The 72,089-nt window shown below is 34.4% G+C and overlaps 3 protein-coding genes across 4 annotated transcripts in view; 1 reads left to right on the top strand and 2 right to left on the bottom strand.

The window, feature by feature from the left end:
• The window catches only part of LOC133183512 (annexin A7-like), an 8,956-nt gene extending 128 nt beyond the window's left edge, over window positions 1-8,828 (bottom strand). The window contains exons 1-5 of the mRNA XM_061318766.1: window positions 8,782-8,828; window positions 3,758-4,027; window positions 3,304-3,368; window positions 2,506-2,617; window positions 1-1,792 (exon numbers count right to left, since the gene is read on the bottom strand). The exon at window positions 1-1,792 is cut by the window's left edge and continues 128 nt beyond it. Of these exons, the coding sequence (XP_061174750.1) occupies window positions 2,522-2,617; window positions 3,304-3,368; window positions 3,758-4,027; window positions 8,782-8,797 (447 nt within the window). The 5' untranslated portion in view covers window positions 8,798-8,828 and the 3' untranslated portion in view covers window positions 1-1,792; window positions 2,506-2,521. The remainder of the gene's footprint in view (window positions 1,793-2,505; window positions 2,618-3,303; window positions 3,369-3,757; window positions 4,028-8,781) is intronic.
• Window positions 8,829-20,666: 11,838 nt separating this feature from the next.
• LOC133182487 (COMM domain-containing protein 9-like) lies at window positions 20,667-35,043 on the bottom strand. Its single transcript, XM_061317335.1, has 6 exons — window positions 34,941-35,043; window positions 31,125-31,250; window positions 29,806-29,890; window positions 23,860-23,949; window positions 23,566-23,669; window positions 20,667-21,411 (listed from the first exon to the last, which is right to left on the bottom strand). The coding sequence occupies exons 1-6, from the start codon at window positions 34,983-34,985 to the stop codon at window positions 21,271-21,273; spliced, it is 591 nt and encodes a 196-aa protein (XP_061173319.1). The 5' UTR covers window positions 34,986-35,043; the 3' UTR covers window positions 20,667-21,270.
• Window positions 35,044-35,087: 44 nt separating this feature from the next.
• On the top strand, window positions 35,088-37,622 carry LOC133182508 (cation channel sperm-associated protein 2-like). Of its 2 annotated transcripts, none has more exons than XM_061317363.1 (4): window positions 35,088-35,244; window positions 35,878-35,971; window positions 36,145-36,262; window positions 37,320-37,622. In XM_061317363.1, the coding sequence occupies exons 1-4, from the start codon at window positions 35,231-35,233 to the stop codon at window positions 37,442-37,444; spliced, it is 351 nt and encodes a 116-aa protein (XP_061173347.1). In that variant the 5' UTR covers window positions 35,088-35,230; the 3' UTR covers window positions 37,445-37,622. The 2 variants fall into 2 exon arrangements, with proteins under 2 accessions (XP_061173347.1, XP_061173339.1); XM_061317355.1 differs by having other exon boundaries at window positions 37,314-37,622.
• Window positions 37,623-72,089: the final 34,467 nt, after the last annotated feature.

Raw genomic sequence — 72,089 nt, 5'->3', positions numbered from 1 at the left:
AGATTTTGGAATACTCACATCCAGATTAGAAAAGTTTTATTGTATAATTATTCAAAATGGCTGATATTATATATACATGTAATACAGAAGAACATTGGTGTCTAAAACATCAATATTTCAAATAGCATTCTTGGAAATTTTGAAGTTTTTCCCTACCCACACTTGGTTCGAGATAAAAATGTTTGACTATATGTTCTTTAAAGTTATATATACATATAGTAATTCATCTTATTTTTGTTTAAATCTTCCAGTTTTAAAATAATCAAACCCAGAGTTCATCTATTTCTCTCTTTTATAAGCATTGACTTGTGCTGTGATTTATAATATAGTACTTAACTGATCCATGTTATTTTGAAAAAAAAAGAAAATGTTATAAAATTCAATTACAGTTGCCAAAGAAAAATTGACTAAAAAAGTGAAGCAATAAATAGAGGCCAAAGGTCAGGGTCAAGTTTTATCTGATGAATGCACAGATAATTATAAAATTAGATTCTAATCATAACTGGTCATCCACAGCAGAAAAAGTGTAAAGTGTTTGACAGAAGGACATTACAGTTTATAAACATAGTCTGTTTGTTTCACAATCCAATCAAATATATATACATATTTATAAAGCAAAAACTTAAATATAGTGTAAATACAATTGCCCATTTGTGTACATTATAGATATAAAAATATTCAAAATTAAAATAAAATCACTTTTGTGAAAATAATTTACAATCTAAAACAAGAAAAACATAAAGGGGAAAGGGGGGATAATGGACATGTTTGAAGTTGAATCACATGAAATAGGCCATTTGTTGCATATTTTTAAGAAACACTTTACTTTGTAATATGAAATAACATATAATGACAATAACATACACCAATTATACCCAAATCTCTGTGAGAAAATCATGAAGGATAGATAGGAAGAGGCACATTATTACCGTACATGCATGTGTTTCCACCAACAATACTTGATTTTTTGTTGTTGCTATCAATGTCTTACAATGTAGACTATATTCAGTGTTTGAAATATTTTTGAATTCATTGGTAAATTAAGCCCATGTATTGTAATGCTTGCTCTGCATAATATAATAAAGCTATGAAAGACTGATGTAATGCAGACCTAACAAATGACTTTCAAAAATGACTTTCAAATACATGCAACACTATAGGACTGAGTTAACTGTTCAGTTTGGTCAAGCTACAGAATTCAACAATCTAACAAGACTCATCCTCACAAGCCAGAGGTCCTGAGTCAACACGTTGCTGTTGGACCCCTGGCATATTTCATTCAATATTTGTGGGCTGACCGTAGCGACATCTTTCGGAAAAATTACAAATCTTGATTGTTTTTCTTATCTCTCAACCAATCACATTAAGCCATTCTATGATAAACAACTTGTCACATGTGCATTTGAGGTGTCAATTGAATCCTTATCTAACTATTTATGAAAACTTTAATTTGATTGGTGCTTCTCAATGAGAGAAGCAAGCCCACGAATATTGAATGAAATATGCCAGGGGTCCAACGTGTTGACTCAGGACCCCTGGCTTGCGAGGATGAACAAGACTGAGTCTATTTTTAACTTGTATCATATTTATCCAAGAAACATAATAAAATATTTTCATTTCTATCCAATATAAATTAAATTCAGATCAATAAAATTCAGAAAAGTCCATTTTAAGTTAGTTAAATTAGAATTACAAAATATTAGATTTTAGAACATGTCTTCACAGAACATTCTACTCAGATCTTTTACATATTACACTTCCTTTGACTATATTTCCATCTTGTCTTGAGCTCCTACAAAAAATGTGCAATTTATACCAAGGTAGCTTTAAATATGCAAGATGATATATGTTTGAATGCTGAGGGCTTTTTTCAACTAGAAGTCTTTGATGAAACTATACATAGCTCTACTGGTTTGAACTTATAGGTAGTATAACAGGAAACATGCTGTTGGATCTGGGATTATTTTTTTATTTTACATGTTTACAGAGTTATGTAACTTGATACATGTATACATGTATTCTAATTCTTAACTTGTACCAAATTTTCCTTAAAAGCACATATGGGCAGATTTGATATGGATTCAGCAGGAAACTGTGTGCATTTGAAAAAAGGAAAATTTCATTGATCATACAAATGATATCTGTCACAACACATTTTAACAAAATCAAATACCGGTACTGGTTTACAGAATTATGTGCATTTATTTTGATGTGGCAGGTACAGTACTACACTTGTGAAAGAAGTTTTTTTCATTCTACCAAATCTGTAGGGGATGCATTTGAAAAACTGTTTACAGAAAGGAAAACAATTGACTCTAGTGTATTTATATTTTAGCGTCAAACAGACTATTTACAGTGCACCAATTTATTATCACCACTATAAATATACATTCACATGTAGAGTATGAATGAAAATGCAGACAAATCTAAGTCATATTAAAGTACATGACCTAATGATGTGACAAATTTAAATATGCTATTAAATCCATATATACAAGTATTTACCTGCCATAAATTGGTCTTAGGTTAGAAACCATCTAGTCACTGCAAATATCACCAGTAGCATTATAAATATGAAGATGGTCATAAAGATAATCTTCCTTCTTCTTATCCGTCTCTGGAAAAAACAAATAAGCTCCACTCAAAAGGAGAAATAATTCTCCTACTTAACTAGTGTTGCTGATAAAATAAAAGCTTAACAATGATCACAATGTAAACCATTTGCTAAATTTTATTTTCTAAAAATTATGGAATTTCTGAGGGTTTAGAATTTTCTGTAAATCTTACATCTTATATTTGCTTTGTTTTGGGTTTGAAATCTGGAAAGAATTTTACTGGTAATAATTCTTCTTTTCATTAGAGGGGTTGAAATAACCATGCAACCAACCGCCCAAGATGAATAAATTTTGCTGCAGGTAAACAATTTTGCCACTATCAATGCCTGGCTGGACTAGTTATAATTTCCACCAATTAAAATTGAGATTGAAAAATCTGTCTCATGTCAACTAATAGTATAGGTAGCAAAATTAAATCAAGGGGCAGAACTCACTGGTCTATATAATTGGGATCCAAATTATAAAAATAATTTTTAAAAAGGAAATTATTTTCTCAATAGTCTAGATTTTTGGCAGGGCAATTAAATTCTACTAGCAAACAGTCCTGCATGTCTACTTCAGGAAATTCTATTGTAGATTAAATACCAAATGGAAATGTTGGTTTAATAAAAATACAATGTAGTAAGTAATTAGTAAAACAGTAGCATAAAATGGTTCGATGAAATCCTGTCCATTGTAGTTAACTTACATCCATATCTACAGCACACTGTGGTGTTTGTCTGTATTGTCCATACTGCCCCCCACACGTCTGACCTAGCAATGAATGACATCTTACCATGAAAATACGGTATAATTTTAAACAGTGAGCATCAATGTTAAAATTTGGCAAAAGTAGACATCAAGATTAGAGAATATTTAGGTGAACAAAAAATTGAGGAGTTGAATATTTTGCTAGAATGGTAAAGGTATTATCCACTTTAAATTCTTTCTAAAAAAGGATAATGTTATTTTCTGATATCTACATCCTCTATCTTGGGAGTGCAAAGTTGCTACAAATAATATAATTCAAAAGATTCCCATTAAATCATTTTGTGCATATTGTTGAATGAATTTTTCTTTCATAATTTTTTTTCTTTCATTACAGCCTTGTCTATTTAGAAAATATTTTACTGAATCTGACATCATTTCTCAGAAAATTGAACCTGGGTAAGCTCCTGAAGGGTTGGTGACTGGATATCCTGTAGGGGGAGGATACTGGTTAGCAGGATAGTTGGCTGGATATGAAGGATACTGTGGATAGGTGAATCCTCCTACTCCATCAGAATTCCCTGGGTAAGGTGGCACTCCAGGAGGGGGTCCACTAAACCCACCCTGAACTGGAGTGTAACCCTGTAGAGGTTGAGGTCCTCCAGTAGATGGGTTGTTAGATGTTGCCTCTTCATATGATGGAGGTGCTCCTTGTTTCGATGCATCTGGAATATATGATAAAAATTATTTGTACTGCATGTGCAAGATGTACAAATAAAACAATTTGATTTATCAGCTAGGATTGAAACTTAACTTAAAAAAATTAATAGGTTAATTCTAAAAGATTTCCTGTTTATAATATCAGGGATGGGGTCGATTACTTTTAAAAGTAATTGATTAAGGATCCTCAATAGAGTGAAGAAAAATGTTTTTTGGACTTTAAGAAAATTATATAGCATTAAAGGTCTTAGACACAGATTTGAACTTAATATTTTCTCAAATTTTCTGTATAATATCACGACTTATATATTGCAATAGCATTTCACAAAAAAACATAATTAAAAACTTATTTTATCTAAAAATTATTGGAACTACGAATTTTTTAACAAGGGGTGTATGCCTATTTTATCCAGGAAAAATCTTCAAAGACAATAAAGTACTGATAAAGAAAAATCATGCTTGCTTACTCAAATGGGGAAAATATATGCAAATAAAGTTTTCAATTACTCTATCTTGGTTTAATATAATGTTTAGAATACTTGAATTAATTAAAAATAATGTAATACTGTGGAGATTACAAATCATTCTATTTTATATCAAATAGTGGAGCATTCAAGTACATAAAAGTACCCTGATATTAGTGTGCAGTGTAGAGAGGGTCCTTAAATTACACACTACTTTTGATTTTGAAAGTAATTGTTTACAAGCTTATTACATCCATATTTGAAAGTAATTGATGACATCTTACTACTTTTTTCCTCATCTAATCATGATTACTTGTGAATGTAATGATTACTTTTGATTACTCTAGATTACATTAATGTTCAAAAACGCTTTTTTCTTATTATTCGTTTAATGGGGGGAAAAAAAACAAACATTTTTTTTTACAGGCGTTATATTTCAAAATCAATACTCATAATATACAAGAACTTGACCATGATAATATAACTGATGAACCTTTCATTTAAACTGCCAATGCAAAATAATTACGTTAGATGTTTTTACTGGAATTAACATTTTGACTAGACAAGCATTGTTAGATTATTGTTGTTATTATCCAAGCTGATCCAACTAAAGTTCACCTGTATTTTACTGCTAATTCATGTATTTTTCATATATCAAACAAGTTGTGATTTTTAGAAATACATATCATTAAAGTACATTTGATAAAAAAATTCAAATGTGGGAAAACAAAATGGCATATCATAAATGTTGAAAGAAAAAGTTAAACTTTAAAATGACATCGCAGTAATTTTCTTCAGTATAGTACAGTAAAACACACTTATAATGAACATACTTATAATGAATTAACACTTACAGCAAAGTGGTTTTCATTCCCCTTAATGGCTTTAAAATGTATTGTGAACTTAACAGATATAACAAATTACATAAAGCAAAATTGTCCATCCCTGGCATTTTGTTATAAGCGTGTTTCACTGTGCACATCTAGCCATACTAGACGAATTGCTAAGCTGCTAAAGCATTTTGAAAATGGCTGTCCATTGAGTATAGTTAGTATGAGAGGATTTACTCACTGCAGGGTCAATGGACCTGATTATAAAAAATCCTGAAGGCAATAGAAGAAGATATAGCTATATATAGCCTACAATTTTTATAATTTTTACTTAATATAAACAAAATTGCAGATTGAGAAATACAGGGTTCGACACTAACTTTTTAAGGCTTTAGTCCAGCCGGACTAGTGCTTCATTACTTTTACTAGTCCGCATGCGATTTTATTAGTCCGTCAAAAAAAAAAAGAAACATCAATGTTTTTTAATATTAATTAAACTTGACAATTAATATACGTATTATTTTTTGAAATAAGCAAAGTATTTGTACGTGAAATATATTATTCCACAGATTCATTGAAATCTCGCAATCAGCAAGTATGATTGTATTCCCGATCTCGTTTTTTTTTTTCTTTTTTTGTCTTTACATTACATCCTAAACGTCCAAAATCTTTCTTAAAAGTGTCATACTAAATCATAATCGCTAAAACCTTATACTTCATATCGATCAGTCAAAAAATTAAGCGCTGAATGATTGACCCGGCATTGCGTAACTACCCGCCAAAAGCTAGAAATCTAAAAATACACGCGGGGTTTTCCAGTAAAAGTTGTCGAGAATCTGACATCGGTAATTTATTCATATTGTTTTTCAGAAATTTTTATTGGTCCGTTCAGACTAATTAGCCACATATTTTATTAGTCCGAATGAAAATGTATTAGTCTGAGAGTAACGGACTAACGTTAGTGTCGAACCCTGAAATATTTACTGAATATCATCAAAGACCATGATTTATGCACTTCTTTTTCACCATTGTAATAAAAGAGTAATGATTACAAGACTTTTTTTTCCAGAGTAATCGATTCAATTACTTGTAATACGAAAAATGCATGATCACCGACTTCTCATGATTACACAGCACACTGTAATTGATTACAGCTGATTACAATTACTGATTATAATTACTCTATCCTTGCTATTTATCAACTGAAGTATATTATGTAATAAGTTTGGTGTGACTGTGACTAAGGGGTCTATTTTAAGTGTTATCAAATTATAAATTTAACAAGAGGCCCAAGGGCCACATCGCTCACCTGAGCACTGTGGCTAGGAAAAAAGGAAAAATCAGTTTAGTATTGAAAAGGTTAAATGCATAAGTGGTCCCAACCTACCCTAAAAATGGAGTGGGGGGGGGGGGGATGGGGGGTGGTCGTCATGATTTGAACAAACTTGAATCTACACTATCTGAGGATGCTTCCGTATAAATATGACAAACCGTGGCTTTGCTGTTCTTGAGATTTTTAAAGATTTTTCCTATATATTCCTATGTAAAACTTTGATCGTCCATTGTGGCCCCACCCTACCCCCAGGGGTCATAATTTGAACAAACTTGAATCTACACCACCTGAGGATGCTTCCACATAAATATGACCAATCATAGCTTTGCTGTTCTTGAGAAGAAGATTTTTAAAGATTTTTCCTATATATTCCTATGTAAAACTTTGATCGTCCATTGTGGCCCCACCCTATCCCCGGGGGTCATGATTTGAACAAACTTGAATCTACACCACCTGAGGATGCTTCCACATAAATATGACTAATCATAGCTTTTCTGTTCTTGAGAAGAAGATTTTTGAAGATTTTTCCTATATATTCCTATGTAAAACTTTGATCGTCCAATGTGGCCCCACCCTACCCCCGGGGGTCATGATTTGTACAATCTTGAATCTACACCACCTGAGGATGCTTCCACATAAATATGACTAATCATAGCTTTTCTGTTCTTGAGAAGAAGATTTTTGAAGATTTTTCCTATATATTCCTATGTAAAACTTTGATCGTCCAATGTGGCCCCACCCTACCCCCGGGGGTCATGATTTGTACAATCTTGAATCTACACCACCTGAGGATGCTTCCAAATAAATATGACCAATCATAGCTTTGCTGTTCTTGAGAAGATGATTTTTGAAGATTTTTCCTATACATTCCTATGTAAAACTTTGATCGTCCAATGTGGCCCCACCCTACCCCCGGGGGTCATGATTTGTACAAACTTGAATCTACACCACCTGAGGATGCTTTCAAATAAATATGACCAATCATAGCTTTGCTGTTCTTGAGAAGAAGATTTTTAAAGATTTTTCCTATATATTCCTATGTAAAACTTTGATCGTCCATTGTGGCCCCACCCTATCCCCGGGGGTCATGATTTGAACAAACTTGAATCTACACTACCTGACAATAATTCCACATGAGTTTCATCTTTCCTGGCCCACTGGTTCTTGAGAAGAAGATTTTTCAATAATGCCATTAATTTTTTGCTATTTCGTAATTATCTCCCCTTGGAGGAGGGCGTGGCCCTTCATTTGAACAAACTTGAAACCCCTTCACCCAAGGATACTTTGTGCCAAGTTTGATTGAAATTGGCCCAGTAGTTCTGGAGAAGAAGATGAAAATGTGAAAAGTTTACGACAACAACGACGCCGACGACGCCAACGCCGACGACAGACAACGGACAAATTTTGATCAGAAAAGCTCACTTGAGCCTTCAGCTCAGGTGAGCAAAAAAAGGATCCACTCTGATCACTGTAAGTATAAAATTTATCACAAACTGGGTCAGATATATAAACTGTTAATTTGATAACAAAACATTGAAGTTTATACTAGTTTTCTTTTCTTTCTTTCTCTTCTCTTTCCTTAAATGACAGATCATTTGAAAGTGACATAGAAATGTAAGGAAGCATTATGTTCTCAATTCCAACCCCCAACCCTGCTACAGATTTCCGACTCTTTTTGTTTAATATAGAAAAATTAATTTCTAAAAAATCTCCCTTTTGATATAGAACTAAAACATGGAAATATATACAGTAGGTCATTATTAATAAAATTGATAGTTTCAAGTGAACTCATCAGCTTTTCATACCAAAATGTCAAGTCATATCAAACAGGTGGATGTATACTTGTAACCTGATTCCTATTTACGAGTTGATTCCCTATTACATATGATTATAAAATCAAAGTCGTTTGATGTCTCACCTCTGTTAAAATTCCGTTAAAAAATAAATGTAACATTCACAAATCTAGTTGTCAAGCGAATCTACATGTATGACCTGATAAATGTAAGAATATTTAACATGTTTAACATGCCTGTAAATATCTGACGTTTCAAAGTTCATTTACTATTTTTAAAATCAATTTTCTCTACGGCCTGAATACTGAAATATTATTGGTTCAATTTAAACGAAAATACCTTCGTTTGATAACATTTCCTGATTTCGCAGATCCGAGAAAACACCGGAAATACAATTAATTGAAAAATAAAGTCGAAAACCTCTAGGAGTACAAGGTAACATGTATCTTTTCCGGATTTCTTTTGATCAAGGGAGTTTTTGATCTTTCCTTCAAAACTGCTGATATCACAGGCCCGAAGAACGCGGAGGGGGGGGGGTAACAAATTCCAGGATTTGTACGGAAAAATAGGGTTTATTCATATTTTTTTTCAATAATTATAATATTTTTTTTGCTTGTTAGATTTTTTTGTGAAGTTGCCTCCCCCACTTTTGATACCGTTGCTACGGGCGTGTATTATTTGCCTCGCACTATTAGCGTTAATGAGTTCAGCCTAAAAGCATACACTGGAAAAAAATCCACAGAAATTTTTCCAATGGCTTTAATTTTCTATTAAGGTCTCCTTGATCTTCGAGTCAGATCAGTAAAAAGTTACGAACCGGTGGGGAGGGGGTGGGGTGCCCACCCAATAAATTTGCCAGTACATCCTTTACTATGGAAAACAAAACTTATTAACAGGTGTTGCCCCTTGCAACTGAATCATTTTGCCAGTGCATATACTCTACATTAGAAAATAAAGGTTATTTACGAAACGATGTGCTCCCTGAAAAATAGCGTGACGACCTTTTTTTGGACTCGCCAAAATTGTCTGTTAGACCCCCCCCCCCTTCATGGTTTATTCAACCGGGTCTGTGAGTCATCACAATAACAACAGGCCCAAGGGCCTTGAATCGTTCTTCTGATATAAACTGCACAACATATCACTTCTATTTGAAGCCTCTAAGTATTCTGTATATTTAGATACACCCTTGAAATTCCAAAGGTAGGTCATTACTTTTCAGTTGACGTTTTTTTGAGGACACAAGATGCATCAAATTACAAAGTTTATGATCTTAGGCCTTAAAATGCCCAAACTTTGCCTCTAAAATGCTTTGAAATCGAATGCCTGCAAAGTTCAAAAAGTAGGTCACTGTGACCTACTTTTTAATAAATATGTTTTATGGCCCCAAGATGCATCATCTTACAAGATTTAATTTAATGATTCTAAACCTCTCAGTATTCAAGTTCATGACCTTAATTGTTTTGAAAAAGATTAGCCATAAAATTCAAAAAAGTAGGTCATGGTGACCTACTTTTTAGTCGATGTACTCCGAGGACCCAAGATACATCACCTGACAAAGTTCGATGATCATTGGCCTTAAATTGTTCAAAATATGCTTCTAAATCATTTTGAAAGAAGGTCACCGTGACATACTTTTGAGTCAACATAATATGAGGTCGTTAGATGCATCAGCTGACAAGATTTGATGATCCTAGTCCTTATAGTAAGCAAAATATCAACATTTTAATAAAATGTAATTTTTGGTCAACTTTGAAGTGACCTTGAGACCACTCCCTTTGCCCTAGAGTAAATCTCCGTGCAAATTTTAATCTACAACATATTCTCATCCTTTTGTGTAAGTTTGGTGATAATCTGCCCAGTGGTTCTTGAGAAGAAGATTTTTTAGCAACTAGTACTTTTGTTTCCATTTTCCTAATTATCTCCCCTTGTTTAAGGGTCACAACCCTAGTTTTAGTATAAACGGGAGCTCTTGGGCCAAGGATACCCTGTGACAATTTGACAATAATTGGTCAAGGGGTTCTTGAGTTATGGCCCATATTCGAAAAAGTTTACGCATACCGCACAAATGGTAGCATTAGCTCTTTGAGTCTTTGGCTCAGAAGAGCTAAAAAGTCAAATCCAATGCTCTTTTATTTCATACATGTCACACAAATCTCTACCAATAGTTCTCGTTCCTTGTACTCACTTGCTTGTGATGGAAGACTGGATAGAAACTGCCAGTATTCATATAAATAGACCTAATTTCTTCATGAGTATTAAGAAAAAGATACCCGACACAGGCGACTCTTGGGGAAATGTCTGTGCGTTCGTCAAGATGGGTACCGTGAACACTGAGCTCACAAAATGATACCCACCCACCCATCGCTCCCACATGATTATAATGGCAAATACCAACCTCAAGTGTCTGTCCAATCAGAACGTAAAATAGGAGGTGCACAATGGCACCATGTAATGAAGATTCTGTGAAAGTCTCATTAATTTTATTCAGTGATATAGGAGGAGTTGCGGGTAAGAGATGCATGGGTATACCCCCAATATTTTAGAAAGAATGGCAGTATCCATATTTTGCTATGGAGAACCCCAAATACCTGTCCGATCGAAACGTAAAAACTGAGGTGTACATTACACTGTTATAAAGATATGGTGAAGGTTTCATTAAATTGCATTCAGTGGTCTTAATTAGAGGAGTTGCAGATAAGGATTGGCTACCCCCAAGTCACGGCCAGGAACACGTTAAGTTCCTAGACAGTACCGTTGTCAGAAACCTTTAAAGTTAAGCATTGAAAGTGGTTCGTTGTCATGAACATACAGGTGAGGTTATGATAAAATCCGTCCGGTGTCATGCAAAAGATACAAAAATTTATACATAATGCCTAAAATTTAACGTTTTTGACAAATTCTACGAATAAATTTGAATTTTGGGAAACAGATACAACATTCAGTATTCCATACAAAGATTTATGTATTTGATATCCTTAATACATTTTGAGGAGTTTTGGTTGGCGATCACATGCCCATGTGTGATCGAGAGCATGATCGTGAGCTGGAAAATTATATATTTCTTATATTTACTTCATCGAAATGGTACTTTTATTTTAAAATATGAAGAGAAACTTCATTTAAAATGTATTAGGCAACTGAAAGCCTTTTGTAGCTAACATGTTTTAAGAAATCGCAATTCATAAGCAAAAAGTCCGTTGTCAGTACATGTTAAGTTTATCTGGTCCTGTGTCATTTTTCTTAACATGCAAGTAAATCAATAACATGCAACAGAAATGATCAAATATATGCTTAATTTTAAAAGAATACAAATCAGATTACAGATAATATTGAATCTAGGGGTCGTCTTAAAGCAGATCACACGAACGTGGTAACTATTCTACGATGTTTTTATTTTCAATTCATTTTCTCTGAGGAACCTGCATCGTAGCTAGTATGCGCCAGTGCTAGATCCGCCTTTGGTTATTGAGCAGATTTTTAAAGAATTTCTGTATACCGTATATTCCAACGTAAAACTTTTATCACCAAATATGGTTCCACCCTACCCATGAGGGTCATGATTTGAACAAAATTGAATTTGTTTTTGTTTGTTTGTTTGTTGTTTTAATATCCCTCTAGAAAATTTTTCACTCATGAGGAGACATCACCACTTGCCGGTGGAGGGCCAAAAAAATTAGACCTATTCTCGGAACTCAGGGCCATTAAGAAGTGTGGGATCTTTTTCGTGCCAGAATCTACAAAATTAAAAGTACACTATGTACTTTCACATAAGTATCATTTCTTCTGATCCAGAAGTTCTTGAGAAGAAAATTTTGAGAGTTATTCTTAAATATTCTATTTAAACTTTGATCACCTATTGTAGCCCCACCCTTCCCCAGATATGATTTGAATAAAAATGAATCTACACTTTATAATAAAGCTTTCATATAAGTTTCAACTTTTCTGACACAATGATACTTGAGAAGATTATTTAAAGATGTCACTAAATTTACACTAACTCTTAACTATACTTCCTTGAAAGAGGGCATGACCATTAATTTGAACAAACTTGACTCCCTTTATCCTCGTTTGCTTTCTGGCAAGTTTGGTTGAAATTGAAATTGGCCAGTAGTTCCTGAGAAGAAGTTGAAAATGTGAAAAGTTTACCGACAGACAGACGGACGACACAAAAATGTGATCAGAAAAGCTCACTAGAGCTATCAGCTCAGGTGAGCTAAAAATGTCAACCCCTACACCAATTATATCGGCACTCGTATGAGAATTAAGCAAAAAAAATGAATTCCAGATAAAATTGCTACTGAACAAATAACTTTCAGTCTTATATCCATGTATATATAATGAGAAAAAAGAATAGACTGATTTTTCAGATATCTCAAGAACTACGTACGGTATTTTAACATATCATAGTCAAGTAAACCAATGCTGGACACAATTTTCTGAGCAACACCATTTCTCCCTACAGTATTGCAAGTAATGCTAAATACATACAACTTGTTTACTTATTTATCAGCCAAACACTTTGTCTATCCTTCTGTCTGTCTGCCTGTCTCTCTCTCTCTCTCTCTCTCTCTCTCTGTGTATGTGTGTCAATCTCTCTCTCTCTCTCTTTCTGTGTCTCTCTTCACGACCTTGGGCTGTCCAAAGTTAATTCTATGTTTAACGTCACCTGCGCGTGTAGGTTTCAGAGAAAATGGCACTTTGAAAAAACAAACTAATCCACATTTTTTAATGTTTCTGTTCCGGTTTGCTCTTACTTTTAGCACCTAAAAACTACATTCCATAGAGATAGACAATACTTGGGCCCTCTATGAGGTATATTTGAGCTGAGTCTAATCAGTCTATCATTTAAAGATACAGGTTTACTGAAAATGATTATTTAACCAAGAGTCTGTACATGATTACAAATACTTTCAGTATTTTAATTCATGTAGATGAGTAACGACTCATTTGTTTGAAAATTCTGTTTGTTTAGTTTTTTCCTCCCGCCCTCGTAGGTTTTGAAGTTTATAGGTGACGTTGAACGTAGAATTAATTTCAGCCAGCCTTAGTAAATATCGACGACAAAATGTGCAAATGTTCACAGTACATATTGTCGCCGACGACAAAACGTGCCCATGCTTGACTGTACATTTTGTCTTTCATTACGTAGGAGGAAGAAAAGGCTCGTCTCGGTACAAATTGTCGCCGGCGACAATATGTACCGATGGACGACGATATGTGCAGTCAGGGTAGGTACATTTTGTCGCCGACGACAATATGTATACCGTCACATTCCTCTTTCTGATGGCATGCTTAACAATACCTAAAACAACATAAGATCGTCCTTCGTAATGTATAAATACAGTAGCGACAACGGACCGATGACAACGGACTGAATTTTCGTATCTTGTCATGACAACGGACAAAAAATAAAATAAATCAAAATTTTCAGGTTTAATTTGTTCTCTTTTTTCTGTAAAGGCTTACAACATGTCTTGATACTCTCTGCACCAATTGGTGTGTATATTATATATTCTATTTACGAAAAATATAACATCTCAGTAGGAAAATGAATCAAATCCACAAATGATTTCAACAGGGTTAATGTCGCCAACGCAAACTCTTCTTTTATTACTTCTTTTTAACGGCTGAAATTCATACAACACCAAATAGGCTGTCAGCCCTGTTTCCCATTACAATTTCATACATTGTTATAGCTAGATAATTTAACTTGAAAAATGAAAAACTTCTCACAGTCTGACTTCTCAAGTCATGACACCAGACAGATTTTATCATAACCTCACCTGTACGTTCATGACAACGAACCAGTTTCAGTGCTTAACTTTAAAGGTTTCTGACAACGGTACTGTCTAGGAACTTAACGTGTTCTTGGCCGTGCAAGTGTTACGGACGTACAGACGAAAGGAAGTACGGTCGGACAGACACACCCATCACTAAATATCCCCCACTTTTCAAGCAGAGGGTATGAAAAAGTCAGAAAAGACAAAATACGGTCGTATTTATTTTTGCATTCAAAGTTTGTATATTTTCAATGATATTTCGCATTAACATATGTAAGAAAAAGAGGGGGTATACACCCCTTGTCCAACAAGTGGATTCATATGCATCCATATAGGGTGTTGCTAATAAGCAGAACGGAAAACGGAATGGAAACGGAAAATCTTGAATCAAGTTTGTTTACTTTGCATAGATACAAATAAAATGAGATAGGAACCAGAATGAGTATTCTTTATCTACCAGCTAGGTCATTATCAATACATTGTGATTTATCCATCCCCCCCCCCCCTTAAAACTAGCATATGCATGCTTTATAGCCAACAAAATATGGTGTAAACATTGCATTTTTATTCTTTTTATAAAAAAAAGTTAAATCGATATCCCAGCGTTACGTAATTTAACGTTATTTTGACGTTACCGAAATTGACACCATGCAATTTAGCGAGCACAACGCTATACTATTCCAGAACGCAGGAATATTCACCTACCGAAACGAAACTATTCTGAACAAAAGGATGCGTGAACAAGTTTAAAACTGTACATCTATTTCTTGAGTAGCGATATTAATTGCTCACTGTGCAGAAAATGCAGGAGAGAGAGTCACTGTGTTAGATCAAAATAAGCATGGAGAGAGGGAGATCGTACAATGTGTGTATACACTTCTGTTCGAGACAACTATCACCGGCATATTATTAATAAGGAAAGAATAAAATACGTTTATTATTAACCTTATTATTACAGCATAGTTGATACAATCTAAGAGACGTTAATTTAAATACAGCAGTACATAAGTGCTTCATGAAGAAAGCCGAAAATAATGTGTTCGAAAACAGCTATTGTAGCAATATCCTAAAAAGGCGGTCTTTGTTGATTTACGTGTGTACCCTTACAATATTTTTTAGTTTTTTAGTTGTCTGAAACTTTTTACGTCTGTTTGGTGTCCAAACAAGAAAGCGCTTTTTTTGATTGAAAGGTTGCGCTAGTGGAACATGAAATTGCCAGTTTTTTTTTTTTTTTGGGGGGGGGGGGCAGATAGTGCATGGCGGCATTTGTTCATGTGGACCTGCTTTCTAGAGGAAAAAAAACTCTAAATACAGTCTTAGCACGAGTTTTAATAAATCTATGGGTCAAATTACCGAGATGGAATCCAGTATCTTTTCTGCTTCAAAAGTCGCGTTGATCTAAGCTACAGAGAAAATATAGACTCGATTAAGAAGTGAAGATTAAAACTCAGTTGACACTGTAGTTGTTGGCTTCGATAATCTTTTTGATGAAAATCTTATTAGTATTGCCATAGGCTTCTTGTATAAATTCCTTAATACAAAACATGCATATCTAATTTGAAACAAAAAAATCAATTCATTAACTCACATAGTAGCTGCAGAACTGTAGCGTTATGGTTTTATATTTTAGTCCAATGACTAAAATATAAAACAATAAAATATAAAGTCATAACGCTACAGTTCTGCAGCTACTCACATAGCAGCAAGATTCGTTGAGAGATTACGATCAAACGAAAAATACATGAAGTTTTATTAATTAAATATATCAATGTTAACTTGGCGATTCTGCAATCATTTCGCTTTTTGCAGCCACTTTTAAAGACAGATTGATAAAGAAGAGCTTTGATCAATATTCCAAACTGGCATGACTATTTATTTGGGATCAGGTCTAAAGCCAAAATGATAAATCCCACAATTCCCAAAATAATTCCACCAATATAACCAATAAACGCGGACGACGGTCTCTGGTCCTCTGCGCATGTCAGCTTACGGATTGTACCAGACAGCGAGGAGACGTCCACTGTTAGATTGGCCTTAATACTATTAATTTTATCCTCCAGAGTGACATTTAGAATTTGGCAGGAGGGATTACTACAAACACATGCAACAGATGGCGCCATTGTAGCCAAATGAGATGACGCAGACACAAGTGTTGTTTGTCTTACATTTGAAATAGTTGAGATTTCTGTAGTTTCCGTTTTTATTGAAGTAGTAGATTGATAAGCTGTACTAAGTCTTTCCTGTGCAGCAGACGTTAAATAACTTCCGGTAGTTTGAATATTTGCAGATGAAGTGGCTGATTTCTGTACAGTGGTTTTTGGAGCTAGGATAGTCATGCTGCCTGTACTACAGTAAGTGATCGTCGGATCCAGTATCTCCTCAACAAATGGGAGTTGACACTGGCAGATGACTTTATCGTTCGGTATACAGGGTGTTGTTCTCCAAGTATAACCGAAAGATTCACTCTTTGTTACGCAGCTCGGTGTGAGAGGATGAATATTTGTTCCACTCATCCAGTTTTCATAATCAGTCGGTAAAAGTCTTTTGTCATCATTCCAGTTCCAGAACAAGTCAACGTTCCTTAGTTTCAGTCCTAAAGTCAAATTTTTAATATTATTGCTTTTCATTAATTCAGTCAAATGTAAATCCATGGGTAGAGTTTTAGGCATGACAATGTTTGCCATATATTGCACATTGCAGACCTCTTGTTCGGAAAGTCCTGTCAACGGTAACACAAGATAACAAATATTACCATAAAGTGGCCTGCTCCACCCCGCGGGACATTCATACGCTGTATTCAGACGCTGACAAAGAAATGGCTCGTCTTTGTCGGAATCAACCCCTCTCCATGTATATCCTTCATTTTTCTCCATAATAAAGGTAAAATATTCAGAGCCGTATTTATTTGCACCCCAGTTGGAATAACCCAAAGGAACTCCATTTAGCCAAAAGTAATGGTTCTGTATTTTTCTTAGACCGATCCACGTCTTTTTTACATCATCCTTGGAATACTTAATCACGGATTTTAGTTCTTCCAGCTTTTCAGCTGTTTGGGGCATTGGTAAAAAGGCATTATGTTCCTTGTTGCAGTGATCATGTGCATCTTCAAACGTCATACCACGAGAGTGGTAGCCGTAACAGAAATTCCCGTCTATTTCCCAACCGCTACTGGTACAACTGTTAGCGTTACAGCCAATTATGTATCCAACGATATAAAAAAATGTTATTTTGTCCATTTTCTCGTCACTTATAAATTGTAAATCAGAGATGACTTTTCCATGCTTTCATAACACGTTTAGATATTATGCTTTCTTCCAATCTCTAAATATTGCTGGACTAATAAAAAATTTCTATTTAAACTTAGGAACCAAAGTTGTATAAGATCAACATTTATAACTGGTAAACAGAAAGTCGGATTTTAATGGATAATATCGAATGAATTTCTTGATTACTGATATAATGTTTACCCATTTTTTTTTTAAATAGCACATATTTACAAATCGGGTTTTGTTAGTGCTGAGTATGTTACTAAATATTGGACACAAAATTTTGATGGCCAATTGACGTCGATTCAAAATTGGCATTAACACTGAAATAACTATTTAAACATCGGTTAATCAACTGTTAAATGAACTCAACTTCAATGGTCAAATAGATTGTAAATCATGCATGCAGCACAATGTATTCCAGTATAAATAGGGAAAAAAAATGATTCTGTTCACTTTGTGTTTTCGTAAATTTTCTCACTCTGTTTTGACCTTCTAAAACAAAATCTTCCTAAGTGTTTTTCTTCTTTCTCTTCTTTCAACTATAGACATTATACTGGTACATGAAAATGACGATTGAAAGCAATCATTTTGAAATTGCCGAAATTCAGGAAACTCTTTCAAATGTCAACAGAACTATACACTGTAAATTTCTACAATGAATTCCGTCGAGGAGAATGCCAGACCATGGGCTAAATATGGAGGGAAAGATCTATAAAATTAAAGAAGCGTGTTAGACAAAAAGCAAAATGCGTACAAATTTACTATCTCTCCTATCGTTTTCAGTAGACTGGAAATGATAAAAGAATGAACAAAATGTCGTAATGCCAGGCAATAAGGCTTGTAATTAACAAATAAATTCTTTATTTGTAAGACTCATTACAACTGTATTTTAGTCAAACTTGGCTTTAACCCCACACCTGGAAATTCAACTTATACTCATTGATCCCTGTCTAAGGATGAAATTTTTCAAGATCACGTTTTAGTTTAAAACACTTTGAACATTTCACTGGAATGAAAAACTTCATAAAAATCCTTTCCAAGATACATTCCAGGGCCAAGTAAATGTTTTCACCAAATCCTCACCAAAATATTAACTGCCGTGAAGGAGAAAATTCAGACATAGTGTGCTACAACATCCAAGAAGAACTGTTAATCAAACAAGGATTTTCAAAAACTAAAAAAAAAAAGAAACATATAAATATTAAATTCCAATTTCCCCCCATAATCAGTAACATCAAAGCGTATGGCTTTTCAACAATTCTAGGCTTTTTTGTCATTGTATACAACTGGTTTTTTTTTTTCTATAAAAAAGGAACCTCTGAAATGTTTATATTTTGTGATTGGTCATCTTCAAGATTACTTTGTTAAAAATCATTCTAATTCTACACACAAGTACTCTGAAGTTGATATTAAAAAGATGCTGAAGTTCCTCATTGACAATATCTATATATGTAGTCTTTGGAGGTATATTCCATAACAATCCGTTGGAAATTTGATGCGATCCGAACTACTTCTTTAATACCTGTTTTTATTTGAACAATAAAATGCTTTCTTTGGTTGTAAGTTGCAGTTGTTGCTGTTTTCTACAATAGTTGCTATATTGATCCCCATACTAGCAAAGAAAAAGACATTTTAGTGTTTATACATGCATTTATGTTTGTATAAATAATCATATAAAGTAGGATTAAGTATGTTAAGTATTATATGATTGATATGTACGTCATTGTATTTTCATTGATGGAAGAGCCACTTCTCAAAAAATCCATACAGATGGCTTACTTAGTGGCGTTGAAGTACAATGTACTGATAGACGACCGTGATTTTCATAAGAAATAAAGATAATATTCATTGGATGTAAATATATTCTTATGAAGCAGAATTTACTTGTAAAAATCCACATTAAAAGAAAACTCTTGTCGTGACCTTCGATCTTTCCGGCAGTTGTAATTATCAATTAATAGTTACTTTCATGTAAATACATGTATATATAGACTCGAAATATCCCCGTGACCTTGAAATACGTCACACCGCAGAGTCTGTATCCCACATCTTTTCATACATTCGTATATGTATAGATGTGAGTGGTCAAGTACTAACTAAACAATAAGAAAAAAAACAGGACGATTTCATTTTTTTGTTGTTGTCATCAATTTCCCCTATTCCACTATCACCTGCATAGGGTGTTTATGTCTCCCAACTAATTTGATGTGTTCTCAGAATTTTAAATCTATGCAAGCTACTGACAAATGAGTTATCGTTACAGGACTTTCTACAATCTCGTACATGTAATAAGCTTGTATATGCCTATTGTATACTTATCCTTGGGTCGTATTTAGACTATTTTTCTGCTAATTGTGAACATCGTTTTAAGCCTATCCATACCTTGTTTGAAACCTTGATTTTTCTTTTCATGTACATGTATATGATTTGAGGATTTTTTTTCTTTTGATTGTGTTTCGTTGGCTTGTTGATAACTTTTTAATTTTTTAATTGTAACTAATTTATTTATTATTATTTTTAATTTTATTTATTCATTTTGATGAAGGATATTCAATATATGTAATAATAGGACTGGTGAAACATAAAATTTAGATCAATGCTAAAACTTTTAAATGTTGAGAAAAAGAGACCTAAGACCTGTGATTTTGCCTCTTTTGTCTCAAAATACTGTAATAGGAATTTAAATTCGAGTTTTAAAAATAAAAATTTGAAATCAGTTGCACATATCGTTTTCTAACGTAAATATTGCTATTTTTTAACAATTCCTTTGTTATCTATATGTAATATCTGAACATGACTTGGAGAGCGACACCCAAAAGCACTACAACAATAGACTCCCGACCCTGCAGACCTTGTCGAATACTTAGTTTATATGTAGTATAGTTTTAATGATTTTGGAAAACCAAAAAAAAGTTATTTTTGTTTTTCCTACAGGCCACAATACTAAAAAATAGATAATAATACATCTAAAGAAATTTAACTTTATTTAGAAATGCTAATTATAATACACTTGGTTTGATTTGATAAGACATCAGCATACATACATGTAAGTCTATTTATCGATTTTCAGTATTTTGATGAATGTGCTGTCATGATGCTGTAATTACACAAGTTTAAAAGAAAAAAAAATTAAATGGGTATTCGAACCCAATGTTTGTTTACAGAAAAAGGTACAGACATATTAGTATGTTTATTCACCAATCAAGGGCCCTCAGGGGGGCTACAATTATATCAGTATGATAAAATATAAATCATTTCTACAAAAGAGTTAAAAATAGAAGATGTATAATACCATACTTATGATATTCATGAAAGTGTAAAATATTTAATATTTCCACAATTGTCTGAAACTGGGTCAAAAATATTGAAGAGGTACAAACCACATGAAGATATAGATAATATCATGTATTGAATAATTGAAGACATTAGAATAGGTTTCATGTCTCTACATCTTGCAGTTTATTACGATTAAGTTTATCACTGTTTTTATTAATGCACTGTAACTGCACATGAAGGGTTAAGTATGCAGGGTACTACTTGTGTTTCACAGTTGTTATATAAATCTTATATACTATTTTAAAAGATTAAAATTAACACTTAGAGAAACACTGAAGGCAAGTAGAATATATCAAAACTGTGTACCACTAATCAACTGATAAATAACTCTCAAAATATTAAAACTGTAAATCATCTCTTCTAAACATTAATATATTGCACTGTTTTGGAATCATTAAACTATGGTCTTATGTTGATTTTGTCTGGAGAAGCTCCTGGTATGGCTACCTTTTGGCAACAGAGGATAACTGGTCTCGGATTTTACTAAGTCCATCTAACATTGTGTCTAGTGTCTCTTTAGAAAGTTCAACATTCACATTATTGATTTCTGGGACTCTACCAACTTCAGTTTGGTTTTCCTGAACCTAAAAAAAAAAATAGAAGGAAACAAATGAAGTAAATCTGAAGGAGAAAACTGTAAAACTCTTTGCAGTGTGAATCCAACAGTTGATACTTCAGTATCTCAAATAAGATATCTTGAATACCATGGATATGTCAAAGTCATATGGAAGTCCTCACCACTTTTGCTTGATGTATCATACCCTCAATATGTCGAACCCTCATTTATCTGCAAGTTTTTTTCTTGGTTCCATCGAGATAAATAACAAGGTTTTCTTGGTCCCATTCAGAAAAATTACAAAGTTTGACTGCATCTTTATGCCCAAAAAATATTGGTCTTTATTCACATAAAAAATATTCTTAATGGAACAACACTGTAAGCAGAACAACATATTGATATTTGGAATATTATATAAAACAATTTACTAGATCCAGTGACTGGCACATGGTAAAATGGACATTAACACAAAACAACACAAGAATACTCTGTGGCAAGTTTGGTTGAAATTGGCCCAGTGGTTCTAGAGAAGAAGATGAAAATGTGAAAAGTTTACAACGACAGACAACGGACAAATTTCAATCAGAAAAGCTCAGTTAAGCCCTCGACTCAGGTGGGCTTAAAAAATGCGGCATTCTTAGGGTTTGAAACCAAGCAATAAAAATCCTAACTAAATGGACTTCAAATATTTCTCAGAAAGATACAAATGCTGTGATAAAAGTGTACCGGTATTTTTAAGGTAGAGTGGGTCTTTGCTCCATCTATTTTTGTTAACCAAAATATGAAAAGTTTTACGCATACTTTGAGTATAATCTTTCAAAATAATGGAGCAAAGACCCACTCATATTTGGAAAAATTGTGATATTGTTTGAAAAATTGATCATTTTGCTCTCTTTGGTGTGTATATGCAATTAAATAGACAAACAATTTGAAATTTTGTGAGATTGTTGCAAATTGTGAAGATTTTACATAAAGTATCCATTATTTCATTAAATTAATGTTAAATGAAATAACAAAGAAAATTTAGTCATAATTGAGTTTAATTTTTCCTTTCTAATTTGTTGCACAATAGGCATTTTGCTCACCTTCTTCACTCATCTTTGTTTTATTTCTTTTAAAAGCTTTGATCAATTTTTAAAGTGGTAGGTAGGGTAATTAGACAGAGTATATTACTGAACTCAGTACATCATTCATTCAAAAGTAAAATTAATTTTTAGATGACTTTGTAGTGATTTTTAACCTATTTTGAAATATGTAAAAAAAGAACTTGTTAAGTTTTCATAGTAACATTAAATTTTGAAATATATCCAGACACATGAAAGTCTGGTGGGCTTTGTCAAAATTGGCACAGACTCAGTGTTTTCCAAAAACAAAAAGCATGCACAAGTACAAACTTGCTCTCACAAAATCTTGATGCAAACTCTACTTTAAAACATTTACAAGGAAACAAACAAGAATGAAAAGTCCCTTCATACAAAAGGGAAGCGTCATGAGGAATGACAATTACTTCCATTTATTATACAGGTGGGAAGGAACATGCAGAGAAATAATAAATACAAACGTACCTTCATTATTATGATACAGGTGGGAAGGTACACGAGGAATTAAAATACCTTCATTTGTATGGTAAAGATAGGAAGGGGCATGAGAAACTTTTTTCCCTACTTGTCCATTCGGACAAGTGACCAAGACATTTACTTGTCCGAACTTCAACTTCACTTGTCCGAAAAATTTTCAATAAAGATCTAATACTGTTAACTGAAAAACTAAAAATAAAGTCCATTACATGTGCATGATGTTATTTACAAATACAACAAACACATAAAACACAATTTTATCTAGACTTTCTGTCCTGACAACATAAATGCTGTCAACATAAAACAGAATCCAAACTTCTTCAGTTCCATGCCTTTGCAGTAGTTTGCAATTAGTGAACTTTGATCCCGATCGAGTGTACTCAATTACATAGCGATCTATATCGGGATCAAAGTTCGGTTTTTATGTACTGTTTCCGTCTTAAAGTACTGGCAAACTTTCAACAGTCGTTCTTTTAAATATTTAGAGACTTCTTTACATAAATGCACTTGTCCAATCGGACAAGTGCCAGCAATATTCACTTGTCCGGTTTTTTTTTCACTGGCACCGGACAAGCGTTAATGTCAAGCCCTGAAATGACAAATACCTTCATTTGTATGATACAGGTGGGAACGGACATTCTGCTGACAGAGTCAGAGGCCATTTTTGTGTCGACTCTCCAATCAAAGTCTACTAGTCGCGGCAAAGATACTGCAAATATAAAGTAAAAAGTTCAATCAGGTATAAATAGTTTACGATTTAACTTGAATAACAGTACAGTTCACTATGTTATGAATTGCATTACAATTTGATATTAATGAAACATTAATTTCATTTTCATGCATTATCTATGATTTATTTGTTTAACATACCCACTGTACATTTAAATACACAACTATACCTTGGTTACTAATGGAATGGTTTTTCCAGTTGTTCATGTTTTCCAGAGCAATTTTTGCTATTAAATCCCGAAGATTCTTGTGGAAGTCCTCTGAAATCAAAATATTCAACTGTTTAAATTTTGTAAAAATTTGAAGAAGGTAGGAATAAACAAAAGTTAAAAAAGATTGCAAATTTCAAAGACTAATCAATATACATGTAGCTACATGTATATAATATATTTATTGTACTAACTTTATAGTTTCAAACACATTTAACAGAAACATGCACATACAAGGTTTTAAGTGGTTTATCAGAAATGGCTCTGGGCTAGTCTGCAGTATTTTACTTATACAACTATTTACTGGCTATGAGGACAATAGCAAATTTATTGTCCCCCCAAGACAACAATTATTTCCCGAGGTACAGCAGAGGGAAATAGTTGCTGTCAAGGGAACACTATTGCCAATATAAACAAGTAATTCTTCTAACTATAGAATAAATCAAAGAGAATCCCATTATCATGAGAATTCAAGGTTTTGTTAACCTACCTTACTATCAGAAAAATTATGAATGTACAAATATACAAGAGGCCCAAGGGCCTTAACGGTCACCTGAGTATAATACAACACTTTAATGGATCCACAGAAGTATAAAACAAAATTAACTGATAGCCAAAGCAATGTTGCCCAAGAATTTCAAAAATCTGGTAAAAATACCCTTGCTTATTGTAACGTGCTAGACCCGTGTGATCTCCTTGGAATCATACTTGGTTTCCCAAGTCTTACAGGGATGATAATGAATGCAAAATATACAAATACAACAGACACTTGCCTATTGTGTAAGGTATTCAATATATACAGATATGTTTTTGTCACTTGCCTAGTGCTACAATTCAGTACACACCGAATTGGGTATACAACGTGGCTATTTGCCACTTGTCACTAATTACAATATAAGTCACCCTGGCTCTCTGTGATTCTTTGTTTACTTTGATAAAATATATAACAACTATATCCAGACTCTTGTCAACCATGACTCTTCTACCAGTGACAATAACTTATGTAATCACAGTGTAAACATACTGTGTACAATTACAACTTTTGCTAAATATATAAATAATCTTTATGCCAATCTTTTATACTGCTTTCCAGGCAAGAATCTGACTTGAGCATGCTTTGCTCATTTAAACTAAATATTTATTTTTAGTTTGTTTATATATATATATATATATATATATATATATATATATAAAACATTCTTTCTTGTATTCTCATTCAATCAAATAACCTGTTAATTAAATTATATACAAGGATTTCTTGATTAACAACATCTAGCAAAGGGGAGTAACTCTCATTTGCCTTACTACTCTGTTTGCCTCCTAGATACCCAGGAGTAAAGAAAAGGCACATTTACTTTTAATTATATTTAATACATTTACATTGATATTTTTGCATTTAGTTTGTTTGCTAAGTACTCAGGGGCAGAGGAGAAGATTTTCAAAGCATTAAGAGCCCCACCCAAGCACAAAAACCCCTAATTCAGGGGCCATGAAATTTACAATTTTGGAAGAGGCACCCTTTCTCATCAAAACTATTATATAGATTGTTTAATTAATATCAAGGGGAAGAGGAGAAGATATTCAAATTTATTCATTCACAGTATATAATAAATAAGCCCCCCCCCCACATGGAACCCCTGACCCAGGGGCCATGTAATTCACAATTATGGAAGAGGCAATCTTCTTCATCATAACATGTACTTAGTTCATCAGCTTACCGGTAATATCCATGAGCAGAGGAAAAGATTTTCAAAGCATTAATTTATTTTCAGCATATAATAAATAAGCTCCCCCCCCCACCACATGGAACCGCTGACCCAGGGGCCTTGAAATTCACAATTTTGGAAGAGGCACTCCTCCTTATCATAACTATGTACTTAGTTCATCGACTTAATACCCAGGAGTAGAGGAGAAGATTTTCAAGGAATTAATGCATTTTCACTATATAATCAATAGAGCCCCGCCCTAACACCAGAACCCCTGACCCAGGGCCATGAAATTCACAATTTTGGAAAAGGCATCAATGCTTATCATAACCATGCACTTAGTTTGTTAATATAATATCCAGTAGCAGAGAAGAAGATTTTCAAAGAAATAATGCACTTTCACTATATAATCAATAGAGCCCCGTCCTAATACCAGAATCCCTGACCCAGGGGCCATGAATTTCACAATTTTGGAAAAGGCATCATTGCTTGTCATAACCATGCACTTAGTTTGTTTACATAATACCCAGGAGAAGAGAAGAAGATTTTCAAAAAAATAATGCACTTTCACTATATGATCTATATAGCCCTACCCTAGCACCAGAACCCCAGACCCTGGGGCCATGAATTTCACAATTTAGGTAGAGGGCCCAATGCTTATTACAATCATGCCAACAATTTAACTGCTTGATGTCCAGGAGTAAAGAAGAAGATTTTTAAAAGATTGCATCAATTTTTTGGTGGTTTTAGCCCCACCCCTGGGGCCCAAGGGGGGCAGGGGCCATGATATTCACAATTTTTGTTCCTCTTCACCCAAAGATGCTATATGCCAAAATTGGTTGAAATTGGTTGAGCGGTTCTAGAGAAGTTGAAAATGTTCAAAAGTTAACACACGACAGACGACGACAGACAAAAACGGATAGCAGTTGACCTAATAAGTATACTTTAAACTAGATATTACCAGGTATTCGTAATTATACTTTCATTTGATATTCTTTAGTTTGAATTCCATCCGTCAGACTATGAAATTTTTTGATTGAGAAAACATTATACATACTAGCATGTTAAACAATAAAGAAATGGTTGGTGGCAATAATTATTCTCAAGTAAACGAAGGTTGCAAAACTTGTGGCTAATTCTTTTACACCAATAACACTGTGTAGAAACGGACTAGGGTAAAGTGTACGTGTTACCCTAGTCCAAGATGGCGATATGCAAAAATGCTTCAAATTTTCTCGTACAAAAATTGGTGATTTCTAGCTTAAAGTTTTACTTTATTTTGCACCAATCTGTCGGGCAGCTTCAGTTTTACATGCTTGCATGGAGATTGTATTCAACTTTAGCGTAATTAAAAAGAAAATGCGCGTCAAAGTTTTGCTGCAGATTAGGGTAAAGTTTCTGAACGATTCATTTACGATTAGGGTAAAGTTTTTTCGAGACTAGGGTAAAGTTATTTATTCTACAACCTGATAGTGCACAATTTTGTTTTTTTAACTGCTTAAGACAATTAATATAGTTGGAAAAGGCTTTCTCGAACGTGTTCAAGAACTGTTGCTTCCACAATGATATTATACCGGTTGTTATTTTTTTTAATAACCACAATTTCCATACAAAATAATACTCTTATTATGAACGTTATATTTTCCGTTTCATGTACATGTATTATTTTATTGTTAAATAAATATACATGTATAAATGATGTAATGAATTTATTTGATTTAACTTTCAGTATTGTTTCCTGTATAAATCTAAATCTACTTTGCATCTTTTAATCCCCACTTTGAGTGAAATCATCAAAAATTACTCATCAACCTATATGTCTAATTTGCATTTGATGATACTCGACAGTGACGGAATGTTAAAGCTGAATTACGGGTAATTGAAATAAACTTTTATCAACTGAAATGCAAAAATAACAAACAATATTTATGCTCAAAACCCTATTAAACAATACAAATTGTGAATTGAGCAAACAAGGACCTCGGAAAACATCAGAAGTGAGATCAGGTGTCATGGGGAGTAGGCATCTTTCGATTGGTCACCTCCGCCATGTATCCTTTGTTGTAATCAGATAAACGGAAATTGTGTTCACAATTCAGTAAGAAAATAATGAACTAATAATTTACATGAAAGTCATTAGTCAACATTTGAGTTAACAACATAATATATTTGCTAACAAGATCATTGCATTGACCACAGAATTTGCGAAATGTTAGCTTTTAAACGAAATCATTGATACCATTGTGTCATCAACTTATTCGTCATTAGTCTGTCTCGCTTTAGATATTGTTCATACGATAACATGCTTTTGCTCATAGAATCCACTGACGAAATAAACCCTATATGCAGGAAAAATGATATATTGCTTCATAAATATGGGAAATTGATGAAAGAAGAGTTGGAGTCGTCATGTTTATCATAAACTTTTAAGCTTTGGTTTTAGTTTATTACCATCAATGTCTTTTTTGAGTAAACATCCAAATATGTAATGTGTCAGAATATGTGGTGTCTTTTATTGAGTTTAATGGGACATAACAAATCAATGCTTAAATGTTTATTGACAAAGCGTCATCAATATATCTAATTGTTAATCTGGAAGTCACAGCAAGAGACTTTTTTTACACTATAGATCGCAAACATGGAAACAAGTGTCGGATGTTGTTTTAAAGTATAATTATAATGTAAATTGTGAAGATATCAAACACTGATAAATCTCATTAATCTGTAAACAAAACGAAACAGACAAATGTGCAATGATGAGGACATAGCCCTTATAAAATGATTTTGAGAAATATGATGTAATATAGTAGTCGAACTAAACACCTCCATCACAAAAGCGCGCACTTTTTGTTCGGAAAGACTTTCTATGCGTTGCTGAAAGATTGAACTTAAGTGTTCTGATTTTCTAAGAATAATTTATTGAATGCTTGAGTACCAAATGCTTTTTTTCTGAGTTAAGAATATTTTATGTACTTATAAAGGTGCAATTTTTATGAAAAAACTTGCACAAGTTTTCTCAATCTAAGCTCAGTTTAATCTGCATTTATCTTACTTCTGACAAATGCTTTTGTTTACCTCAGTTTTCTCAATAGGAACAGCAAAGTTTATTTTGCCCGTTTTTCTCAGTCTAGGATTAAGGCGTAAAAGTGCTAGTAAAATAACATTTTCTGTATAATATGCAAATCTAAAAACAAAAAAGTAAGAGAGAGGGAGAAAGAGTATACACATAAGTTGATGATACAAGATATCAACCATCTCGTTTAAAGTCAACATTTCACAAATTCCATGTTTGATACAATGACCTTGTTTGCAAAATTAACACAATCTATCGTTAGGTCAAATGTTTACTGACTTTTTTCATATGAATTGTTAGGCCATTTTTTTCATTTACCTGATCATGACAGAGTACACGGCAGGATTTACCGGTGGACAGAGTATGTTCATTCCTCCATGCCACCTCTGTTTTCACTTTTCAGAGGCCCATATTTGCTCTTCTCATAATTTGTATCGTTTAAATTGGATTTTGGGTATGATTTCTGTTAATTTTTTTTCACATGTCATTGATGATACTATAATTGATCTGTAGATATTTGAAAAGTTTTTCGCCATATCTAAATCAACAGAACACTGTTTTCAAGACTTAATTTGTTTTATAAACAGAAACCTAAAGTGATTTGAACAAAATTAGTCCACTGAACTTTCCAAAAAATGTCAGCGCACTGAGAATTTTTCAATTACATAGTTTTAGGTGCAATGAATTATGAATTTACTGGCAGAATGCGTTTTGAGTCTGCTGAAATAGCATTTTTTTAAAACCCTGAAACAGGCAAAATGACATTTTACACATGCTTCACCCTAATCACTCAAATAGGTCACAAAATCTTTACCCTAGTCATAAATTTGCGTTACCCTAATCTTGATCAAATTTTCTACTCGTAATTTGGCTTTAACCAGCACAGATCATGCAAAATTTTTGCAATAGCTACGTACTTCTATATAAAATAATTAAACTAAAACCATCCATTACATAATGTAAGCCTGTATAATGTGTAAACTGAGTGCAAAATAATCGAAGCGTATTTGTCTGTCGCCATCTTGGAGTAGGGTAACGCACTTTACCCTAGTCCGTTTCTACACAGTGAATAAAAGTTGGTTTACGGTAAGTCTGCTGACTAGATGTGTTTACCAGCCATGAACTTACTTGGAAATAAGCTTTGTATTTCTTGGGCTTCTGAGTATCCATGAAATATTATGGTTTTTAAGAGTGATGAGAGGGATTCCATCATCTGAAATATATAAACAAGAATTGTATGTAACCTTCAAAATTGTCAAACTATTGAAACATCTAAATAAAATCTTAGTTTTGCATTCTACTTATTCTCCTTTGAAGTTTTTATTTTATTTATTTATTTATCTATTTTTTTTTTTTTCTGGTTGTTTATTTTGTTTTTTTTAATTTTTTTTTCGTTTGTTTTTTCTTTAATTCAATTCATGTTTCTTTAAGGACCCTCTATACACTGCACACTGAAGAGTTTTAAGATAATAAAACATTTTAGAATCCTTATGCAATGGATTACTACAATTAGTTATGATTAAATTTCACACAAACAAACACAAACAAGCATCAACTTTAGTTGCGCATATTTTTTATCAAGGGTGATAACCCAAATAACATCAAAAATATAGTCAACATAGTTATTGTTCTTAATTATTACACTTAGTATACTTGATTCTGATGATTTAGCCCGCCCAGCTAAACCAGCAACACACTTGATTGTGAGCCGGTATTGTACACAAATCATGCAGGGTGAGCTGAATGAGCTGGTACAAGAGGCTTCAACATGGCATCATAGTTGATAGTAGTATTGAAATAAACATTTTCATTAGTGAATAGAGGATCCTTAATAAATTATACATATTAACATTCTACTTCTAGAAAATACTATTTCTGGCATGATAAAAACAGGATTTGATTATCACCTATGTTTTTCATTTAAAGAACATGTAATTTCTCTTTGTGTCGAGTTAAGAACCACCATGCAGATGTTCTGTTCAGTAGCAAATATATATGAAAAGACAAATCAATTACAAGTGTCAGAGATTTACACATGTAAATGTTTCTATTTACCATCTAAAATATCACAGCAATTTCCATGTACTTTTTAAAACCAGTAATATCATTGATTGTCATTTTCTTGTGACCCACTTATCCTTTCAACTCTAATACAATGTAACTTTATAATTAGCTTCATTAAGAGCTAGACATTAACTTTCTAATTGTTTTTATACTGAAATTAAAATCCCATTTTATATAATCAAACCACAATTTTCTTATGCCGTCATAAAGTTGCATAAACATAACAAAGTACCTTGTGGTTCTATTTCTCATTCCCAGATTCAGAATTTTGGACAAATTTGGAAATAAAAAAGAAAAAATCCCCAAACCACTCCTAAAGTTTGCAGGTTGGAAACTATAGGGAACAATTTCTGTCAAATAACAAGTCTATCGTTTGTTTCTACCTGTTTTGTTTGATTTGGACGGGTTCCTAAAACGTCACACACACTGGAAACCAGCACATCAGAGATGGGGGAACTAGTCAGGTAAACATCATTGCAGACCTTAACCACTTGGTCCTTGGATGGAGCCTGGAAATCAAAAAGAAATTAAGAATTTCCTGATTCTGATCATCCAATCCAATCTTCTGAAAGAGGGAGGGGGTAACTTTAAAAAGAATTGAATCTGTATTTCATGGCGACGTTTATTTGGCAAACTGTGTCCTGCTAGCACTGTTCTTATTAGAAAACTAGCTTTCACAGATTTTCCCCAATATATTTCTCTATCATGTCTATTGTTGTTCAACTCTTACCTGCAGGGATCATGAATTAACATGAGAGAACACTGCATATATTTTAATTTAACTTGTGGGGTAATCATAATTTTTACACATTATTTCAGATTTCAGAGTACTTGTAAAAGCAGATGTTTTTTTTTATTGTCAAATTCATGTGTCCTCAACGTCTGAAGTTAGAGGTAGAATTTATTATGTATGCATGTCTCTAACAGACTGGCCCAATGGTTCAAGTCTTTACAAAGGATATTGCAGAAGGCAATAAGAAGAGAATGTTCTCTAAACTGAATCTTGCATGGGATGGTGTGTTTTATCTACTCTTATGTATAAACTGTGATGCTGAGTGAACATTAGGCTAAATATGAAGGTAAGTTTGACTTCTTGTTCAGCTCAACAAATCTGAATCCACTTTAAATACTGAATCTATCAATGACATGTAGTTCTGGAAAAGAAGTCAAAAGTGTTAAATTTACTAACAGACACAAATAAAGTGTACAAACTGTGATCAGATTTCCCCATTTAATCACTTGGCACAGGTAAGGTAAAACAATATTGTATCTGCACAGTAGTAGATTTCAATGCAACTGAGAATTTTATGTAAAATTTGATAGATAAATTTTCTACCTCAAATATCAGTAAAATAAATAACATATTTATATTATTTGGATACTGTTGTGTATACATGTACCAGTAGTAGCATATGTTTATAGGTAATTAACCCACTGATTTTCCTTTAAGCATGTTAAATGTAAGTAAGAGATATGTTCACATCCTACCAAATTTTACTTTGAGGGCTGATAATAATATTCCACTTAGAGCATCAGAATCAGCTTAAATGAACATCATCCATTATCCTTTGTCTTAAAATTTATAAGTAAAATAAATGCCAATAATTCATGATGAAAAAGCATTTAATTATTGGTGAAATAAAACCTGCTAAAAACACATGACATCAATTATCAGCCTGATAACCATTTCCATGGCAACTTGCTGTCTGAGATCAGAAATCTTCAAGAAGTCAGTAAAATAATCAATGACCACAACAAAATACATGTGTAATTCAATTGTCTTATATTCTATATTATCATATAGAATATAGAAATTCAGTTTGACTAAAATTTATCTGTTTAATAATAAAGTAAAGGCCAAAAGTCACTAATGTACTTGAAAGTATACCAGTTGTCAAAGATTATAGTTCTATGACAGCCCATCACAGGATTGCAAATAACCACTCACAAATGCGAGTAATTTTGCCTGTGGGTGACCAACTCTTGAGGATATTATCGCCCAAATAGCGAGTAAGAATTTCATCAGACATTTTCCAGAACCTAATCATAGTTTGGTTCCACTATTAAACGTACTTTCGTTTTCACCGTTTTCTTCCTATAAAATATTTTCATGAACCAGGCAAACGTTTTACAAAAGAACTTACAACTGAGAATAAAATTTAATAGAATTCTGCTGATAACTTTCTAATTTACATTAAATTGAAAATAGTTTTAATCTTTTTAAAAGGGATCTAGAAAGATATTTAACTCTAGCAATTTTAAACAGAATTATTAATTTTGCAAAATTTTACAATCAACTAAAAAGTTTTTGGTCTTAGCTGTCATAAGTTCTTTTGTTAAACAGGCCCCAGAATCGTATCGATGAAGTGCTTCCTTGAAAGTATGAAAATTCATTTATGTATCAACGGTAGCGGGTTTTAGTCCAATTAAGGTGCACACTGTGTATTAATCACAATTTAATAGCAGTTTTATATTCATTAATTTTCCTCCTTAAATTAAAATGTTTTCTAATTTTTTGCTGCTACCATGTAAAAATATTTCACATTATGAACTTTGAAAGTTGGTAAAGTATGCTTTCTGTCGGTAAAGTATGCTTTCTGTAATTTTATGATAGAAACATTTAATTAAAAAAAAATATCTTGAAGTGAATGAAAACATGGAATTCCATACAATTGGTTTCGAAATCCCTGGGAAAAATGAAATTAAAGACTGTGGACAGGAATGTATTTGGTATTATCATAAGAAATGATTTTTTTTTACCAACTGAACTGTAAATAGTGGGCTAGTAAACTATAAATGTGGGCTAGTAAAACTTGTGAAGTTGGGACCCCACATAAGCCCTAAGTTTAAAATGCTATTTGCAACCCTGCCATCAGAATATGCTTCAAATTTATACACAGAGTTTTCAACATGTTCAAGAATATTATTATTGCATAATGAATACATGCAGTATCTGGTCATTAATGATTCATATTAATTTTATTATTTTTTTTTTTACTACATATTTCATTGAAAAATGCCTTTTCTCAAAAAAGAATTGCAACTTTAATATTTGTGGATCTTTTTTTTTACAACCATAGCATCATAAAATGCAGAATATTTTGCATTTCTTCACATATTTTTTACAAATAATTTTATCAGTAGGCTCTATGGTGATATCACATGCAAAATGCAAAATCAAATGTTACGACTCAAATTTGTTAAGAAATGCTAATTGTAATTTGAGGTTAGAAATTTCAGAAATTATTCTCAATGATTAGTGTATCAATTTGCTTTATAGCAGCTTAAGAGACAAGAAAATTTCGACAATTCTTCATAATTATTAAAGTGAAAAAAAAATACAGTTGACAATCTTATCATTTACAAATAAATAGATTTACTTTAAACTGAAAGTAGCCATGTTTCATAACATTTTCTTGTAGTATTTTTCAGCCTTTCTCTTACTGTAAATTCTTCTTTCATTAGTTTGTAAGAGCAAAAAATATGCACTGTCAGTGCAAAATGTACGTTTTATAGGTACAAATTTCAATGTCAGTCAGAGTTTGTACAGGCTGATATAGGCCATCATTATTTGCAGATAAAGAAAAATCTCTCAATTTGGCTTGAAGTTTCTATGTAAGGTTTAAGTTTAAAATAATAAAATAAAGCTTGATTTAGCAATTTTAACAAAAATCTGCAACTCGTTAGAACTGGATTAAAAGTTACCATTTTCTTTATGTCCCAAAAGTTAATACTTGAATTCCATAAAGACAGGTTCGGTACTACACAATCTTTTGATTTAGCTATCAAACTTAAATTAGGTTTATAGCTATTTCAAGCTATATAGATACATGTAAATCAAAAGACTGCACTTTAGAGTTACAGAATTTCTTCTCTATAGCAGGGACCTATATATATGTCCCTGTCTATAGTTATAATTTGTTGGTGAAGTTAATGTTGGTTTCTGCTATTTCTCAGTCCTGGAATAACTAAAATTTGTATATAGTCCGAAAACAAGGTGTATAGTCAAATGGGCATTGTTAATTGTTTATTCGGGGGGGGGGGGGGGATATACATCTTCACACAACTCATTATAACATGCATATTGAGCAACATATGACTAATAAGATAGGGTAAAATTATTCTCCGCATTGTCCTATATTTACAAGAAATTTAACTAAACTGTTACAAAAACAAGTTATTTAAAATAAGAGAAAAACCTTCATCAGTAGCTCAAGAGCACCAAAATCACAGTGGGCTGCCATTTTGACAATCACGTGCTTTACAAAAAATCCCCATTTAAAAATAGCGAAATTTCATCCAACCAATCAGTCATGCAGGTAAAATACATGTGATCAAAAGCGATTTTTTCATTTCAGCCAATTAGATCAAAGTAAGTATCACGTGGTTTAAAACAACGACAGCAATCCGGCGGGAAGTTTGGTCGTCTGCGTACCCATATTACCTCAGCATTTTGTAAATAAAGACATAAGTTAGGAAACATACCAATATGCCAGGAGAAAAGTAAGTATTTTGTCAAGTATTATATTATTTACCGTCTTCTTTTCGATTATTAACATAAAGGAGACGATGTTCCATTCAATTTTTGTAGGTTTACTGGAAAACATGCCGGTTTTGCATGGTTTTCCTTTGTCTTCCTTGTCGGCTTCTTTGTTCTCAGATTGTGATAAAAGTGAGGTCGATTGAAATTAAATTGTTTCACTACGTAAAAGTAATGCTAAATTATTGATGATGTTGACATTTACTCAGCTTAAAGTAACATGCATGTTGATAAATATGTTAATGAGGTCAGGGAGATGAGTAATTTATGAAGAAAATGTAGGCGATGCCCGCCATTATCGGTTTTCGCTTTGTGATTCGCTTAAGAACACGGATGCAATTTAAAACCCAAATGCGTTAGATCGAGATAAGCGCATTGTGAAACAAAGTGAACATACCTTTATTGTCCGTTAGGGAAGTAGTTAGAGTAGACCATGTGCGATGAAACTAAGAAGACTGGAAAAAGTAAAGTGTCTCTTTGTAGTATATGGTAGTTGGGACTTGGGCACCTCGTAGTCGAGCATTGTATTAAACTTTCATTGGGGGGAAATATAGATATCTGTGTATTTCTTAAAGACTTGTTTTGCAAATTTTTAGGGAAACTACAACTGAGGAAGTTCAGACTTCCGAGACCACAGAGACTAAAACAAAGGAAGTCAAAGAAGTAGAAAAAACGGAAGAGAAAGAAGAGGTATTATAAAACTACTAAAATAACAGCATCAAACAGATGGTTGTTTTAAGGGTTTTTTAAAAAAAAAATGTTAACAATTGTAATACTGTTGCATGGAAAGGGATGTGTGAGGTGGGGGTGAGATTTTATACAGATGTTGGTAAATTTTACTGAAAAATAAATTCATGATTCAGGCCACAACTGAAGAGAAAACAGAGGAGAAATCTGAAGAAACAAAGACAGAATCTGAAGAGAAGACAGATGAAAATGGTGACGAAAAGAAAGAGGACTCAAATCAAAATGCAAACACAGGTTTGTTACTTTGTTGAATTTATTAGAGGTGAACATAAGGGAGGGATACAATTTATTTGCAGTGAGAATGTGGACACTGATAAAATGTAAAGATAGCATTTACATTGCAGCCTCAAGTCTGAGGTCAAAGTTTTGGAATTAACAAAAAAAATGGATTTATTGGTAAAGAATAACAGAACTATAGCATGGAAATTAAAAAATGTATTGTGGATAAAAATGATTAATAATAATAAAAGAAAAAGATAAATAATTGCAGTAAAGTAGAAATAGTTTTTAATAAATAATAAATACCTCTGATTTGCTCAAACTCCTGTTTAGGCCAAATAAAAAAATATTTGTGGTTCCGGTTACCTGACCTTCCCTATTTTATACCTCCGACCCTAAACTTTTTTTTGGCAATTTTCATATTTTTTTTTGGGATTTCCCCCGATTTCCATCAATGGCTCCAGTTTAAGTTTTAGTTTCAGCAATGACGGCCTCCTTGCAAAACATAGTGCAAGTGTTTAATAGTGTTAAATCCAAAGCAAGCTAGCATGTAGGTGTCCCCTACCATTATTGACTAGTATATTATCACAACACATCTAAATGCCATTTGCAAAGCAGTGATAGGTATTATTTAGAAAAAAATGAAGAAAATCATTTTGTTTAAAAAAAAAAAAAAAAAAATACCTACCTACCTACCCTAATTTTTTTGGAAGTGTAACTGGAACCACACATATTGTTTTGTTTGGCCTTATCTTGAAAATGCACATTTTTCATACAACTGGGCTTTAAGATTGATTCTGCATCAGTTATGAAATGAAATTGTTATACTAAATGACATGCATTTGAAAGGTTGTTTAACCTTTCTTTGTAAAAGACAATATACAAGCCTAATGTGCTGGTACCCAGTACTTTTACCCAGCTAATCATGAATGTACCAGCCAAAATTTTCATTGGAAAATATTTGGTAACAAAATCACATCTTCAAGATACCTCCTATTTTTGAAAAGGTACTGCCTGTTTCTTTTTGAGAGCCCCAAATTTAAAATGTACATGTATCTTATTTTAGTAACAGATGAGACCTCAGTTGAAAAGAGAACGTCGGAAGAAGATTCAGAGGAGGCCAGTCCGACCAAAAAAGTGAAAAAAGACGAGGCAGCAGAAGGCGAACAACCTCAAGTGGAGGCAGCATCAGCCTAGATCTCTTCATTACATTTCATTTCATCTGAACTGTATCAAATCATGTTTTTTATATGTTGTCTTGTATTTTTAAGATCATACCCATGTTACTTATTTAAGGATCAAGTGGAAGGACTGTAATTGTTTCAACATTTTTACGTTGGTGTTAATGACAGTAAATATAGTCTAGTTACGGTAATCCTGTCTTGTTGTAATTTGGTTAGGCCATCTTTAGATATGTTTGTTTGCCCACTCCCAACTCGGTGTAAACATAATGGGTCGGTTTGTAGGTGGGAAATTTTTTTTTTCACAGGAAATCTCCATGTACATATTGACAGAATGTGAACATTAAAAAAGAAAAAAATATTGTTTCATGGAGGTTAAACAAAAGTTTTGAGTCAAGTTATGTTTAGTCAGTAGGCAAACCAGCAATTTTTAGGTCACCTGAGTCACTCAGGTGACCTATTGCTATCCGTTTTTAGCTCACCTGAGCCGAAGGCTCCAGTGAGCTTTTCTGATCACATTTTGTCTGTAGTCCGTCTGTCTGTCCGTCCGTCCGTCTGTAAACTTTTCACATTTTCGACTTCTTCTCAAGAACCACTGGGCCATTTTCAACCAAACTTGCCACAAAGTATCCTTGGGTGAAGGGGATTCAAGTTTGTTCAAATGAAGGGCCACGCCCTATTTCAAGGGGAGATAATGAAGAATTAGTGAAAAATTAGTAGCATCTTTTAAAAATCTTCTTCTCAGGAACCACAAAGCCAGGGAAGATGAAACTCATGTGGAAGCATCCTCAGGTAGTGTAGATTCAAGTTTGTTCAAATCATGACCCCCGGGGGTAGGGCGGGGCCACAGTGGAGGATCAAAGTTTTACATAGAAATATATAGGAAAAACCTTTAAAAATCTTCTTCTCAAGAACAGCAAAGCCATGATGAGTCATATTAATATGGAAGCATCCTCAGGTAGTGTAGATTCAAGTTTGTTCAAATCATGACCCCCGGGGGTAGGGCAGGGCCACAATGGAGGATCGAAGTTTTACATAGAAATATATAGGAAAAATCTTCTTCTCAATAACAGCAAAGCCATGATGAGTCATATTTATTTGGAAGCATCCTCAGGTAGTGTAGATTCAAGTTTGTTCAAATCATGACCCCTGGGGGTAGGGCGGGGCCACAATGGAGGATCAAAGTTTTACATAGAAATGTATAGGAAAAACCTTTAAAAATCTTCTTCTCAATAACAGCAAAGCCCTAATTGGTCATATTTATATGGCAGCATCCTCAGGTAGTGTAGATTCAAGTTTGTCCAAATGATGACCCCTGGGGGTAGGGCGGGGCCACAATGGAGGATCAAAGTTTTACATAGAAATATATAGAAAAAATCTTTAAAAATCTTCTTCTCAATAACAGCAAGCCCTAATTTTCATATTTATATGAAAGCATCCTCAGGTAGTGTAGATTCAAGTTTGTTCAAATCATGACCCCCCGGGTGAAGGGCGGGGCCACAATGGAGGATCAAATTTTTACATAGAAATATATAGGAAAAATCTTTAAAAATCTTCTTCTCAGGAACAGCAAAGCCCTGATTGATCATATTTATGTGGAAGTATCCTCAGGTAGTGTAGATTCAAGTTTGTTCAAATCATGACCCCCGGGGGTAGGGCGGGGCCACAATGGAGGATCAAAGTTTTACATAGAAATATATAGGAAAAATCTTTAAAAATCTTCTTCTCAATAACAGCAAAGCCATGATGAGTCATATTTATATTGCAGCATCCTCAGGTAATGTAGATTCAAATTTGTCCAAATGATGACCCCTGGGGGTAGGGCGGGGCCACAATGGAGGATCAAAGTTTTACATAGAAATATATAGGAAAAACCTTTAAAAATCTTCTTCTCAAAAACAGCAAAGCCCTAATTTTCATATTTATATGAAAGCATCCTCAGGTAGTGTAGATTCAAATTTGTCCAAATGATGACCCCTGGGGGTAGGGCGGGGCCACAATGGAGGATCAAAGTTTTACATAGAAATATATAGAAAAAATCTTCTTCTCAATAACAGCAAAGCCCTAATTTTCATATTTATATGAAAGCATCCTCAGGTAGTGTAGATTCAAGTTTGTTCAAATCATGACCCCCGGGGGTAGGGCGGGGCCACAATGGAGGATCAAAGTTTTACATAGAAATATATAGGAAAAATCTTTAAAAATCTTCTTCTCAATAACAGCAAAGCCATGATGAGTCATATTTATATTGCAGCATCCTCAGGTAATGTAGATTCAAGTTTGTTCAAATCATGACCCCCCGGGGGTAGGGCGGGGCCACAATGGAGGATCAAATTTTTACATAGAAATATATAGGAAAAATCTTTAAAAATCTTCTTCTCAATAACAGCAAAGCCATGATGAGTCATATTTATATGGAAGCATCCTCAGGTAGTGTAGATTCAAGTTTGTTCAAATCATGACCCCCGGGGGTAGGGCGGGGCCACAATGGAGGATCAAAGTTTTACATAGAAATATATAGGAAAAACCTTTAAAAATCTTCTTCTCAATAACAGCAAAGCCTTAATTAGTCATATTTATATGGCAGCATCCTCAGGTAGTGTAGATTCAAATTTGTTCAAATCATGACCCCCGGGGGTAGGGCAGGGCCACAATGGAGGATCGAAGTTTTACATAGAAATATATAGGAAAAATCTTCTTCTCAATAACAGCAAAGCCATGATGAGTCATATTTATTTGGAAGCATCCTCAGGTAGTGTAGATTCAAGTTTGTTCAAATCATGACCCCCGGGGGTAGGGCGGGGCCACAATGGAGGATCAAAGTTTTACATAGAAATATATAGGAAAAACCTTTAAAAATCTTCTTCTCAATAACAGCAAAGCCCTAATTGGTCATATTTATATGGCAGCATCCTCAGGTAGTGTAGATTCAAGTTTGTCCAAATGATGACCCCTGGGGGTAGGGCGGGGCCACAATGGAGGATCAAAGTTTTACATAGAAATATATAGAAAAAATCTTTAAAAATCTTCTTCTCAATAACAGCAAGCCCTAATTTTCATATTTATATGAAAGCATCCTCAGGTAGTGTAGATTCAAGTTTGTTCAAATCATGACCCCCCGGGTGTAGGGCGGGGCCACAATGGAGGATCAAATTTTTACATAGAAATATATAGGAAAAATCTTTAAAAATCTTCTTCTCAGGAACAGCAAAGCCCTGATTGATCATATTTATGTGGAAGTATCCTCAGGTAGTGTAGATTCAAGTTTGTTCAAATCATGACCCCCGGGGGTAGGGCGGGGCCACAATGGAGGATCAAAGTTTTACATAGAAATATATAGGAAAAATCTTTAAAAATCTTCTTCTCAATAACAGCAAAGCCATGATGAGTCATATTTATATTGCAGCATCCTCAGGTAATGTAGAATTTGTCCAAATGATGACCCCTGGGGGTAGGGCGGGGCCACAATGGAGGATCAAAGTTTTACATAGAAATATATAGAAAAAATCTTTAAAAATCTTCTTCTCAATAACAGCAAGCCCTAATTTTCATATTTATATGAAAGCATCCTCAGGTAGTGTAGATTCAAGTTTGTTCAAATCATGACCCCCCGGGTGAAGGGCGGGGCCACAATGGAGGATCAAATTTTTACATAGAAATATATAGGAAAAATCTTTAAAAATCTTCTTCTCAGGAACAGCAAAGCCCTGATTGATCATATTTATGTGGAAGTATCCTCAGGTAGTGTAGATTCAAGTTTGTTCAAATCATGACCCCCGGGGGTAGGGCGGGGCCACAATGGAGGATCAAAGTTTTACATAGAAATATATAGGAAAAATCTTTAAAAATCTTCTTCTCAATAACAGCAAAGCCATGATGAGTCATATTTATATTGCAGCATCCTCAGGTAATGTAGATTCAAATTTGTCCAAATGATGACCCCTGGGGGTAGGGCGGGGCCACAATGGAGGATCAAAGTTTTACATAGAAATATATAGGAAAAACCTTTAAAAATCTTCTTCTCAAAAACAGCAAAGCCCTAATTTTCATATTTATATGAAAGCATCCTCAGGTAGTGTAGATTCAAATTTGTCCAAATGATGACCCCTGGGGGTAGGGCGGGGCCACAATGGAGGATCAAAGTTTTACATAGAAATATATAGAAAAAATCTTCTTCTCAATAACAGCAAAGCCCTAATTTTCATCATTTATATGAAAGCATCCTCAGGTAGTGTAGATTCAAGTTTGTTCAAATCATGACCCCCGGGGGTAGGGCGGGGCCACAATGGAGGATCAAAGTTTTACATAGAAATATATAGGAAAAATCTTTAAAAATCTTCTTCTCAATAACAGCAAAGCCATGATGAGTCATATTTATATGGAAGCATCCTCAGGTAGTGTAGATTCAAGTTTGTTCAAATCATGACCCCCCGGGGGTAGGGCGGGGCCACAATGGAGGATCAAAGTTTTACATAGAAATATATAGGAAAAATCTTTAAAAATCTTCTTCTCAATAACAGCAAAGCCATGATGAGTCATATTTATATGGAAGCATCCTCAGGTAATGTAGATTCAAGTTTGTTCAAATCATGACCCCCGGGGGTAGGGCAGGGCCACAATGGAGGATCAAAGTTTTACATAGAAATATATAGGAAAAACCTTTAAAAATCTTATTCTCAATAACAGCAAAGCCATGATGAGTCATATTTATATGGAAGCATCCTCAGGTAGTGTAGATTCAAGTTTGTTCAAATCATGACCCCCGGGGGTAGGGCGGGGCCACAATGGAGGATCAAAGTTTTACATAGAAATATATAGGAAAAACCTTTAAAAATCTTCTTCTCAATAACAGCAAAGCCTTAATTGGTCATATTTATATGGCAGCATCCTCAGGTAGTGTAGATTCAAATTTGTTCAAATCATGACCCCCGGGGGTAGGGCAGGGCCACAATGGAGGATCGAAGTTTTACATAGAAATATATAGGAAAAATCTTCTTCTCAATAACAGCAAAGCCATGATGAGTCATATTTATTTGGAAGCATCCTCAGGTAGTGTAGATTCAAGTTTGTCCAAATGATGACCCCTGGGGGTAGGGCGGGGCCACAATGGAGGATCAAAGTTTTACATAGAAATATATAGAAAAAATCTTTAAAAATCTTCTTCTCAATAACAGCAAGCCCTAATTTTCATATTTATATGAAAGCATCCTCAGGTAGTGTAGATTCAAGTTTGTTCAAATCATGACCCCCGGGGGTAGGGCAGGGCCACAATGGAGGATCGAAGTTTTACATAGAAATATATAGGAAAAATCTTCTTCTCAATAACAGCAAAGCCATGATGAGTCATATTTATTTGGAAGCATCCTCAGGTAGTGTAGATTCAAGTTTGTCCAAATGATGACCCCTGGGGGTAGGGCGGGGCCACAATGGAGGATCAAAGTTTTACATAGAAATATATAGAAAAAATCTTTAAAAATCTTCTTCTCAATAACAGCAAGCCCTAATTTTCATATTTATATGAAAGCATCCTCAGGTAGTGTAGATTCAAGTTTGTTCAAATCATGACCCCCCGGGTGTAGGGCGGGGCCACAATGGAGGATCAAATTTTTACATAGAAATATATAGGAAAAATCTTTAAAAATCTTCTTCTCAGGAACAGCAAAGCCCTGATTGATCATATTTATGTAGAAGTATCCTCAGGTAGTGTAGATTCAAGTTTGTTCAAATCATGACCCCCGGGGGTAGGGCGGGGCCACAATGGAGGATCAAAGTTTTACATAGAAATATATAGGAAAAATCTTTAAAAATCTTCTTCTCAATAACAGCAAAGCCATGATGAGTCATATTTATATTGCAGCATCCTCAGGTAATGTAGATTCAAATTTGTCCAAATGATGACCCCTGGGGGTAGGGCGGGGCCACAATGGAGGATCAAAGTTTTACATAGAAATATATAGGAAAAACCTTTAAAAATCTTCTTCTCAAAAACAGCAAAGCCCTAATTTTCATATTTATATGAAAGCATCCTCAGGTAGTGTAGATTCAAATTTGTCCAAATGATGACCCCTGGGGGTAGGGCAGGGCCACAATGGAGGATCAAAGTTTTACATAGAAATATATAGAAAAAATCTTCTTCTCAATAACAGCAAAGCCCTAATTTTCATATTTATATGAAAGCATCCTCAGGTAGTGTAGATTCAAGTTTGTTCAAATCATGACCCCCGGGGGTAGAGGGGGGCCACAGTGGAGGATCAAAGTTTTACATAGAAATATATAGGAAAAATCTTTAAAAATCTTCTTCTCAATAACAGCAAAGCCATGATGAGTCATATTTATATGGAAACATCCTCAGGTAGTGTAGATTCAAGTTTGTTCAAATCATGACCCCCCGGGGGTAGGGCGGGGCCACAATGGAGGATCAAAGTTTTACATAGAAATATATAGGAAAAATCTTTAAAAATCTTCTTCTCAATAACAGCAAAGCCATGATGAGTCATATTTATATGGAAGCATCCTCAGGTAATGTAGATTCAAGTTTGTTCAAATCATGACCCCCGGGGGTAGGGCAGGGCCACAATGGAGGATCAAAGTTTTACATAGAAATATATAGGAAAAACCTTTAAAAATCTTCTTCTCAATAACAGCAAAGCCATGATGAGTCATATTTATATGGAAGCATCCTCAGGTAGTGTAGATTCAAGTTTGTTCAAATCATGACCCCCGGGGGTAGGGCAGGGCCACAATGGAGGATCAAAGTTTTACATAGAAATATATAGGAAAAACCTTTAAAAATCTTCTTCTCAATAACAGCAAAGCCTTAATTGGTCATATTTATATGGCAGCATCCTCAGGTAGTGTAGATTCAAATTTGTTCAAATCATGACCCCCGGGGGTAGGGCAGGGCCACAATGGAGGATCGAAGTTTTACATAGAAATATATAGGAAAAATCTTCTTCTCAATAACAGCAAAGCCATGATGAGTCATATTTATTTGGAAGCATCCTCAGGTAGTGTAGATTCAAGTTTGTTCAAATCATGACCCCCGGGGGTAGGGCGGGGCCACAATGGAGGATCAAAGTTTTACATAGAAATATATAGGAAAAACCTTTAAAAATCTTCTTCTCAATAACAGCAAAGCCCTAATTGGTCATATTTATATGGCAGCATCCTCAGGTAGTGTAGATTCAAGTTTGTCCAAATGATGACCCCTGGGGGTAGGGCGGGGCCACAATGGAGGATCAAAGTTTTACATAGAAATATATAGAAAAAATCTTTAAAAATCTTCTTCTCAATAACAGCAAGCCCTAATTTTCATATTTATATGAAAGCATCCTCAGGTAGTGTAGATTCAAGTTTGTTCAAATCATGACCCCCCAGGTGTAGGGCGGGGCCACAATGGAGGATCAAATTTTTACATAGAAATATATAGGAAAAATCTTTAAAAATCTTCTTCTCAGGAACAGCAAAGCCCTGATTGATCATATTTATGTGGAAGTATCCTCAGGTAGTGTAGATTCAAGTTTGTTCAAATGATGACCCCTGGGGGTAGGGCGGGGCCACAATGGAGGATCAAAGTTTTACATAGAAATATATAGAAAAAATCTTCTTCTCAATAACAGCAAAGCCCTAATTTTCATATTTATATGAAAGCATCCTCAGGTAGTGTAGATTCAAGTTTGTTCAAATCATGACCCCCGGGGGTAGGGCGGGGCCACAATGGAGGATCAAAGTTTTACATAGAAATATATAGGAAAAATCTTTAAAAATCTTCTTCTCAATAACAGCAAAGCCATGATGAGTCATATTTATATGGAAGCATCCTCAGGTAGTGTAGATTCAAGTTTGTTCAAATCATGACCCCCCGGGGGTAGGGCGGGGCCACAATGGAGGATCAAAGTTTTACATAGAAATATATAGGAAAAATCTTTAAAAATCTTCTTCTCAATAACAGCAAAGCCATGATGAGTCATATTTATATGGAAGCATCCTCAGGTAATGTAGATTCAAGTTTGTTCAAATCATGACCCCCGGGGGTAGGGCAGGGCCACAATGGAGGATCAAAGTTTTACATAGAAATATATAGGAAAAACCTTTAAAAATCTTCTTCTCAATAACAGCAAAGCCATGATGAGTCATATTTATATGGAAGCATCCTCAGGTAGTGTAGATTCAAGTTTGTTCAAATCATGACCCCCGGGGGTAGGGCAGGGCCACAATGGAGGATCAAAGTTTTACATAGAAATATATAGGAAAAATCTTTAAAAATCTTCTTCTCAATAACAGCAAAGCCCTAATTGGTCATATTTATATGGCAGCATCCTCAGGTAGTGTAGATTCAAATTTGTCCAAATGATGACCCCTGGGGGTAGGGCGGGGCCACAATGGAGGATCAAAGTTTTACATAGAAATATATAGGAAAAATCTTTAAAAATCTTCTTCTCAATAACAGCAAAGCCCTAATTTTCATATTTATATGAAAGCATCCTCAGGTAGTGTAGATTCAAGTTTGTTCAAATCATGACCCCCGGGGGTAGGGCGGGGCCACAATGGAGGATCAAAGTTTTACATAGAAATATATAGGAAAAACCTTTAAAAATCTTCTTCTCAATAACAGCAAAGCCCTAATTTTCATATTTATATGAAAGCATCCTCAGGTAGTGTAGATTCAAGTTTGTTCAAATCATGACCCCCCGGGTGTAGGGCGGGGCCACAATGGAGGATCAAATTTTTACATAGAAATATATAGGAAAAATCTTTAAATATCTTCTTCTCAGGAACAGCAAAGCCCTGATTGATCATATTTATGTGGAAGTATCCTCAGGTAATGTAGATTCAAGTTTGTTCAAATCATGACCCCCGGGGGTAGGGCGGGGCCACAATGGAGGATAAAAGTCTGAAATTGAAATATATAGGAAGATATGTTTTGATGATAATCAGGCAAAGCCATGATTAGTCATTTTGATATGGAAGCATCCTCAGGTAGTGTAGATTCAAGTTTGTTAAAATGATGACCCCAGGGGATAGGGATGGGCCATAATGGGGGATCGAAAATTTTACATAGGAACATATAGGAAAATATCTTCTTCTCAAGAACTGAAAATCATATTTAGTCATTTTGATATGGAAGCATCCTCAGGTAGTGTAAATTCAATTTTGTTCAAATGATGACCCCCGAGGGTAGGGTGGGGCCCAATAAGGGGATCAAAAGTTTTACATAGGAACATATAGAAAAAAATTTCTTCTCAAGAACAGAAAAGCTATGTTTAGTCATATTGATATGGAAGCATCCTCAGGTAGTGTAGATTCAAGTTTGTTCAAATGATGACCCCTGGGATAGGGAGGAGCCACAATGGGGGATCAAATTTTTACAGAGGAATATATGGGAATTTTTTTTTAAAAATCTTCTCAAGTACAACAAAGCCATTTGTTAAAACAAATTATATATTGACATGGAAGCATCATCAGGTAGTTTAAATTTCAAGCCCCCCCCCCCCCCCCGGAATCTTTTCAATACTGAACTGATTTGTGCTTTTGCCTTGCCAATGTGCTCAGGTGAGCGATGTGGCCCATGGGCCTCTTGTTGTCGTGCGATGTGCGTTAACATTTGAACATTTTTAGCTTCTTCTCTGAAACTGCTCAACCAATTTCAACCAAATTTGGCATATAGCATCTATGGGTGAAGGGGAACAAAAAAATTGTGAATTTCACGGTCCCTGCCCCCCCCCCCCCCCCCCAGGGCCTGAGGGGTGGGGCTAAAACCACCAAAAATAATGCAATCTTTAAAAATCTTCTTTACTCCTGGACATCAAGCAGTCAAACTGTTGGCATCATTGTAATAAGCATTGAGCCCTCTACCAAAATTGTGAAATTCATGGCCCCAGAGTCGGGGGTTCTGGCCCCAGGGTGGGGCTATATAGATCATATAGTGAAAGTGCATTATTTCTTTGAAAATCTTCTCTGCTCCTGGGTATCAAATAAACTAACTACGTATATAGTTATGATGAGTAAGAGTGTCTCTTCCAAAATTGTGAAATTCATGGCCCCAGGGTCAAGGGTTCTGGTGTTAGGGCGGGGCTCTATTGATTATATAGTGAAAATGCATTAATTCTTTGAAAATCTTCTCTGCTCCTGGGTATTAAATACAGTAACTAAGTACATAGTTGTGATGAGCAAGAGTGCCTCTTCCAAAATTGTGAATTTCATAGCCCCTGGGTCAGGGGTTCCGGTGTTAGGGTGGGGCTCTAGTGATTATATAGTGAAAATGCATTAATTCATTGAAAATCTTCTCTGCTCCTGGTATTAAATAATCTGACTAAGTATATAGTTAGGATGAGCAAGAGTGCCTCTTCCAAAATTGTGAATTTCATGGCCCCTGGGTCAGGGGTTCTGGTGTTAGGGTGGGGCTCTATTGCTTATAATGTGAAAATGTTTTAATTCTTTAAAAATCTTTTTTTCTGCACCTTGGTATTATTTAAACAAACTAAGTACATTGTTATGATAAGCAAGGATGCCTCTTCCAAAATTGTGAAATTCATGGCCCCGGGGACAGGAGTTCTGGTTCTAGGGCGGGGCTATATAATCCTATAGTGAAGGTGAATTATTTCTTTGAAAATCTTCTTCTCTGCCACTGGGTATTGTTTAAACAAACGAAGTACATTGTTATGATACGCAAGGATGCCTCTTCCAAAATTGTGAATTTTATGACCCCAGGTTTAAGGGTTCGGGGGGGGGGGGGGGGGGGGGCTTCTATTGATTATAAAGTGAAAAAGCAAAATTTCTTTGAAAATATTCTTTTCTGCTTCTGGTTAAAGAAGCCAAGTGTATAGTTATGATGAGCAAGAGTGCTTCTTCCAGAGTAGTGAATTTCATGACCCCTTGGTCAGATGTGCTAGTGTGAGGGTGGGGCTCTTGATAATATAGTGAAAATGCAATAATTCTATTAAATTATCCTGTTTGCTCCTTAGTGTTAAGCAGATAAACAAAGTGATTAGTTATGATGAGCAAACGTATGGTCCCAGAGTCAAGAAGCTCTGGTGTTTCGGGGGGGGGGGGGACTCTATTGATAATATAGTGAATTTGTAGTAAAAATGCTTTATTTCTTTAAAAATCTTCTTCGCACCTGGGCATATCTGAGGCAAACAGAGTAAAAGTTTTTATAAGGAAGGGAATTTTTACCAGATTTTTGAACATCTGGACCATTTGGTTAAGTGTTCTGGTCCTGGCCAGGGCTCCTACTGAGAGGAGTTATTCCCCTTTGCCATTTACTTTTGATAATTTATCACTGTAAATAATGTACTTGAAAGGTAAATAGAATAAGAGAATTATGCAAAAACACAAAGAGTACTTTCATTGTTTTAATGATCAGATAGACTTGTAAGTAGTAGATAAATAAAAATGAGACAAAAATAACTTGTCTTATTAAATGTTCATCAAGGACCAAGAGAGGCCAATGTAAGAGATTTCAACAAGGGATTAAAATAGTACAGAAGCATTGATAATTTGTTAATATGTTGTATGCACACTGCTCAACGCGTTATCGGCTATTCGGTTGTTATCGGGTATTCGGTGGATAACAAATTTTGACAGGTTAGTAAATTGTTGCAAATAAACACTGTAAAAATAGAAACAGGGAATGTTGATTGTGCTTTTTGTGAACAAGAATGAATACAGATACAAAATAAAGCCCCATTATATCTTATTATAGTATTCGTAAGTCTTGGGAAGACTTAAAAAGTCAAATTTATTATATTTTGCAAGTTTTCGGCCGATTGGTATTGCTGCATATAGCTCCTCTCTTCAAAATCCTCATATTTACCTCACATTAATTATTTTCCACAATATGACATCGTCAGAATCTCGCAAAGATGTAATTAAAGGGTAAAAATAGCCCTTTTTTAACTTTCAGGATGTTATCGGAAATGCGGTTGAATGGTTCACTTTGTTATCGGAAATTTCGGTTTTAGTTATCGGAAACAAAGGTTGTTATAGGTTAGGAAAAATCTAAAGAAACAACAGAAATCTTCAATAAATCTAAATATTTAAAGTGGCAAGAACACAATTCTAATTTTTGGATATCATTTGTCTTTTTAGAATATGTAACTTTAAGAAAAGGAGTGTTTTTTTTTAATCAAGATTGTTTTTGCATTTCTCATAATCACTTAAATGTGTATGATCTTGACTTGTTCGAAAATATCGTATTAGTTAATTCTCTGAATTATAAATCTCTGTTGTAACAAAAATACAAATGCCAAATTTATTTATTGAGATTCTTACGTTGCATTATTCGCAGTATAAAAGCATCGCAATAATTGCTGAAATCACAGTAATTTACTCTTAGTTTTCTGTGTGTTGCCTTCCAGTTACGCACTGTTCTTAGCTTTTGTCTCTGTTTTCCTTGCTTCGTTTTTATTCCTTGACTTTGCATTTTTGATCTCCCCTTAACCGTCGTTATTCCTTTTGTTCGAACTAAGTATATACATGTATTAGTTTGGTATAAAGCAATTAAAGAATCTAAACTCAAGGGTGGTTAAATGAATTTTCCAAAAGGGTTTTAGACCAAATATGACCAAGAATTCCAACTTTTGAGAAAAAAATTGACTTAACTAGTTTACAAAAGCGTTACTGACGGAAAGAAACTATTTTTAATGAAATAAACAGATAACTCATTCAAGTTCAAAAGTCTATTGAAACAGTATACATTTGGAGCAGAGTAAACACTGAACACTAACAACATAAGATATTGGTTCAGGGGCAAAGAAGGGATCATCCCTGTCGACCGATCACACCCGCGGTGTGCTCTTTGCCTTATCGGCCGAATGAAAAATCCGTAGACAATTCAATGTGTAGGTGGAGCTCATATTCGGATTTAGGATGGGGGTGTCGGGGAGGTTCGGACCTCACCTGGAATTTGCAGAGTTATTGAATATTTATAGTGAAGTAAATAAAAAAAATTGAAAACGCGGATTACTGTTTGTAGAAAAGGTTAAACATGTGAAGAATTGAAGTGAATCGACCAGCATCCCCCTCCCCCCAAATAGGTATTTTTCACGTTTGGGAAATGAGTTCAACGTTTTTTTAAGTCAATTTTTTTTTACTTATTTATTTTTACTGAACCATGTTTTTGTACAAGGATAGTCTTCTTAATCTACTACATACTCAATTATAACAAGAAAGATATATTTCTTTGCGGTATATTTGCACCTCATTCGATTTCCTCTATTTCAAACCTTAAAATGGTTTGACACAAACAATGCAATCGCTCTGCATTGGACAAAACAAACTTTTAGCTCATTTGGGCACTTGAAGTGACGATGTTTTTTTTCAAAAATGACATAATAGATCATAAGACCTGACTAACTAAAGAAACTATAGATTTGTTATATACATGTACATTTACGTCTAAAACCGCCAAAAGCCTATAGTGCCTATCTTTATATAATGGAAAACAGAAAAATGATGGAGCAGATAAGTGGTTCTATTATAAAATCATAATTATAATTATTTACATGTACATGTATATCAAAAAACTAACAATGAACAGCTAGAAAATTTTCAAAAATTACCTGAAAAACATTACGTTTGAAATTTTCAAAGATTGACAGATTAAAAATGGACTTTTTTCCAATCTATTTCTAAAGCTGAAGAAAACTTTTTAACCTGAGTTTCCGATAACGTGCACTCGTAAAAACCGAATTATCCGGCAACATCAACCTTGTTGACGATAACATGTTTTCACCTAACGAGACATTTTAAATGCCTGTTAACTAACCCTTAATTTGGATTTTTGATCTTAGTCTACTTATCTACAGGTATATGATTGTCCATAGAATATATAAATTATTTTGTTTAATACAAAAAGCTGAAATTGACTTCAAAAAAAGCTAAAATGTGATGACATATTCCGAAATTTTTATAAAATATCATTTGAAAGAGCTGTAGATCTTTTGAAAGAGAGTGATTTGGTTTGTGCTTTTTGCTGCTGAAAGTATAATCATATATCTGCCAAATATCACAAACTTTGTTTGCTGGAGTACGCAATTATCGTTGAATTAAGAAATTTTAAATCACCTACGTTTTCTAAACATCGCTTTTCTTGCACCGAATGCCCGATAACAACCGAATTGCCGATAACGCGTTGAGCAGTGTGGTATGGTGATAGTGATGAATGGGGAACAGATTAGAACCTAATTTATGAACTGTTAATGAATATTAAGACCAATTATTTTGTTGATCATGATCACCCTATTTTTCTTGCTTTTGGGCAATAAAGCTTCACCTTTCAGTTCATTTTATACTCTATGCATCCTTTAAATTGTTGTATCATACTCAGGTGACCGTTAACGCCCTTGGGCCTCTTGTTTAAAGATGGCCTTATGTGGAAGTTTTTTGCTAAAGCAAAGAATAAGACAGTTTATAGCATTTAAAACTTTTTTGAAAGTAGTGGTTAATTACAATTGAAATTATTTGTTCTGATTTTCGAAACTTGGAGAACTGAAGGAAATATGACTGGTAGCTTGCAAGAAATTTTTACTTCAAATAAGGCCAAAAAAGTAAAAAAAAAAAAAAAAAATTCTCGATCGCCAAGGTATTGTATTCTGACAATGTATTGGTCAAGTTCTTATTTGGAAGATCGAGTTATTCCCCTTATTACCTACACCTTGTCAAGCACCAACTTTTTATAGGTAATTTGATATAATGACATCTACTATTGTATTCCTTTAATAGTTCGGCAAGTTTTTCTAATCAAAATTTGTCAGTTGTTGTTAACTTGAACAATCTGGGTCAAGTCCGTCAATAAAACTTGTCGCAGAGTATCCACGGGTGAAGGGGATGCAAATGAAGGACAACACCCTCTTTCAAGTGGAGATGGTTTAGCGTTGGCCGATTACCATATAAACATTTCTTCAATTGAATATCACTCTAAAGAAGAGGTCAGGAACACCTGGGGGAAACTTCAAAAAAAAAAAAAAAAAAAAAAAAAAAAATGACGAAGAAGGGGGGGGGGGGGGAGTGTCCAACTTCCCAAAAGAACTACGAACGCTAACTCTCGATTCCCGCCTACATTTTGAACCCATTTAATTCAAAATAAATGGCAATTTAGTCATTAAAACTTATTTGAATGCAAAGAAGAATAATTTTCAAAACAAATACTATCTGTTTTCCGTTGATTTCTATAGTGAAAAACACGTTTTACCAAAATTATAGAGTTATCTTTCTTTGTTTTCCCAGCCTAGTTAGGTTTTATGAAAATTCACATATATATCGACATAATTATGAAAAGTCATTCAAAATGTCAACTTTTGAAATTTGACTTGGAGGTAGACGGCAGAAAAATACTATCGTTCGCAGTTCTTATCCGACAAGCCAAAAAAAAAAAACTAATTTACTGTTCAAATCCTGGATTTTACCAATGCTCGACCTTAAAACATAAAACATCAAAAGGGGGGGGGGGGCAACCAGCATCTAAAAGAAAATTTACTATAGCAAAATACTGTACTCAGAAAAAAGTGCACCCCCCCCCCCCGCGTTCTACGGGCCTGTATTAAACAATACATGTATACATTGATTTATTTGTGCATGATAAATATCAACCCGATTCATATTTAGCTCACCTGAGCCGAAGGCTCAATTGAGCTTTTCTGATCGAAATATGTCCGTAGTCTGTCGTCGTTGTAGTTGGCGTTGTCGTCGTTGTCGTAAACTTTTCACATTTTCATCTTATTCTCCAGAACTACAGGGCCAATTTCAACCAAACTTGAGACAGAGTATCCTTGGGTGAAGGGGATTCAAGTTCGTTCAAATGAAGGGCCACGCTGTCCTCCAGGGGGGATTATTACGAAATAGCAAAAAATTAATGGCATGATTGAAAAATCTTCTCAAGAACCAATGGGCCAGGAAAGATGAAATTCATGTGGAACCATTATCAGGTAGTGTAGGTTCAAGTTTGTTCAAATCATGACCCCCAGGGGAAGAGTGTGGCCACAATGGACGACCAAAGTTTAACATAGGAGTATATAGGAAAAATCTTTAAAAATCTTCTCAAGAACAGCAATGCTATAATTGATCGTATTTATATGGATGCATCTTCAGGTGGTGTAGATTCAATTTTTTTTTTCAAATCATGACCCCTGGGGGTAGGGTGGGACAACAATGGACGATCAATGTTTTACATAGGAATATATAGGAAAAATCTTTTAAAGTCTTCTTCTCAAGAACAGCAAAGCAATGATTGGTCATATTTATGTGAAAGCATCCTCAGGTGTTGTAGATTCAAATTTGTTCAAATCATGATCCCTGGGGGTAGGGTGGAGCCACAATGGACGATCAATGTTTAACATAGGAGTATATAGGAAAAATCTTTAAAAAATCTTTTTCTCAAGAACAGCAAAGCTATGATATGTCATATTTATATGGAAGCATTCTCAGGTGGTATAGATTCAATTTTGTTCAAATTATGACCTCCGGGGGTTGGGGCAACAATGGACGATCAAAGTTTAACCCAGGAGTAAATAGGAAAAATCTTCTCAAGAACATCCTCAGGTGGTGTAGATTCAAGTTTATTCAAATCATGACCCCTGGGGGTAGGGTGGGGCCACAATAAACGATCAATGTTTTACATAGGAATATATAGGAAAAATCTGTAAAAATCTTCTTCTCATGAACAGCAAAGCAATGATTGGTCATATTTATATGGAAGCATCCTCAGGTGGTGTAGATTCAAGTTTGTTCAAATAATGACCCCCATAGTGCTCAGGTGAGCGATGTGGCCCCTTGGCCTCTTGTTCTGATTTTACACCAATCATTGTGAGAATTTGATTAATATTCATCTTGTTTAGTTTGGTTTCAAGAGATAATACAAACTTTTGTAGATGTATTTTAAATCCATTGATTATTATGTCTATAACATTAAATAAATTCTACAGTAGGTTACGTAATAAAACACTCATTTCATGACAAATCGGGAAACAGTCAAACTGTTGTTCAGAGGTAATGGGAAAGACCTGGGAAACTGTTGCCTGAGGCCGAAGGCTTCGGGCAACTTTCCCAGGTCTTCCCCATTACCTCTGGACAACAGTTTGACTGTTCCCCTCGTAGTCATGAAATAAGTGTATAGAGTAAATCAAAGTTTAAATCCCAGGGGAAGGGTGGGACCCACAACAAGGGAACAAAATTACATAGCAATATATAGAAAAAATCTTCTTAAGAACAACATAATAAGTCGTATAAGAGGCATAATTAGGTAGTGTAGGTTCAAGATTGTTCTAATCATGACCCCCAGGGTACGGTGGGGGCACAACAGGGGATAAACGTTGTACATTGGAATACCTATGGAAAAAAATCTCGAGAACAAAGAGCAAAGCCATGAAAAGTCAATTTAGAAGCAACCTCAGGTAATGTAGATGCAATTTTGTACACATCTTGACCCCAGTGGGGCAACAATAGGACACCAAATATTACATAAAACATTTAGGAATACATAGAAATATATAGGAAAAAAATCCCAAGAACACCAAAGCAATGCTTGATCATATTAATGTAGAAGCACCCTCATGTAGTGTATATTCATTCTAGTTTGTTTAAATCGTGACCACAGCAGGTACGGTGGAGCCCTAAAAGTAGATCAAACTTTTAGTAACATGAAATACATGGGAAACATCTTTAGAACAGCAAAGGCATCATTAGTCATGTTGAAGCATCCTCTGGTAGTGTAAATTCAAATTAGCTCAAATCATAGCCCCTTGAAGGCAGGGGGTGTTGCTACATTTTGTAAAACGTGGAACGGAAAACGGAACGGAAAGCGGAACGGAACGGAAAATGGAAAATTTGATGTCAAGTTTTTCACTACGCACATTTATAATTCAGACATAGAAAGCAATATTCTTTATCTAATACATGTATTTCATATCTAATTAAAAGTTATCATAATAATTTGATTTATTCATGATTTTTTTCCCCCTCAAAACATGTGGCATATACATGCAATGGTCAATAAAATACACATTAATTACATTTATATCCCAATCATCTATCAGAATGTCTCATTTATCACTCATCCAAATCTGAATTTAAAAAATGACTTTTTCGTCGTATTCGTCAGAGACAAAATATCATTATTGATTATGAAAGGGGCAATGTTTTGAAACAAGCGGAGAGAAAGAGAACGACAGATTATACATAGATTTGTATGAGAGACAAAAATCACTGGCATTAAGGAAACAATTTTTTAAAAAAAGTTGATTACAACGATGCAATCCACAGGGACCTGATAAGGGGAATTAAGAAAGATGTAATATGGCCAAATGGTGCAAAACATCACAAACTGATTGCACAGAATGATGTAAAGATAGATGGGGAAGTTACATATATTCGAGAAAATTTAGAGTTGTTATTAATATTTTGTATTGAAAGGGGGGGGGGGGGGCAGAGATATACGTTATCCACGCTTAACAGCTTAAAGTGCATGGGTACATATGCATTGAAAATTATGGAATTTTTCGCTCATACGGCTCATAAGGATATCGAATACTTGCCGTTCATATTGATCAGATAAAGTTTTCCCACTCATCCATATTTTACCACAACATGTATATATGTACGGCATTAGATATTTTCTGTTCCGTTTTCCGTACCCCGTTCTTTGTCTTTGTTCAGAGATCTCCATGAGTAAGAGAATGAACATAACTAAATCAACTCGTACTTAAATAATTAAGGATTAAATATGAAAAATTTATATGATGTATACCGTTTCTGGTATGATTTTTATATTTTACAGTGATTTAACCTAGAAACACATTTTCCATTTTCCGTTCCGTTCCGCTTTCCGTTCCGTTTTCCGTTCCGCGTTTTAGCAACACCCCTTGAGGCAGGGTGGGGTCACAATATGAGATAGCGTTTTAAATATAGGAATATATACATGTATATGAAAAGTAAATTTCTTCCCCTGTGAACGAAGTCATTTTTAATCATATTAATATGCAACCATTCTCAGGTAGCCAGATTAAAGTTTGTTCAGATCGGGGCACTCTGGAATAGGTTGAGGGTACAATAGGGGATCCCGGTCTTACAAGAGAGAAGTAGGGAAAAATCAAGATGATCGAGTGGCAAGACGACACTAAATGATATTAATTAAATGAAATATGGAGATTAAAATACAAAACATACCTAGTTATGTGGGGATGGGCCAAAATCCGAGTTCCAAATTTTATACATATTGCATGTGTACAGGAAAAAAAATCTTCAGAACAGCAGGGCTATGTTGATTGTATTGATACTGAAGCATCCCAATGTTGTGTGAATTCAACTAAACAATAGCTCTCTTAGGGCTAGATTTTTGTCCACAATATGAAATCAAATTTTTAATGAAATAACAAAAATAGGTAGCACCAACCAAAAAGTTTACCAAAAGTAGGTCAAACTCCAAGGTCAAGGTCAAAGTTGTTGGTATCCAAAGGAAAGTCTTGTCACAAGGATTACATATGTGAAGTATGAAAGCCCAAGCACCAACCGTTCAAAAGTTATAGCCAAGGTTAAAGTTTTCCAAAAGTAGGTCAAGGTCAAAGGTTCAAAGTTGTTGGTATCCAAAGGAAGGTCTTGTCACAAAAATTACATATGTAAATTATGAAAGCCCTAGCACTAACCGTTCAAAATTTATGGCCAGGGTTAAATTTTTCCAAAAGTAGGTCAAACTCCAAGGTCAAAGGGTCAAAGTTGTTGGTATCCAGACGAAGGTCTTGCCACAAGGATAACATATATGAAGTATGAAAGCCCTAGCACCAACCGTTCAAAAGTTATGGCCAAGGTTAAAGTTGGGTAAAATTTTGTAAAACTGGGTCAAACGTCAAGGTCAAATATGATGGTACTTAAAAAGGTCTTGTCACATGTGAAATACGAAAGCCATAGTTCCAACCAATCAAAAGTTATGGGCAATATTAAAGTTTTTGCAGACAAACAGACAGACAGACGGACGGACAGGGCAAAAACTATATACCCCCGAATTTTCGATACGGGGGCACAAAAATAAAGATAGCTCTTGCTTAAAAAACTTTTAAAATCGTGGGCTGAAAAGCTAAAGATCCCTAATTTTGGCCTAACTACTCATCCAGGAGAAACTAAGGACAGTATAAAGGAGAAAGGCCTCAAACTGTCCATTCTGTGAGAGAAAGAACTAATCGAGGGCCGTAGGCCTCTCTCCTACTTAAAACATTATTTCCTTTGTTCTGAAAATTAAATTAAAAATGTACAAAATGACAGATACATGTAGCACACATACAATGACATCGTGTTTCCAGATGCAAATAACAAAAGGTCTTTGTCTTAAGAATGTTACAGGTGGATTTTGTGGGATACTAGTATTTATACAAGTATGCGATGCTTCAAAATCAGTTTACAGTTTGCGTTGTAAAGACATACATGTTTTCCTATGATGGAGAGAATATATGACAGAATCAAAACCTAAGAAACCAAAATATGCACAAAATTAGTGATATTTGGACCTGGAAACAGAAAAGTAAGAGTAAAAGAAATATTAGCCATTTTGACCCAAAAATGAACTTCAACGACAGATACAGATGATCAAATTCCAATCAAACCTGGAAATGTTTTATTTGAATTCTATTAACTGCAGCAGTGTAATGGTGAGATGCAAATTGTGTTCTGGGTGTTGGGTTAGCCATGAGCCAATCTTCGACCTGAAATGTTTTTCAAATCAAATCTGGAAATGTTTCATTTTTATTTATTTTCTACCGAAATATTAACTGCAGCAGTGTAGTGTTCATGGTGCAAAAACTATTTTCTGGTTGGAGGATTTAATATTAGACGTACTTCTATCTGAAAATGAATTCTCCTCGAGGGAATGATTTTTCCGAAATTTAAATCAAATGTGACATTGTGTTATTTTAATTCAAGTTTTGTGAAAATTAAGTTTTGGGTATTGAAATAATGTGCATCATTCATGGATTTAAAAGAGTAAAATCGAGTGGATGCTGTGCAGACATTGTGTTCTGGATTAACTTTGATCTCCGTGTTCTTTTTGTTATTTACATGTAAATTAAAAATTATTTAATGTATATATTCGTTTTTGTTTCCCTCTTGAACACATTCCAAAGTTTACCTGTAACTCTCCATTCTGTTTGTTTTAACTGTCCATTCTTTTTGGAAAAAAACTGTCCATTCTAAAAAGAATGGACAGCTTTCCAAAAAGAACGGACACTTAGAGGTAACTTAATTAATGGATTATTTGAGGAGTTAGCTCAACATTAAGCTATAGAATGGACAACACAAACAAAAGGTTTAAGTCACAATCATGTTTTAAACATTTTTAAAAAACGAAGTTGACTCCGCTAAATAGTTCTTCAAAATCATTTTTTTTAAATCCTGAAGGGACGATTAATTTAAAATAAATGATAAATTATCATCAGAAATCTTTGTCAATAATTGTATACAAATTTAAACTGTCACCGTTTTAAACTTGTACAAAAATCTTGTAAAACGAGATTCGACAGAGGTGTATGTGGTAGCGTAGCTGCAGAACTGTAGCTCTCCGAAAAAAAAATATACATGTATTGAAAAACCAGAGAGGTACAGTGCCATCCACTGAAAAGGTGTATATTATTAATTGCGCACAAAAAATGCGCCGTTTTTCGATGTATTTTTCCGTATTTTTCAATATTACGTACTAATCGTGTGTTCCTAACATATATTCTTTAATACGACGTGTATTTCCACAAAACAATCCTTATTACATTTGTTAATTAATAGCCCTCCTGGACACAGGCACTTGTTTCTGTTATAAATTTTTTAACCCATAGTTATACATGTTATACTATGGATTAAAACAGTTTTTATATAAACAAGTGCCTGTGCTCCTGGGCCTAAAATTGCAATTGATACATATAATTCGTATACTGCCATTTGGCAAGATAATACGGTCCAACACGCTTCGTGTAAATGTCAACTAAGAAAGTAGTTGATAGAGGTTTAAGGAATGGTGCAGTTGAGATAGGAATTTTTAAAAATTAATCCAGAACCGAGCGCAACTTTTTTGTGCGGAATAAATTCATGTATACAGTTTTTCCTTGGATGACACTGTAGCTCTCTAGTTTTTCAGACCAGCGAGCTACAGTTCTGCAGCTAGTGGAAGAGTAACTGGAACGACAACTCTGGACAGAGAATATTGCTGTATTGGAGTTGTTCACCATACTGGGGACAATTATTGTCAAACTTCTTGCAAAAGTGCGTATCCTATAGGACGAATTTCTGTTTAGATCCACAGGCATGCTAATGAAGCTATTATAGAGGAATAAGACATATCTTAATTGAGGCCAACGAAGCCATCCTAGTTTAGGAGACTTTTTAATCTTTGTACTAATTTTAACTAAGACAACGACGAACTCACAAATATCTTAGGTGATTTAAGAATCGCTGGTGTCTGGAAAACAACTAGAAAAAAAAACTGCGAACGATAGTTTTGTTCTGCCGCCTACCTCCAAGTCAAATTTCAAAAGTTAACATGTTTGAATGATTTTTCATAGTTATATAGATATTTATGTGAATTTTCATAAAATATAAATTATTTGGACAAGCAAAGAGAGACAACTCTTTAATTTTGCGTGTTTCACTATAGAAATCAACATAGAAATCAACGGAAAAAGGAAAGTATTTTTAAATTATCCCCCCCCCCCCCCGTGAAACAAAAATTCCTTTTTATCGGTTTTATGAATTATTTCACAAATTCACACCAAAGCTTTTGTTGTTTCAGGGGGGACATATGTTTATACTTTATAGACAAAAAAAAATGCAAATTTTATTACCAATTTCAAATGAGATTACAAATAAAATAAGGTCTTTTATCAGTCTTTCATGTTGAATTTTACTAAGATAAACATGCAGAAAGTTTTAAGGGTCATTTATCCATTTCCATGCGTTTTTGAAAATCTATCGATTTTTAAAGATTGATTTCAATGGATAAAAATTTCAACCCCCTTTTGAAAAGAATCGTAATTAAGAGCAATTAAGTTTTTGACACTGGTTTTAAAATTATTAATCAATTAATAATGAACTCTTCTTTGCATTCAATCAAGTTTTATTGGCCAAACTACCATTCATATTGAATTAAATGGGTGTAAAATGTAGGCGGGAATCGAGAGTTAGCGTGCGTGGTTCTTATTGAATTATTTATTTATATAATAATTTTTGTTAAATTCGACGGTTGTTCCAAAAATTCGTAGAACAAGTTTCACTGTTTTACCATCTTTATAGACAGATATTTATTTTTTGTGTCAAAATATTACGTAAAATAAAATGCATGAAATATGCAAAAAATCAAAGAAATACATCAGCAAATAGAGAAATGCGAGAAAAAAATTACAGTCTGATTAAAACCACCCCCTGTGGAAAATGAAAGGGTGCTGTTTCGCAATCTGAATATATCGCGATTGTCTACGAACTAAATTATCGAACAACCCTCCGCGGCCTCGTATGGATTTCTTTTTTTATGAATTAAATCAATTTGATAAACATTGTGCTGTGTCAGGTACTGTATACTGTACATGTATGCATGTACCTATACAAATAGAAATAAAGAAAGTAATAAGCGAAAATGCAAAGATGTAGAAGCTTAAAACGTTCTGAAGTAGGCTAATTAATCTCTTTGAAATGAATATAAAAATACCAGTAATGAACTGGCCTTTCCTTGTTATTGGTGAGGACATCTATAAGAAGATGCAGTCCCATCTCTATACTTTTAGTATCAAAAGATAAGACTCGAGTCCCCCGTACCCCCTATGAATTTACTGACCTATTAGAATATGGCACTTCTTTGATAGCTTTTTTTATCGGTTACATCAGTAGAAGAAGAATTATTGAAAGAAAGGTCATGCAAAAGCGTGGCTACAGGCGCGAATGCAGGCTTGCACTACTTCTCCCCTTCCCAGATAGAGAGAGAGAGGACAGTCGTTGCATCTGAGAAGAAACAACGACAATGAATGAATAATGTTTTGAAAATATATCTAATTACAATCTTAAGTGGATGATAAATATTATTATGTTATAGGGTTTATTTTGTTGTTTATTCAAAAGGGAATATGTCACAATATAGTGGTGTTATATGTTATTCCTTTAAAACATTTTCTAGATTACTTATTCCATCATACAAATATCTATTAATACAAAAGAGTTGTATATCATCATAGTTTCGCAGTTTGTTTAAATATTTCTTGCCAGCTAGATAAGTATATCTATTATGTCAGGAGTGACATATTTGCCGATGGTACCTTGAAAGTGCTTAAATAATAATGTTGCTGGACTGTACAAACCTTGTACTATTAGACATAGAATCATCAAATTTGTTGGTTGATGTATCTAGGGATCTCGGGATATGTTAACCCAAACAGTGACCTATTTTTATGCCCCCGTAATCCAAGATTCGGGGGCATATAGTTTTTGCCCTGTCCGTCCGTCTGTCTGTCTGTCTATCTGTCTGTTTGTCCGCAAAAACTTTAACCTTGCTCATAACTTTTGACTGGATAGAGCTATGGCTTTCATATTTCACATGTGTACTCCTTGTGACAAAACCTTTCTTTGGGTACCATTAAATTTAACCTTTTGACCTTGACCTTGGAGTTTGACCCACCTTTGCTACATTTTATCAGACTTTAACCTTGGTTATAACTTTTGAACAGTTGGTGCTAGGGCTTTCCAACTTTAAATGTACATTCTTAGTGACAAGACCTTCCTTTCGATACCAACAACTTTGACCCTTTGACCTTGGAGTTTGACCTACTTTGGAAAAAATCTTTAACCTTGTCCGTAACTTTTTGAACAGATGGTGCTAGGGCTTTCATACTTCACATGTGTATACCTTGTGACAAGACCTTCCTATGGATACCAATAACTTTGATCCTTGAGCTTGGAGTTTGACCTACGTTGTAAAACTTTAACCTTGGCCATAACTTTTGAACAGTTGGTGCTAGGGCTTTCATACTTCACATGTATATTCTTTGTGACAAGACCTTCTTATGAATACCAACAACTTTGACCCTTGACCTTGGAGATTGACTTACTTTTTTGGAAAACTATAACCTTGCACATAAGTTTTGTACAGTTCGTGGTAGGGCATTCATTCTTCACTTGTGTATTCCTGTGACAAGATCTTTCTTTGGATACCAACAATTTTGGCTTATTGACCTTGACCTCGGAGTTTGACCTACTTTTGAAAAACTTTAACCTTGATCATAACATTTGAACATTTTATGCCCCCGTAATCGAAGATTCGGGGGCATATAGTTTTAGCCCTGTCCGTCCGTCTGTCTGTCTGTCTGTCCGCAAAAACTTTTGATCGGTTGGAGCTATGGCTTTCATATTTCACATGTGTATTTTTTGTGACAAGACCTTTCTTTGGGTACCATCATATTTGACCTTGACCTTGGAGTTTGACCCACTTTTGTAATTTTTTTTAGACTTTAACCTTGGCCATAACTTTTGAAAACTTAAAGCTTGGACTTTCAAACTTCACATGTGTATTCCTTGTGAAAAGTCCTTTCTTTGGATACCAACAACTTTGACTTTTTGACCTTGAACTTGGAGTTTTTTCTACTTCAATTTTGAAAAAAATTAACATTTGCCATAACTTTTGAACAGTTAGTGCTAGGGTTTTCGTACTTCACATATGCATTCCTTGTGAGAAGACTTTTCTTTAGATACCAACAACTTTGACCCTTTGACCTTGGAGTTTGACCTACTTTTGAAACTTTAACCTTGGCCATAATTTTGAACAGTTGGTGTTAGGGCTTTCATACTTCACATGTATATTCCTTGTGACAAGACCTCCCTTTGGATACCAACAGTTTTGGCATTGACCTTCACCTTTGAGTTTGACCTACTTTTAAAAATTTTCAACACTGGCCATAACATTTGAACGTTTGGTTCTAGGGCTTTCACATTTCACGATCATGTGTATCACTTGTGACAAGTACTTCCCCCGGGCACCATTTGACCTTGACCTTGCCGTTTTACTTACTTTGAAAAAACTTTAACCTTCGACATAACTTTTCAACGGTTTGTACTAGGACTTTCATATTTCACAGGTATATTCCTCGAGACAAGACCTTCTTTGAGTACCAACATTTTTAATTTCTTGACCTGAAGTTTGACTTGCATTTAAGAAACTTAAACCTTCGCCATAAGCTCCCATACGGGGGCATCAGTGTTTCACAAACACATCTTGTTGTTCCAGGGCTTTCATATTTTACGTACGGGTGTATCACTTGTGACAAGACCTTCCGTTGGGCATCATTTGACCTTGACCTTGATGTTTTAATTACTTTAGAAAAAATTTAACAATCGCCATAACTTTTCAACTTTTTTTCAACATAACTTTTGGTTGGTTTAGGGCTTTCATATTTCACAGGTATATTTCTCGAGACAATACCTTTCTCTGGGTACCAACATTTTTTTTGATCTTTTGACCTGGAGTTTGACTTGCACTTTAGAAACTTTAACCTTCGCCATATGCTGCCATACGGGGGCATCAGTGTTTCACAAACATATCTTGTTTTTTTTTTTTTAATTTTATGCCACCGTAATCGAAGATTCGGGGGAATATAGTTTTTGCCCTGTCCGTCTGTCTTTCTGTCTGTCTGTCTGTTTGTCCGCAAAAACTACCTTGCTCATAACTTTTGATTGGTTAAAGCTATGTGTATTTCTTGTGACAAGACCTTTCTTTGGGTACCATCACATTTGACCTTGACCTTTGAGTTTGACCAACTTTTGCCAATTTTTTGAGACTTTAACCTTGGCCATAACTTTTGAACACTTGGCGCTTCCCATTGACCTTGAACTTGGAGTTTGACCTACTGTTGAAAAAACTTTAACCTTGGCCATAACTTTTGAACAGTTTGAGCTAGATCTTTCATACTTTGCACGTGTACCCCTTGTGACAAGACCATTCTTTGCATATCAACAACTTTGACCTTTTGACCTTGACCTTTGAGTTTGACCTATTTAAAATTTAAAAATATTTGAAAAAAATTAACCTTGGCCATAACTTTTGAACAGTTAGTGCTACGGTTTTCAAACTTCATATGTGCATTTCTTGTTAGAAGACTTTCCTTAAGATACCAACAACTTTCACCCTTTGACCTTGGTGTTTGACCTATTTTTGAAAAACTTCAACCTTGGCCATAACTTTTGAACAGTTGGTTTTAGGGCTTTCATACTTCAAATATGCATTCCCAGTGACAAGACCTTCCTATAGATACCAACAACTTGACCCTTTGACCTTGACCTTCTTTTGAAAAACTAACATTGGCCATAACATTTGAAGGTTTGGTTCAAGGGCTTTCACATTTCACGATCATGTGTATCACTTGTGACAAGAACTTTCCCTAGGCACTATTTGACCTTGACCTTGCCGTTTTACTTACTTTGAAAAAAATTTAACCTTTGCCATGACTTTTCAACGGTCTGTACTAGGACTTTCATATTTCACAGGTATATTCCCTGAGACAAGATATTTCTTTGGGTACAGACATTTTTGATTTCTTGACCTGGAGTTGACTTGCATTTAAGAAACTTTAACTTTCGCCATAAGCTGCCATACGGGGGCATCGGGGGCATCACTGTTTCACAAACACATCTTGTTTTATTATTCATTGTCAGATCTTTATATCTTTGACGATAAATTAAAGAGATAGGCATATTGACGACATTTAGAAAACTGCTTTCTTAATAAAAATGGAACTTGTAATTTTTATGCCCCCGTATCGAAGATTCGGGGGTATATAGTTTTTGCCCTGTCAGTCTGTCTGTTTGTCCGCAAAAACTTTAACTTGCCCATAACTTCTGATTGGTTGAGCTATGGCTTTCATATTTCACATGTGTATTCCTTGTGACAAGACCTTTCTTTGGGCACCACCATATTTGACCTTTTGACCTTGGAGTTTGACCCAGTTTTGCAAAATTTTACCACACTTTAACCTTGGCCATAACTTTTGAACAATTGCTGCTAGGGCTTTCATACTTCACATGTGTAATCCTTGCAAGAAGACCTTCCTTTGGATACCAACAACTTTGACCTTTTGACTACGGAGTTCTACCTACTTTTGGAAAACTTTAACCTTGGCCATAACTTTTGAACGGTCGGTGCTAGGGCTTTCATACTTCACATATGTAATCCTTGTGAGAAGACCTTCCTTTGGATAACAACAACTTTGACCTTTTGACCTTGACTTTGACCTACTTTTGGAAAACTTTAATCTTGGTCATAACTTTTGAAAGATCGGTGCTTCGGCTTTCATATTTCACCTGTGTATTTCTTGGGAGAAGGCCTTTCCTTGGGCACCATTAATTTTGACTATTTGACCTTGATGTTTGACATATTTTTGAAAAAAAACTTTAACCTTTTTCATATCTATTCAATGCTTGCTGCTAGGGCTTTCATATTTCACAGGTTTAGTCCTCGAGACAAGATCTTACTTTGGGTACCAACATATTTGATTTGCATTTGAGAAAGTTTAACCTTTGCTATAAGTTGCCACACGGGGGCATCAGTGTTTCACAAACACATCTTGTTTTTCTCGTTTTTCTTCATATTTTGTGACTGGTCATCAACAAAGTTACTTTTCTGATTCTACACATGTACTCTGAGGTTAATATTAAGGATGCTGGAATTCTTTACTAACAATATCTATGTAGTTTTTTTTTCCAACAATCAATATGGGTTTCGATGGGCACTAAATGTGCTCCTTTATAAGCCGACATGTTCTTGTATTTCTAGGAAGCAGACTTTCTTTAAAAAAACTTTTATACAAGAAAAAAGGCTCTTACTGTGGCCTTCAACTCAACATTTCGATATATCTACGTCAATTACCGGTAACAGTAGATACTTTCATTCATATGTCGACTCGATATGTCCAAGTGAACTCGAAATAAAGGACACTACAAAATCTGCCACATTTGTTTGATATTTGGATGTTTTACTGACTATAGACTATATAATAGTCAACTAATAACTAAATGAAAAAAAGTGAAGATAACGAACAGTGATCGATCCAAAAAAAATCTACCAACAATTAAAATCCCTGAAAAGGGCATAAAACACGGACCCCGGAAATAGCAGAGTTAGGATCAGGTGCCAAGGAGGAGTAAGCATCCCCTGTTGATCGGTTACACCAGCCTTGAGCCCCAAGTATTGATTAGGTAGACAGAACATGTACATTTCATAGTCAAATTTAGTATGAAAGCAAAGGCCTAACAATTGGTATGAAACTTATCAGCCAAAATGCGACCCAATTATAGGTTATATTTGTTAACAAGGTCATTATAAAGACCACAGAATTTACGAAGTGCTGACTTTATACGAGGTTGTTGAAATCCCTGTAACATCTAATTATCTATCAGTAGCCTGTCTCGGTTTAAAAATTTTGTTGTCTGTCTTTCTCCTATGATGTTATCATGGTCTTTTTGACGTTCAAAAGTACAGAGCTCCGGGAAATGAAAGATCCGCCAGGTAATATTTGATTGACTTATGAACTTAACACACTTGTGGAATAAATTGATTTGAATGTATAAGTGACAAAAATATTACACATTTAACATCGTAAATGTAGAAATTTTCTCTTCTTTAAGTATCTTATTCTGTTTAAAAAAATCAAGTTCAGACGCAATTGAGTCGGACAGTAAAATTTAACTATTAGTATTTGATCCTAAATCGGACACCGTCCGACTTTATATTAAAACTTAATAACAAAAATAAGTTAATAGATTTTCAATTAAAGCATTTATATTTCACAGTTAAAATAAATTCAAGAACAAATAAAGGACAGACGCGGATCCTGTATTTACCCCGGGGATGGGGGGGGATCAATCTAACAAATGTCAGACTCAGAAATTATTTTACAAGCCAAAAAAGTACACAAATTGCCCAAACTTAAAAAAACCTATCTCGGGTATGGGATGGGGGTGTCGACAGTTCCTTTTGTTAATCTTCAGATACATTGCTCTCCTTTCCACTTTTAGACGGCCCGTATTTCCTAGGAGGTATCCAAGGTCATTTTTATCGTTATATTTTGATAGGAGTTAAATCTAGAATTCAGGGGTGGGTCCGGAGTCCCCCTCCCCCTCTAGATATGCGCGCATGAATGGATATGATGAATCTTGCTTTACATGTATCCAACGGATGGCGTATAAAGCGTTATGTATACTATCAAGTTTAAATGTGTTTTTGATAGTATAAGAATCAAACAAAGTCTAATTTTCAAACTTTCTGGGATATGAAAACGTGATCATTAGAAATATCTTTCATGTTGGTATTCATCACTGGGGGCTTCGGAGATGCCTATAGACCTACTACATTACTGTAAATGGGAACCAAACATCCGAAAGGACGGATGCCGGTAGCCAATTACGTCGACTCCGTGTGTAGGAGAAAAGTTCCTTACTTCAGACGCGAAGTCAGTGCTATTCTTTACATGTTATTTAAAGACAACCTCATGGAAAGCCCATGTTATGTAAAAGCAAAACACCCTGTTTGTAAATTTTCTCACCAGAAGGGACCTATGCTAAGCATTTCAATAGGATTAAATTGTTCTGATGCAAAAGATGAATTCATAGGAAATGTAAAAAGATTTGAATCAAGAATTTACTAATCAGTCGTAATTGTGATATTAAAACAGTAATCTCATAAATGACATCACCAAAATATATTAACAGATCTTCAATGTTAATGCTATATTCGATTTCATTAAAATTCTCCAAACATTTTTCCAAATAAAATTAGAACTTTATTATTTGTTTCTTACAGAATAAATTACTTTGAGTGTGTGCTTAACAAATATGCCGAAATCTTGGGTGACAAATGCAGCAATGAGTGCAGCAATTGCAGATGTGTCAGAGATTTAACAATTTGACTATAAGGAAAGCTTCAGAAAAATATAAAGTACACAAATTATCTCTGAGTGATTGGATTACCGGAAAGATCACCGAGGTACTTAAAAAGAAAGGAACAAAAACTCTAAATGGAAAGATTTTGTCTTCCAGTGATGGCTTGTGGGAATGCGGTAGGTGGTTTTCTACTATCTCATATTGTATTCCCTGGAAAAAAAACAAAATAAAGCTGGAGGGCTACGATATTAAGATTGCGACAACAGAATCATCATCAATAAAGATGCAAATGTTTTCCGTATTGGACTCCGGTTGGACAAAAGACGGGATAGCCTATATCTGGTTTACAGATACGTTTTTTTAAGAACATTGGACCAATGCCGCTGCAGTATTCCAATCTGTAAATATTACTGTTCAAAATCTCGAGACATTTACTGCCTCTGGAATTACTGAAGGGAAACACGGAATTTGTTCCTCTTCAACCTGAGGACGACCACCTACGTGTCCTAGACGAAGAACCATTGTTTGTTTTGCTGTCTGTTGCCACCCCTTGTAACAATGCTAGCAAAGAGATTTAGATCTGTTCATATAAAGATGTTCTTGCTATCATAGAAAGTACATTAACCAATGATCAAATATTAATGGCTGCTCTCATTTCAGGGAAGAAAACCAAACTTTAACAAAATTTCTTATTCCAAAGTTGGAAACATTACACAGAATTGCAGTCAGCTGCAGGTGGTGGTGTACATTCCTCTGCAGAGATGGTAGATGACCAGCATCTTTTGAATTTAACGACAATGCGACACGTGTAAAGGTTGTCGCAAAAGAAATTTTCCTTATACATGTACCTAGACCTGCAACGAAAAAAAAATCAACGAAGAAAAGAAATGTTGAAATTATAAGGGGAAAAGATGAGCAGTAGAACTTAAGGCATAACTTGCCACAGTAAGAGAACAAAAAACGCATAAAAAGTGAAAGAAAAAGGACGGAAAAACCTATGAAGACGGCCTATCTCCAAAGCATACAGAGCAGAAAGAAGTGCATCGCAAATATGCACTTTACAGGAAGAAGAAGAAATGATGAAATACAAATGTATATTGTATTTTTGCGTTTAGAATCAGTTATTAGTTATATGAGTGTTCGACTTAATATCAAATGTGTCCGACTTACGAACGAATTTCAGTGTTATCAGATCCTAGAGCTTTAATAGGTGAAATACCAACGAGATCCAATTCAAAAATAGTAGACGACTTTGAGCTCTTTCTGACAACACCAAATATTAAAGGTTAGGTAATCGGATGTGGCCCTCATACGTAAAAGAAAACAAAGGATAATCGACTCACGAACAGTATATTGTTGTGTAAATTGAAAACGAGAAGATAGTACTAATGGATATTTGCGGATGAGTGAACTTCGATACATTTTTTGACATTTGACATTCTATTTTTGCCAAGTAGGAAAAAAATAATGCTTGTCTTTTGTTAGGTAGGAAAAAAATCATTTGTCTACGTGTTTTTATTTATTAATTTTTTGTGTCTCATTTTTTTTTTATTATGCGTGATTTGAAAATCAATTTAAAAAAAAAAGAGATAAAAAAGCCATTTTGTGTTCTTGTAGGTCTATTTAATTTATTACAATTAAACTTGCAAGCCTACAAGACATAATTAATTTTTATGCTATGCATTTTTAGCCAAAATAAAACATGACTGCATACATCATTTAGTTATCATCAGAGTCAGAACTCACCCCAAGAGCTTTTAGAATTTTTGGTATTTTTTTGGGTAATAAATGTATTATATGCAAGGTGATTCTTTTTTGAAGGGTTCCCTTCAGGCTTCCCTGCTTTCGTCTTGCGGGATTCTTTCACACCGGATGACGACGTACGCATCTCTGTATCTTCATCTGATCCAGAAGAGATAGTAGATACAACTTCTGCTCTCATATCTTTTTCTGTTTTTTCACTTTTATTGTGTGATCTTGGAAGAATCAATCCGTTTTCCATTTTTTTTAATTTTCTGAATTTCTGATCTTTAAATGAAATTAAAAAAAAATATATAAAATACTTCATACTTGTTTCATTCCATTTAATAGTGTTTATCTTTAAAAGTATTTTTACCTTATGGCTATGTTTTCTATGTTGATATCTACCGTCAACATTAATTTTGATAATTTGGTGCTCAGGCGATCCTTCAGTTGTTTGAACGTGCAATTAATGAAAAATGTAAAATGAAAATTTATCGTATTCTTAGTGGCATCTGGTGGCACCCGCGACGAATGTTACCCATTGTTTTTGACATTGTTGCTGGATAAGTTTAATAAAACATTACTAGATACATTTATATAAAAAGAATGTTGATTGTATACTCAATAAATAAATAAAATATGGCATCAGTATATCCTCTTATCGATATAAATTGAGCTGTTATAGAGCGCCATACTTTAAATCCCTCGATAGACGATAAACATATCGAAGTTCACTCATCCGCAAATGTCCAATGGGGGGTTAAGTTGGCTTACATCATAATTATAATTTTCATACGTTTATCAACAGAAGTCGATGTGCGACATCGCATATGACGTTTTTTTACTTTCCTCGGATTTTTTTATGCCCCTGTATCGAAGAATCGGGGGTATATAGTTTATGCCCTGTCCGTCCGTCTGTCTGTTTGTCCGCAAAAACATTAACATTGCCCATAACTTTTGATTGGTTGGAGCTATGGCTTTCATATTTCACATGTGTACTCCTTGTGACAAGACCTTTCTTTGGGTACTATCATATTTGACCTTGACCTTGGAGTTTGACCCAGTTTTTCAAAATTTTTACCGAACTTTAACCTTGGCCATAACTTTTGAACAACTGGTTCTAGGGCTTTTATACTTTACATGTCTAATTCTTGTGACAAGGTCTTCCTTTGGATACTAACATCTTTGACCTTGACCTAGGAGTTTGACCTACTTTTGAAAAACTTTAACCTTGGCCATATCTTTTGAACGATTGGTGCTTTGGCTTGCATATTTCACCTGTGTATTTCTTGGGAGAAGGCCTTTCTTTTGGGCACCATTTATTTTGACCATTTAACCTTGACCTTGATATTTGACATACTTTTGAAAAAAAACCTTTAACCTTTTCCATATCTATTCAATGGTTGCTGCTAGGGCTTTCATATTTCACAGGTATATTCTTCGGGATAAGACCTTACTTTGGGTACCAACATATTTCATTTGCATTTGAGAAAGTTTAACCTTTGCTATAATTTGCCATACGGGGGCAACAGTGTTTCACAAACAGATCTTGTTTTATGGAGGGATAACTTATTAAAAAGAAGATTTAAATTAATAAATCAAAAATATTAATTTAATTAATTAACTTTTTGTGGATTCTGTTTGTTGACTGGAATTCTAGTATTCAACAGATTATAAAACATAATATGATTTTCCTAAACTTTTACATTTTCTTTTGACATACTAAGATTTCAAAAATGAGTTGTTTATGATTTTTAATATATTCATTTTCTCCGACGATTACGGTAGGGAATGGTGGTTGCAAAATCTAAAACAAATCAAAGAAACGAAAACCCCAAACAAACAACAAGAATTAAAAAAAAAATTAAAAACATCACATACATAATACTCTGATATTAATTTAAAGCATTTTACAGTAGAAAAGGATTTACCAAGAGAAGGTTTCAACAAGAAGCCCAGGGGCCACATCGTTTACCTGAGCACTATGGCTACGCAGGAAAAAGCAGAAATCAGTTCACTCTTGAAAGGTTGACAAGTTTAAA

This window comes from Saccostrea echinata, unplaced genomic scaffold, assembly GCF_033153115.1.
Source record: "Saccostrea echinata isolate AGI-Se365-2 ecotype Australia unplaced genomic scaffold, CSIRO_AGI_Sech_v1 ptg000001l, whole genome shotgun sequence".
Lineage (NCBI taxonomy): Eukaryota > Metazoa > Mollusca > Bivalvia > Ostreida > Ostreidae > Saccostrea > Saccostrea echinata.
The sequence above is the reverse complement of the archived record's forward strand: the minus strand, read 5'-3'. Positions and strand labels throughout refer to the sequence as shown.

Bases quoted from the DNA above. Each gene is read 5' to 3' on its own strand.
- LOC133182508 (XM_061317355.1), top strand. The intron at 35,972-36,144 runs GTATTATAAAAC...TTCATGATTCAG, and splicing joins AAACGGAAGAGAAAGAAGAG to GCCACAACTGAAGAGAAAAC. The intron at 36,263-37,313 runs GTTTGTTACTTT...ATCTTATTTTAG, and splicing joins AAATCAAAATGCAAACACAG to TAACAGATGAGACCTCAGTT.
- LOC133182487 (XM_061317335.1), bottom strand. From the start codon at position 34,985: ATGGCAGCCCACTGTGATTTTGGTGCTCTTGAGCTACTGATGAAG. The intron at 23,950-29,805 runs GTAAGTTCATGG...TTTTGATTTCAG, and splicing joins AATACAAAGCTTATTTCCAA to AGGACTTCCACAAGAATCTT. The intron at 23,670-23,859 runs GTATAGTTGTGT...TTATATTTGCAG, and splicing joins CCATTCCATTAGTAACCAAG to TATCTTTGCCGCGACTAGTA.